This window comes from Lactuca serriola, chromosome 7, assembly GCF_051521515.1.
Source record: "Lactuca serriola cultivar US96UC23 chromosome 7, Lser_US96UC23_V15, whole genome shotgun sequence".
NCBI classification, from domain to species: Eukaryota; Viridiplantae; Streptophyta; class Magnoliopsida; order Asterales; family Asteraceae; genus Lactuca; species Lactuca serriola.
The window spans coordinates 169162223-169234311 of NC_136414.1; the positions used below are offsets into that span (position 1 = coordinate 169162223).

The 72089-nt window shown below is 35.9% G+C and overlaps 3 protein-coding genes, 1 long non-coding RNA gene, 2 other non-coding genes and 1 pseudogene across 7 annotated transcripts in view; 6 read left to right on the plus strand and 1 right to left on the minus strand.

Moving 5' to 3' along the window:
* Nucleotides 1–7735: 7735 nt before the first annotated feature.
* LOC145064540 (putative receptor-like protein kinase At5g59700 pseudogene) lies at nt 7736–8176 on the plus strand (annotated as a pseudogene).
* Nucleotides 8177–14242: 6066 nt separating this feature from the next.
* On the plus strand, nt 14243–24238 carry LOC145060968 (uncharacterized). Its single transcript, XR_013687074.1, has 2 exons — nt 14243–23395; nt 23685–24238. It is a non-coding gene; the product is annotated as an uncharacterized LOC145060968 (long non-coding RNA).
* On the plus strand, nt 14460–14527 carry LOC145065252 (small nucleolar RNA U49). The gene has a single exon (XR_013688396.1). It is a non-coding gene; the product is annotated as a small nucleolar RNA U49 (small nucleolar RNA).
* Nucleotides 14713–14866, plus strand: LOC145065251 (small nucleolar RNA snoR2/U65). The gene has a single exon (XR_013688395.1). It is a non-coding gene; the product is annotated as a small nucleolar RNA snoR2/U65 (small nucleolar RNA).
* Nucleotides 24239–35827: 11589 nt separating the features above from the next.
* Nucleotides 35828–37426, plus strand: LOC145061373 (triacylglycerol lipase-like protein). 2 transcript variants are annotated; one of them, XM_079008817.1, is made up of 5 exons: nt 35828–36169; nt 36291–36363; nt 36666–36730; nt 36821–36922; nt 37039–37225. In XM_079008817.1, the coding sequence occupies exons 1-5, from the start codon at nt 36056–36058 to the stop codon at nt 37081–37083; spliced, it is 399 nt and encodes a 132-aa protein (XP_078864943.1). In that variant the 5' UTR covers nt 35828–36055; the 3' UTR covers nt 37084–37225. The 2 variants fall into 2 exon arrangements, with proteins under 2 accessions (XP_078864943.1, XP_078864942.1); XM_079008816.1 differs by having other exon boundaries at nt 35830–36169; nt 36821–36930; nt 37039–37426.
* A 331-nt stretch (nt 37427–37757) lies between these two features.
* ATZW10 (centromere/kinetochore protein, putative (ZW10)) lies at nt 37758–42272 on the minus strand. The gene is made up of 13 exons (XM_079008818.1): nt 41632–42272; nt 41291–41428; nt 40900–41073; nt 40621–40782; nt 40257–40484; nt 40046–40171; nt 39825–39917; nt 39643–39738; nt 39427–39552; nt 39104–39340; nt 38702–38852; nt 38092–38174; nt 37758–37962 (listed from the first exon to the last, which is right to left on the minus strand). Exons 1-13 carry the CDS (start codon nt 42196–42198, stop codon nt 37879–37881), a joined length of 2265 nt encoding a protein of 754 aa, XP_078864944.1. The 5' UTR covers nt 42199–42272; the 3' UTR covers nt 37758–37878.
* Nucleotides 42273–67778: 25506 nt separating this feature from the next.
* The window catches only part of LOC145061449 (nitrate reductase [NADH]-like), a 4389-nt gene continuing 78 nt past the window's right edge, over nt 67779–72089 (plus strand). Inside the window, exons 1-4 of the mRNA XM_079008924.1 lie at nt 67779–68859; nt 69160–69300; nt 69986–70218; nt 70673–72089. The exon at nt 70673–72089 is cut by the window's right edge and continues 78 nt beyond it. Of these exons, the coding sequence (XP_078865050.1) occupies nt 67866–68859; nt 69160–69300; nt 69986–70218; nt 70673–72016 (2712 nt within the window). The 5' untranslated portion in view covers nt 67779–67865 and the 3' untranslated portion in view covers nt 72017–72089. The remainder of the gene's footprint in view (nt 68860–69159; nt 69301–69985; nt 70219–70672) is intronic.

A 72089-nucleotide genomic window follows, 5' to 3' on the forward strand; every position in this document is an offset into this window, starting at 1 on the left:
GGGCAATTACTTGGAAAAGTTCCAAGCAGGAGACAGTGGCTGATTCCACTTGTGAATCAGAGTATATAGCAGCAAGCGAGGCAGCAAAGGAGGCTATATGGCTAAAGAACTTCATCGGAGACCTTGGAGTTGTACCAGCTATAAAGGAGCCAATGGAGATTTTCTGTGACAGCAATAGTGCGGTTGCCTTAGCCAAGGAACCAAGAGATCATGGGAGATCCAGACACATTGACAGAAAATATCACTTCATCAGACATCAAATAAAAGAAGGAATCCTCGTGGCAAAGAGGGTATCATCGGATGAGAACCCAGCAGATCCCCTCATGAAGGGACTGAGTAGGGTTAAGCATCTCCAGCATGCTCGGAGCATAGGGCTGAAGGATGATATAAGTTTTAGTAGTTAGATAAATTATGAAATTTGTAAAGTGTAATTGACATTAGATGATGAATAAAAGATGTTTTATTTATGAGTAAAGTGTTGCTATCTCTTGTCGATTGTTTACTATATTTCTTTTGCATGTTTTGACTTCCAGAATAATTATGTTTGGTATATCATATTATTCAAACCTCCACAGTCGGTCATATGTCGGAAGTAGGTATGAATCAAGACTGTCATGATTGGTTGCAGAGGTCTAAGGTGTTGGACATGGCTACAACAATCATGAGTGCTCATAAGTTCTGAGCATTGGACTCAACCCACGCTCATTAGAATCACTTCATGGAATTTTATCTCAAGTGATCGTGAGATGGTAATATCATATAAGTCTTCAAACCTAGAGATATGATTTGTTACTTACGAGTTGGTTATGCATTGATTGTACGAAAACGCATTGGTAACTCGATGTTATAAAACGTGCCTTTGTGTATAATTCAATGAGTGGTAGAACAAACATATGAGTCGAAGTTTATATGTTCCTTCTAGGATTAGAAGCGATATCTGGGCCTCTCGATGATTTTATTTTAACCTATGTACCGGGCCCGGTCAGAACTAAATTGATGTGTTCAGTTAAGTTCTATGTCAAACAAATCGGAAATCGGGAAACAAATGTTGGACAATAAGTAAGACCATGTTCCATGTATTTGTCCAGCTGATATCTAGAACAGAGGATTATATGATCATTTATCTGAAATGGTGCGTTCTAGTTCAACAAAGTTTAAAAAGCTACGATTGTTGATCGGTTCCTGAAGTTATACTTGCAACTATAGTTATTAGACTTATCCAAGTGGGAGACTGTTGGATATAGTGTCTAAGTCCATAACTATATTTGGTATGTACTTGACCCAACCCGGCATGGTCCATTTGGGTTGCACTTCACCCGAACAATTTATAGATAATCTTTTGAGAATAATACAAGTTATGATTTATTAATATATTATAAGTTCTAATATATTAATATAAGATCATATTATTTAATTAGTATTGATCTATAATTAATCTAGGATTAATTTAGAGGTCAAAGATATTACTAATTAAATATGGACTTCTATATTTATATAGTGTGGGCTAATGCTTATTTGGAATGGGCTAGGCTTACATGGAAAGTCCATGGATACTCCATGGAGCTTTAACCCATGGATCTCATGGAAATGAAGAGACATGGGTATTAGGGTTTACATGGATGTAACCCTAATCCACCACACTATATATAGGAGGCTTTGGTTCTTGAAATCACACTAGTTGATGTGAGTAAAGCAAGAGGGCCGATTTCAAGATAGTAGTGACTATTCTCTCAAAGTTCCAAGTTTGTGGTGATTTGTGATTTCCATTTGAGGCATCCACACTATTGGTGTTAGGCTCTAAAACTCCAAGTAATCAACTACTACTACTACAAGGTAAGTATTTCTACTAGCTTTATTTGATTCATGTTCCCCATGCCATGCTAGTTAGGATATGAACCTTGGAAAAATAATTATTTGCATGTATCTTAGACAAACATAGATCCAAGGTTTATTAGGGTTGCATGTACACTTAGGAAGTGTTAGAATGCTCAAAACCCATCATTCCTATCATCTGGAATTTCCATCACCAACCGAGTTGAAGTAGAATTGATGATTGAAGATACGCATGGAAGAAGTCCTAGTAGATTCTAGGGAAATTTTTATGATTATTTGGACACACTCGTATGTGTTAAATTGTTTTGTGATTTTAGGACTTGGGGAATACGAGACAATACTAGGGACAAGTATGAGTAGGTGTGAAAGGTATTAGATGCATATACTACCGGAAGCGCAGGACTCACGCTTGGATCAGGGAAAGTCACAAAGTTACCAAGAAGCTAGTAATTGATTTCGTTTTATTCAAGTATGTTGTTACCATCGTTTCGGTAATGACTAAGAAGATGATTGTTATTCCGACCATAGTATCATATCTAATTGAGTCCGACTACGATGAGTATGTTACGTGGTTTAGAGAACCAAGTTTGATGTAATATCTGACTTAAGTTGGAAGATTGAAATAAAAGATAATCAAAGCGATCGTTAGAGGTATCATGATAGTTGCTTGTAGCTAGAAACACTACCTTTTAAGATGTGACTAGAGGATGAAGGAAGGTATAGTCTGTTCTGGAATTTGACTCTAAAAGACCTGAGTCCAAGCAATGCATCATACGATGAGAGGTCAGTACAACATGACCCGTCGGTCTATTATGATAATCGAAGGAAGAAACTTATCTCAAGTTTGTTAAAGAAAAAGTCTCCAATAAAGATCGAGATTGCGACATAAATATTATGATTGGAAATCTAACATGAGATAGAGAGCGGGTCCAAGATCGGGCACCGCCTGCAGTCAGGAAATCTTAGAGTTAGATACTCGTTTGAAGAAACATCAAAGTTATGGTTATTACTTAGGATGAAGAGATAACGTATGGAATCATTATACAAGCCCTGTTTCGTTGATGATTTCGGGACGTAATCATCCTAAGGGGGAGATAATTGTAACGCCCGCATATCCGGGCTACTCAATTTAGAGTCAATGAGCGTCAAAAATGAGTTTTTTATGAAAGATTATTTAGAATAAATAATCTTAACCAATTTGTAGAATACATCTCAAGGGTTACGTATATATAAAGAACGACGAAATCCGAGTTATAACGAAGAAGTTATGACCCGTCGAAGTTTTACGGCTAAACCGGCACGACACCGGTAATCGTAAAAAGTGAATTTACGATAAAATACTTTTTAACCTTATTGATCAAAACGAAAGTCGTAGTATATGCTAAACCGAGAGTGTGCATAAAAAGAACGTCCAAATCTGACTTCGTATGAGGAAGTTATGATTTTTCTAAGATTTAGCATAGTAGTGCACAACTCGAAATCTGAATTTTAGATCGGTCGATTTTTAGCAAAAATAATTTAAACGAGAAATGAAGATATCGTTAATAGGAGTTAAACGATAAAAATACAGTCGAAAACGGAGCTCGTATGCGAAAGATATGGACGAAGCTGAGTCCCTACTCTTCGAGCGCGACGAATTCAATACAGTTTTGTAAATCTGAGATAGAGTGAGAATTAGCCGATGGGATCTAAATGAAAGTTGTAGTACTCGTAAATACCAACGCGTGGATATAAATAATGTAGAAAACGGAGCTCGTACACAGAAGATACGGAAGAAGCTTAGAGACTACTTTACTATAAAACTCCTATAAATAAAGGGTGAACTCCTCATATTTTCTTCACACCATAAGCCTTTCTTTCTCTCTCTAACTTCTCTCTAGCCTCCCTAAACCCCTCCCAAGTCTAGGGAACCTCTCTAACCTCCCTAGCACGAGAAGAAAGCCCCGGAGCGCCCGACGGCTCCGAGAAGAAAAGCTTTCGGCTCGGAAACGCTGCTCCAGCGAAGTCCGGTTTTTAATAAAAACTCGTTGTAACTGAGCTACGTCTATACTATATTTAATATAATTTTTATTTAATTATAGTAACATTATTAGGACCTTAAAATAATTATTTGGGTTATTATTATGAGTTATATTGAGTGTTATTTAACGCTTATATAATAGTAATAATAGCTAAACTATTAATTAATTGCGGTTAACGTTAAAAACTAAACCGTAGTGGTATTAATACTAGGTTTTGTCGAGGAAAATTGTTTTGAGATAACGAAGTGTTGTTTGAGTTCGGAATCACCACCTAATCAAGTGAGTGCATAGTTACTTTCATCTTACACATTGATATGAAGTATTTTATATAAATTACGTGCTATGTGTGCATATTATCTGAATACTTGTTGTCTATGTTGGATGAACGATTTTATACATGTTTTAAATGATTTAAACTGTATATGTATTTTATATCTACAATAATGTTGGGGTAAAACATGGGTAGATGTAATAGATGGAATATGAGTTGGATGATGAGTTGAGAGGTGTTATAGACCACGGGGTGAGGGTGAGAGGTGGACGATGTGAGAAGCCTTTTCCCAAACGATGGCCCCGTCATTCAGCAGAGTATGGATGACAACCACAGACTATTCTAGACAGTCTAGTGGAACACTAGCAGACTCGCAACCTGTAGGTGTTGTGAACGATGTGTTCACCCGGTGTACTCTAAACCTAGGTGATCATGCATACATGATGCCTAAACCCTGGTGATCATGCAGACTTGATGCCTAAACCCTGGTGATCATGCAGACTTGATGCCTAAACCCTGGTGACTATGCATACTTAGTGCCCGTTGTGTAAACCGTGGCAACGATGGACTTTGTGCCGATTCCTTAGGATGATCCTTAGGAATGAGTGAACGAGAAATAACTGATTCTTAGGGTAGATCCTTAAGAATAAAGAAGATAATGAGGATGGGTAATTGGGTTGATTGCTTAATTGTTTAAACATAATAATTATATTATTGTGGGTTGAAAACCCTATGTACTCACCAGGTTTCCCAACCTGACCCACTCAGTTTATTTATATCACAGGTGTTGTTATGATGTCACATTACACTGAGAGATTAAGGAGATGTAAATCACTAGCGATAATGAATGTAAGTTCTGTTTATGCTTATGTTTCTGTATTGACGATGACATCCCAAATGTTTTTAAATGAATAAAAATACTTTTCCTCGGAAATGCTTTGATAACTTATTTATCATGTTTTACTGGGAACAAATTCCGCAACATTTTTACTAAAAGAGATACTCTGATTTTTATAAAGCATAAAAAAAATCGGTCTTTTCTAGCGTGAAAATGGGGATGTCACACCATCTTCATCCTACTCGCCGAGTTCGACCTTGAACTCGTCGAGTTTATTTCTCTCATAAGAATGTGTCCAGTCTATGACTCGTCGAGTTGTATGAACAACTCGTCGAATCCATCTTCAAAGATTGGAAGATTGCCTTGGACTCCCCGAGTTTGCTCAAACACTCGTCGAGTCCCATGATTCCCAAGTCTATAATCCCGTCCATCTTTATTGAGTCCTTCTCTAGACTCAGCCAGACCCCCAAAACAGCAAAGGTTGGAGAACCACTACCGACTCGTCGAGTCCCAAGAAAAACTCGCCGAGTCCACTAAATTCCATGTCCATAAACTCGATTTCTGTCAAGCTCATCTCATCCAAAGGGTAGATCTGACCTCCTAAGGCCGATATAGCATTTAAAGCCACACACTTTACGTCCATGCATGGGTCTTTTAGCCCTAAAGGACCACAAATGATGTCTAAAAGATGCATGGGGCTCTCATGGCCATAAAGTTTGCACCCTTATGCCATGAGACCCCTCCAATGACCAAGATCTGAAGTCAATACTCCTTATAACACTTCACAACCCGAAAAATGGCTTAGAAAGCCCTAAATATACTCGAAATCCAAGCCCTAAATATGAATAAACACATGGAAGATCAAGGCTTGAACTTTTTACCTTAAATGAGCTGGAAATGAAACACAATCTCTGGATCTCCAAGCTCCAACTTGAACTCCCAATCTCCTTTACTCTTCTCAAGTTTGTTTCTTATTTATTTCTAAACTTCCTGAAGTCAATCATCATCTTTTCATTACCCGATTGAGTGATTCGCTTGAATATGTATTAAGGAGGCATATCACAGATAAAGTTGGATGAAAAAGGATTATTGAATTCGATTTTGTCTTCTTCTGATTTGGATGACTTCTCTGGTTCTCTACTTCCCTTCTTCTGATTTCGATTTTACTGTCTGATTATGATTTATGTGTTTCATTGTATCTGATTAATTTCGATTTTTTTGCTTATGATTTAACATTATTGGCTATTTCTAATTTCGATTTTTTCAGTGAAAAGGAATTTTTCACCTTTGTTTGAGCTCGGGTTTTGCCTCTCATTAAGTTCAAAATCGGTTGCCTTTAATCTTTATCCTTTATTTGTTGTTTACATCAGGTAAATTTCAGACTTGCTTATGTTACAAATTACTAAAGTTCCATTGATCCTTTTTTTTTGTAATGTGAATTAGGAGGCTGCTTTGTATTGAAAGTTGACATTGTGGTTTGCTCAAAATCTGCTGCCTTGTGTTCTTATTCAGGTTGTATCTTTCTTTGTTTAGTGTTTATAACTAGATTTGTTGAGTTTTAAATTTGTTTCCAGAAAACAACCATGGGACGCTCAAAATAGAAAAAAAAATGAAAAAGAAGAGACTAATCATTTAAGAGGGTCTTTGAATAAATCTGTTGTTAGAAATCAAAATATTAGTGAAAATAATGTGATTGATAATTTTTATATTCTACCAAGTACATCTTCTGATATTGCTAATGATTTTGAAAAAAATGATTTTAAATCTATATTTGTTTTTATATTTAATGGTTCCAAATTAGTTTCTTTAGTTGATGATGAATTAAAAAATGTTGTTTAAATCTTGAGTCCAACTTGACAAATGGAGAAAAATGTGAGATTGATGAAAATGATTTATTGATTGAGTTAGAAATTTTACAGAAAATGTTGCCGAATGAAGCATACAAGAAGAATGAATATATTTTTTAATGTTTTTGTTGCATGTAGGATATTGTTGAAGGTGACGGTTACAGTTGTTTTTGCGGAAAGAAGCTTTTCAAAACTGAAGCTCATCAAATCGTATCTTAGAAGTATTATGATTCAAGAAAGATTGAACCATTAGCAATTTTAAGTTTTGAAAATGACATTTTACAAATTATTTATTATTGTAAACTTCAAAAAATGCTCGATAACATTGTTTTAGGTATTTTTGTAGGTTGTACTTATATTGTTTGTTTGATTATAAAATTTACTGCACTTTGGATTTTCTAGTTTTTTTCATATATAAGGGCATAAAAATTCTTATCTCGCCCCGGGTAGTAAAAAGCAATGGACCGGCCCTGACTAGTATATTAATTTTCTGGTTCTTACTAAAATCAAGTCTTACGCGAGAAGCGGAGGTTATTCAAGACATTGTTAAGGACCTCAAGAATAGATTACACATATCTTCAAGAAGTCCTCTGCCACAAGACTACGAATTTTATCCAGAGGTTAGTTCCTGAAATTGTATATATAATATAACTAAGGTATGTTTGTTAGTGCCCGATTCGATATTAATTTAGTCCGGTTGGTCATGTCTCACATGAAGTAGCCAAACCACTCCGAAATCCCCCTACAAGCCATAAAGAATTGTACCCAAGACTTCAATGAAAGAAATTTCATTGGAAAAGGTGGATACGGAAGAGTCTACAAGGGAATCCTCACCTAGGGGGATCATGTAAACAAGCTAGTCGTTGTAAAACGGCTTGAGATCGATAATAATCAAGGTAACAAAGAGTTCCAAACCAAGCTCACAATGCTTTCACAATATCAACATCACAACATTGTAACCCTTATTGGGTTTTGTAATGTTAACAATGAGATGATCCTTATTTACAAATACGCAAGCAATGGAAGCCTCGACACACATTTGCTTAACCCTTCCTCTCAACTTTCATGGCTACAACTCCTCAAAATATGCATCGACGTTGCTTCTGCATTGGACTATCTTCATAATCATGTTGCACAAAAACTCAAAATAATACATCGCGATATTAAAAGTGCAAATATTTTGTTGGATGAAAATTTGAATGCAAAACTTGCGGATTTTGGGTTGGCTAAGATAGGATTAGCTAATCAACAAAATAGCTTTGTGATAACTAATATTGCAGGCACATATGGTTACATGGACCCACAATACGGAAGAACGGGGTTTTTAACAAAAGAATCGGATGTCTATTCTTTTGGTGTGGTTTAATTTGAAGTTTTGTGTGAAAGGGTGGCGTGTGTAGATTATAATGATGAGCGGAAATTTCTCTTTCATTATGCTCCAACTTGCTACAAAAACGATGATATGGAAAAATTGTTAATCTAAGAATAAGGAAATACATCAATCCAATAACATTGCTCAAGTTTTCAGCTACTGCTTATCAATGCTTGCAAGAAACTCGGGAACACCGGCCTACAATTGCTGAGGTTGTGTTCCAACTAAAGGAGGCAATGGAAATTCAAGTAAGTATATATGAATTGAACTTCATTTTTATCAAAGTTTCAATGTCAGTTTTTTATCAAATCAAATCCATCAATATGGACATGTTTTAAGGGAAAAATTAGGATTATCTACATAAAAGTACACGACTTACAGACAAGCCATTTGTTTTTTTTTAATTCATCTTCAGTTAGAAGATGAGATCCTCCGATGAATTACACTTCACGGATTGACTTCTACATTGGTGACCTCCCTCTATTTTATCTTCATTTTCAGTTTTATGCTTTTGTTTTCTTTTTCTTCTTTTCTTGTACATCTTCTGTGTAGGAATTATGTAAATTGTAGTTTATAAACCTTCTTGATTCCATCTACTTGTGTCCTTTTTTCGCCTTCTATCTTTTAGTTTTGGTTTTTGTTTTGCTTTGTGTGCATTCCCTTTTACTTTTTTACACTATGCTGTGTAATCTTTTTACTCTTCATTGCACTTATTTTTTTTTCAAAAGCAAATTTATTTAAGTGTACTTGCAATAAAAAAGTTGTATACTATGTAACTCTTGTTCCTAATACAGGATCAAAGCATGTGAATGTTACTTGTTGACAAACTTTGTTAAAAAAAGGGTTTAGGTCACTAACGTGAAAACATGAACATGTCGAAGGAGCAATATTCTTTCATTTTCGTTTTAGTATTATAGTTTTAAAATTGATCAAAAAATGCTACATCCTCGGTCCACCAAACAATTACAATTATCTAGCCTCTGTCGATGATGCCTCTTTAAAAACTTGTCATATATTCATCAAACAAATGTCGTGTCGTGCAAAATATAATTATTTAATCAAAATATAATAAATATATACTATTAAAGTTAATTATTTTTGTCCTGAGATAATACTTCATACACTAGCCTTTTTTTTTTGTAACGGCCGCATAAAATAAAGGCTAGCTATTCTATAGCAAAAAGTTTTTTTTATCCACGCACTCCAACTAATTTTATTCTTATGATTTCTATTACTAAACTAATCATAAGAAAAAAAAACTATGAAATCAAATAACATGTTCTTCTTAAGACGATTATCTCCAAACAACAGCTTCCGAAAGGTCCACAAAACTCATATTAATGTGCAAAAAACCGTATCAATAATATCACAACGAGAGTGAGTGTTGACTTGTTGATCGATCAAAGTGAAAACAATTTGCATGGTCTCTAAACCACGAATCATAAGGCTATCCCCATTAACAATCCAACGCAACTTAATATTTCTATAAAAAATTAAGACAAAATTGCAGAAATGGTCCCTATGGTATGCAAATTTTTGGGATTTTAGTCAAAACTCCGGGTTTTTTGGATTCATGGTTCTTTTGGAGTGGTTTGTATGTGAAAATAGTCCTTCCAAAAATTGAAATGACTATAATACCATTGGGGTATTTATTTTTCATTAAAAGATAAAAACAAATATACACTACACAGATGAAAAAACTCATTTGAGACTCTCGTTGAAGGTGACATGGAGCCGAGATCTGAAGAGATCTTCTATTCAGTTTCAATCTAAGACAAACACACGCCTTCGGTGTTGGTTCGATTCAGGGAAGAAGAAATCGGAAGCAGAAATCTATGGAGGGTGGTGGCAATCGATCGCAAATGAGGGAGTAATTCTAGTTCTTGACTAATTCGAAGAAAGGAGAAGGATAACGAAATCAGAAAAGAAAGAAATACCTAAGCAACAAAGATTTTTCGTCTGGTGGTCGAGGTTTGTTGAGCAAGAAACGAACACCTACGATGACCTCACTGGTTCGTAGAGGGAGGACGAAACGAAAGCAGCAAGGGCTGCTGAAGCAGCTCATGCGCTTCTTCTGTCTCGGAAAGAATGCGAATGTGTGGGGGGGGGAGATGGTACGATGGAAGCAGGGCAACATCAACAACAATTCAGGTGGGTATAGAGTCAGCGAAAGAAGAAGAGAAGGTTCGAGGGGGCTATTGTCCTCTTGTCTGTTGCAAGATCTCCACCTCTGATGGGGGTTTCTTTGATAGAAGCTGAACAGGAAAAGAAAGGAGCAGGAGCTTAACTGGACAACAAAATTTGGGGGTGTTTTGCTTCTTTGCTCGACCAAAAAAGGAAGGAGTAACAAAGGGTTGTTGCTCCTCTATTTACCAAAAAACAACATGAACATGTCAAAGGGTTTAGGTCACAAACGTGACAACATGAACATGAACATGTTGAAGGAGCAATATTCTTTCATTTTCGTTTTAGCATTATAGTTTTAAAATTGATCAAAAATGGCTACATCCTCGGTCCACCAAACAATTACAATTATCTAGCCTCTGTCGATAATGTCTCTTTAAAAACTTGTCATATATTCATCAAACAAATGTCGTGTCCTGCAAAATATAATTATTTAATCAAAATATAATAAATATATACTATTAAAGTTAATTATTTTTGTCCTGAGATAATACTTCATAAATTAGCCTTATTTTTTTTGTTTTGTTTTTTTTTTTTTTTTTTGTTTTTTTTTGTTTTTTTTTTTTTTTTTTTTTTTGTAACGGTCGCATAAAATAAACGCTAGCTGTTCAATAGCAAAAAGTTTTTTTTATCCACGTACTCCAACTAATTTTATTCTTACGATTTCTATTACTAAACCAATCATAAGAAAAAAAACTATGAAATCAAATAACATGTTCTTCTTAAGACGATTATCTACAAACAACAACTTCCGAAAGGTCCACAAAACTCATATTAATGTGCAAAAAACCGTATCAATAATATCAAAACGAGAGTGAGTGTTGACCTGTTGATCGATCAAAGTGAAAACAATTTGTATGGACTCAAAACCACGAATCATAAGGTTACCCCCATTGACAATCCATCGCAACCTAATATTTCTATAAAAAAAATAATTTATTTCTCCTTACATATACAACCCAATCCAATCCAACTATTTACACTCATTAGCAATCCAACCCAACCTATTTTATATTAAAGTTTTATATTTATAAAACTATATCAATATTGGTCTTATTTTGTAGAGAAAAATAAATTATGTATTTTGATTTATTTTATTTTAATTTTTATTAAATATAAAGTTTACTTATAAACAATAAACAACTTTTGGTATAAAAATTAATTGGTTTCTCTAACCAATTTGTACACGTGACTATGAACTTTCAATTCAATCTAAGATGAGCTAAGGTTGTAGGCACAAACTCTTTCATCAAAGATCGTCCCATTATTAGTATTTTAAGGGTTGGCTAAAAGGACACCCCAAATCTCCATTTAGACATTCTATTTGATTTTTAAGGTTTTTTTATTGGTTGAATTTGCACTGTGAGCGGTTCACAAGAAACGCCAATGGGGGTAGTCTAAAGTTAGCCCATAAAGCCACCCGCCTCCAAATTTGAACAGCCAACTAGCTCACAGTGAAGAAAAAGGTGGTCAGCGGCCTCTGTAAAATAATCACAAACGGGACATAAAAGCGAATGCATGTCAATCCCATGATTATGTAAAATAATCACAAACCTCACACACCAAATAAAAATATTAATTTTTATAGGGACGTATCTATTCAGCCTAGTAGGCGTCAGAATTGTTGGCAGTCGCACGACATCAAGAGCTCATCTCGTTGAACTAACCGAAAACCAACCTGGCGGATCCAAACCCCTATATTAAGTATCCTAACCTGAATCTAGTTGAATAGATTCAAGAATCTCCTACAACGAGTCTAACTGCTCCAAGGTGCATCCTCTAGTTATGTTCTTTTGCCAAACTAAATTCCAACCGGTTTCATTCGAATAATCACAAACACGACTTTGTTGATTTTCTGCCAAAGCATATAACCTAGGGAACCGATTAAAAAAAGCCATATTACGATACCAAGTATCGTTGTATGAGCTTGTTAATTCACCATTTCTCATTTTACTCATAATTGTTGCTTTAGAAATATGATCACGAGAACGAAGATCAAACACCACCTTTTACGATGCTCAACCAAATCCCTCTACCAAAAAATAAGAATCAACCATATCAAACCTGTCGGCCTCTCCATAGCAGCTCTTAATTAAATGCACCATTTCCATTTGTATAACATATCTTGGTTAAAAGAACACAAAATTTCTACCGACAAGCCGCTTGGATTCTTATCACTCAAAATGAGATCCCAACACACCCAATTAAGTTTCCTTTCATACTCATCCACCCCCCACCCCCACCCCCCTAAAAAAAGGAGATCTACAAGCCTTTAGATTCCTATTAACAACAACCGATATAAAAAATAAGTACAAATAATAACCGCCTAAGCTCCTTAAAACTAATCTAACAAGAGTTAGGCGCCCCAATAAATAACATTTTCATTTTTCTGTTGGAAAGTCTTCTTCTGAACTTTTCTAGAAGCACATCTCAGGCTCTAATTTTATTCATTTTTCACTGACCGGTAAACCCAAGTAAACAAAAGGAACAAAATTAGCGGCACAACATGTATAACTCACAATCTCCTGAACTGTATTGACCCCACTCCATATACTTTAGACTTTTGAAGATTTATCTGTAACCCAAAAGCCATGTAAAACAGCCTAAGCAACCGAAACAACATCTGGATATTAGTTGTATCCCATTCTCCCATGAAAATAGTGTCATCAACATAAAACAGATGAGACATACGAATCGGATGATCACCAAAGGAGATTCCTCGGAATAATGAGTTCTGATTAGCATCCTCCATAATAAGGATGTTACTCGGGTCGGAACTGGACCGAATCGATCCGAACCTGAATAACCCGAAAACCGGATAAGGGTAATTGCATGAACCGAAAACCAAACCGATTAACTAATATGGGTTCGGTTCGGTTATTACCCGAATAACTCGAATAACATGTACAAGATGATTAAGAACCTAATATAACCGAAAAAAATTGAATAAATTGTATTAGGATTTTATAACCTGAATAATAGAATAACAATGTGTTTTTATACATGAACATAAAAAATTCAAAGACTATCATAACACAATAACACATTTAAAGAATAACATTTACATAGTAGATTAAAATAATAAGAATTAATTACTTACTTGAGTTTTTTGAGTTTGAGCCCAATTTTCCATGACTAGACAAAATATGGATTCATGAATCGACACAAGTGATTTTGAGTTTAGAAATAGATGAGAAAATTGGTCGATTTTGAAATGATGAGATCGAGCGCAATATTTTTTTTCTGTTATGAACGGCGAAGACAAAAGTGTGAATCATGATTTTGATTTCTGTTAATCAGAGAAAAGGGAGGATGAATGTTTATTCGGGTCGGGTATTTAGAACTGAATAAGCTCTTATTTGGGCAACCCGAACCGAATAACCCGAAAACCGAATAAGCATAATATAGATACCCGAATCGAATTGCTTATTCGGGCCTAATTCGGTTCGGTTCGAGTTTCGGTTCAATTCGAGGTTTCGGGCCAAATTCTCATCCCTACTCCATAGCCACATGCAAACCCTCCATAACTATAATAAACAAAAAAAAATGTAGCGGGTCTCCCTGTCTTAAGCCACCGATACAACTGAAATTCATGAGTCGGACTCCCATTCAACAAAACTGAAGAAGGATAAGTCATGAGCCATCTTGGGGTCCACTTTCAGCAAATGACTCCAAAGCCCATGAAATCCAACATACAATCTAAGTATTCTAAGTGAAACTACGACGGTATATAAAATTTCATTGAGAAAAAATCTTAAATGAAAGTATGCAATTATGCAACTATGCAATTATGAGAATACATTAAATTGCATAGAGCAAGAGAACAATTATGTTATCAAGGCCCAACACCCGGGTGGCAGTTTGGATTTGGACTGTGGGTGGGCTCACACTGAAAGCAAACTTTTATGGACTGCGTTACCCCTCTCATGGCTCATGCCTTCCTTCCTAAAACTAGGGTTTACAATTTCACTACTCTATATAACCTATTCGTTGCTTATCATTTCAATCACACCTTCTCGCCAAATTCATCTTCTGAATTCATAATTTTTTCTTTCTTTCTATGTTTTGCGAATTCGATTTTCAATTAAGAAAGTTCCGATGAGGAAGAAATCCCCTTAAAGATAGGAAGTGCCGTATGACACTTTAAACAGCAGCGGATCACGGCGGCGCGTCATCCCATCCACCAATTCGCCGGCCTCCGATCATTAACACGATCTTAGAGCTCAGTTCGTTGGTCGGGATTCGCGTTTTAGCCTCTTCCACTGTGTGTGTGATTTTGAACGGGTCTCTGAGGTTTTTTCATCTACTTTTCTATCAAATCACTTGATTTTTTCTTCATATCTTCTGGTTCGATGCCACGTCGACGGTAGCCAAAAGTGCAGTGACCGACGATGCTATGATTGAACCTATAACAGACTTTGTGTCTTTCGCAATTTTATAGGAACCTGTGAACTGATTGTTATCCGTTCATTCACAGAGCCGGTTTTTGCGATTACATTTTTTTTAATAACAATAATATTTTTAATTGATTGATTTTGGATGAAATTTGTGTGTTGCCAATGAGGTATTAAATCGTTATAAGTTGGAATTACCGACTGATTTTACATTGATGATACATCGACTATCTGAGGCATTTCAAATTGTTTTGAATTTTTTGGATCTTAATATTCATATAAAAAAGATAAATTGATCGATAGTTTGTTTTTTTGGCATTAATATTATATGAATATTCACAGCAGATCATGTTGTAATTTATAAGAACAAGGAATTGCTTTTTAACTAAAATGTCCGAATTAGGGTTTAACGTTTTTAATTAGTTCCACACTATTAAATTTTTTTTGGATGAAAATAATTTATTCAGGTGATAACTTATTTTTATTTTAGTTTTGCTATGTGGTAGTTGTTTGTGGTTTGTGGAGAGTGATTTTGAATTGTTTTGTGTCGAGGCTTGAACAATGTTGCTTGATCATTCTTGAAAGTGCCGATAGCTGACGTTTGCTTGAGACTTGAGAGGATTATGTGTGGTTAAGAAAACTTAGGTGTGATTTGTGAGGGATTAAGAATAATAAATCTATTTGTGATCCAAAAGAAAAAAATGACTAATGGGATGGGGATTGCATCATCTGTTCCCGATTAATTTTAGGTTTAAAGAAATTAATTTTTTAGGTTAAAAGAAGTCTATAATATAATTTTATATTTTAAATACAAAAATATTATCAATCTTAAAAATATTATATTAACTACTTAAAAATATAATTTTTTTGACATCCCTAATTAGTGCAATGAGAATAAGATCCCTGATAAGAAATAGGAAATAGTAAGGAAAGATGATATTAGATATAGCACGGAAAAGGAGAAGAGACTACTTGAGTAGGTAATGAGAGAAATTAGAGAGGATAAAGCGTAGTATGTAAGAAAAAGAAAGAAAGTTTGGAAGAGAAAGATACGTGAGATCAGAAGGATGGAGAATAAAAAAGAGTGAGAAAAGAGCACAATATGTATTGATGCATACAAGTAATTTTGTTGGAATGTTGACTAATGGAATCTTTAAAGTATCCCGGTTAGGATGAGCATATGGACCGGGAACCGACCGGAACCGGTACCGGAACCCGATGGAACCGGTCGGGCCGGGACCGGGACGTTATTTTTATGGATTTTTGGAACCGGGAACCGGAACCGATATAACCGGAACCGGTAGAACCGGCAAAAACAGGAATCGTATGATGTTATTTTTTGAGGACCGGTTCCAATATTTGAAAACACGACAAGAACCGGTAGGAACCGGGAACCGGTAGAACCGCTGGGCCGGTTCGGTTCTTGATTTTGGCCGAAGCCGGTTCTCGGTTCCAGTCCGGTTCGGGCCAATTCTGACCGGTTCGGTCCTTTTGCTCATCCCTAATCCCGGTTACCTGATAAAATGATCTTGTTAGTATTGGTATAAATAATCTCTTAGTCGTATTCAGCTATAGCAAGAGCCTCTGAATCTAGAGCTGCTTGACCTTCCAATCCAGTTCCAACAATGCACTTTTCGGATTGAGAAAGAGGGATTGCTTGGCGTTGCATCTTCAGAATGATTCAAATTTGGAAATAAATAACAAAAAATATATATGTTACAAGTTGCATCTTCAGAATGATTCAAATTTGGAAATAAATAACAAAAAATATATGTTACAAGAATTTTGTACATATAAAGAACGTAGAAATCTGATTTATAACGAAGAAAGTTATGACTCGTCGAAATTTTACGATCAAACAGACATGATGTCGCGTATCGTAAAAAGTGAATTTTTGAAAAACTATTTTTTAGCCTTTAAACGAAAGCGTACAATTATAATCAGTGTTGCAGAAATCGGCCTAATCGGCCGATTAATCGCTAATCGGACCTCCACCGATGAGATTTATTGCTAATCGGTCACTATAATCGGGCTTGGTTAATGCAGGTCAAAGTCGGAATTAATCGGACCTAATCGGAGTTAATCGGACGTAATCGGGTTTGGTCAATGCAGGTCAAAATTGGGCCTAATCGGACTTAATCGGACCTAATCGCCGATTAATCACTTTTTTTTGGAGAATTAAAGTTAGATTTATAAATTTTTTAATAATTTTCTTAGTCCACCGATTAGCGGCCGATTAGCGATTTCTGCAACCATGATTATAATTTTTCTAAGATTCAACATAGCAGTATACAACCTGGAAATTGAATTTCAGATTGATCGATTATTAGCCGAGCCGACACAATCTAAACGACAATTGAAGATCTCGTTAATAGGAGCTCAACGATATAAAGACAGTCGAAAACGGACGTCGGATGATAAAGTTATGAATTTTTAATAGATTTTTAACTGTCTAAGCATGTTAAAATATACCTTTAAAAATAACGTCAAAACTAGCCGACAGAGTTTATGTAACATCCCGAATTTTAGAAGTATGATTTAAAAGTTTATAGTGTATATTCGAAGAAGGAACTCGATGAGTAGGTACACTTACTCGCCGAGTCGGAGCAGGTTTGGGTCGCAAATTAAGTGACCAACTCGCCGAGTCGAAAGCTGGACTCGACGAGTTTGTGCTGGAATGAGAAAACCCTAATCTTAGGGTTTGGACCCTATTTAAAGGACTTTATGTCCTTCTCCCAGCCTCCTAATCCCCCAGAGAGTTTTAGAAAACCCTAATTTCGTGTGAGACTTCATTATTGAGGAGATTGGAGCTTGGAAGAGGAATTTGGTGGAAGGAGCTTGAGAAATTAGGGGCTAGCATCAAGGGGCTTTTGTATGGATCTGGGATCTACATCTGTTTGGACATATTTCAGAGGTAAGAAGCCATAATCTTATGCTAATTTCCATTTTGGTTCATCCTTGGTGGTTGATGTGGAGTTCCTTGGCTTGTTTGAGATCTATTTCGAGTTGGAGTTTAGATCTGAGGTTGCTACTCCAGATCTAGACTTATGATGGCCTAGAATGTCATAAAGTTTCAGTCATTGAGTTGTTGGTGAAGCCCCTTTGTCTAAAACCCAAGCCCTAGTGTGTTTTGGGCCTTTATCTCCTTGGTTTCACGTAAAGTTTGCAACTTTATGTGAGGGTTAGATTGTAGAAGGGTGGATCTATGGTTTGGAGCCCCTACATGGCTCGAAAAGCCTCTATATGGAATAAGAAATGGAGAAACTCGGGGAGTCACATGGGTGTACTCGCCGAGTTGTATGAACATGTGTAGGGACTCGGTGAGTTGGAAGAACAACTCGGCGAGTATGTTAAAGGTTGTCTTGGACTCGACGAGTCTGTTCTTGGACTCGGTGAGTCAGGTTGCAGAACCCCAAGCTCTTTTGGTTAAATCCTTGGATTAAGTGAGTCGGTCGGCGACTCAGTGAGTCGAACAGGATGCGACTCAGAGATCGTTGGACTCGGCGAGTCTTGGGGTGACTCGGCGAGTTAAGTTGTCTTGTGAGAGTTTTCTGGGAATGGGAACTCGGCGAGTCGATGGGTTGACTCGACGAGTAGAATCAACCGGGAAGGTTGACTTTGACTGAGGACTTTGACTTTGACCAAGAGTTGACCAATTTGACTTCCAAGGGTATTTTGGTAATTCTGGTATTTATGGCATTGGTTCTTTGATAGTGTTCTGTGGTGAAGTTTGTGTCGGTGGTCGAAGCAGCTTGGTCTTATCTCTCCAGTTGGCAATTGCAGGTGAGTTATCCTCACTATACCGACAGGGTCTACGGCACCAAGGCCGACCCTTTATCGGATGGAAATCCGGGTATTGTTTGTTATGTTAATGTTTTGCTAGATCTGCATCCTAGTATTTAGGATGGTGTTATGTTAGTGACCTCGTTAAGGTCGGTACCCGGTATTTAGGGTAATGTTATGTTATTGACCTGGTTAAGGTCGGTACCCGGTATATAGGGTGATGTTATGCTAGTGACCGGTTAGGTCGGAATCCTGGTTAGGATGTTGATATGCTATGTGATCTGTTAGACTGTTTTTCTGGTTAATGATTTGTGATGTGATTAATTGCTTTATGTGCACATGATTGTTTGACGGGGGTTGGGTTGAGGCGGGTCCTGTCTTGTGTTGTAGGCCAACATAGCTAGGGCGGACCGGATATTCCGAAGGCTGAGCGAGCGGTCCGGATAGGCTGAAGGCCCCAAGAGGGCGGACCAGACGTGCCGAGGCTCAGAGAGTGGATCAGGCCAACTGAAGGCCCGGTGTGGGCGGACCAGTCATATTGTAGACTCAGAGGGTGGACCGGGTGGATTGAAGGCCCGACACGGGCGGACCAATCACACAGTAGAGTCGATGTACATGGCTAGACTCGGAGGGTGGACCAGGTGGACTGAAGGCCCGGTGCGGGCCGACCAGTCACACAGTAGACCCAATGTGCATGACTGTTCTATTTGTGATATGTTATGAGTATGTTTATGTGTGGTTGGTATTTTGGGGGTAACTCACTAAACTTTTGGGCTTACAGTTCAGTGTCTTGTTTCAGGTACTTCAGGAGATCGTGGCAAGGCGAAGGTGTGATCGTACCACTCTTCATGTTTTATGATTTATGTGATATGGTTCTGGGGAATACTCTGATGTTTAAACTATTTTGAAAACAAGTGTATGGACTTAATGATTTTTGAATGAATTAAAATGTTTTAATTTGGCTCGAATTTTATGGTCGCTACAGTTTAAACGAAAGTTGTCGATCACATTGCTACGTACGTATGGATATAAAGAATGTAAAAAACCGTAGCTCGTATGTGAAAGTTACGAAATTTAGAAGATATTTTGTTTTTGGGTTAAGTTCTGGAGGTGACACGTGGCATAATCTCAACCCCACCTTCCTCCCCATGACTTTGCATATGATCTCGACACGTGGCATGCGTACGCCCAACGTAGCATGCGTACGCCCAACATATAGCAGTACACCCAACGTACATCATAATTACTCCCTGTGTACTCACAAGTTTCAGCCTATAAATAGAGGCGCAAATAATCTCATTTCTTTACACCTTTCTAACTTTTTCTTTCCCAAACACCCCCAAAACCCTTAAGATTTTCCCTAGCACTTCCTAGGTGTTAGTAGCGAGTCCCAGAGCGCCAGACGGTCCCGAGAAGAAGAGCTGGCTCAGAAGTTCTGGTCGCGCAGAGTCCGGTTCCTCGCTAAACTCCCTTGTAAGTGAGTTATGCTTACCCTACTTTCAGTATAACTTATTTTTAAGCTCATCATCGTTATTTGAACCTTTAAACAAGATTTATCAGTGATTCTAAATCGTTATACTGATTGATCTACTTACGGGGATGATGTCTAGGTTGTGATTTAATGAGGTGTTTAAAGTGAGATTTCCAAACAGTATACTTCGTATACCAAACGGACCATACCTCCGATATGATCCTACCTGGCTGTTCCTTACTTGATAGATCATGAAAGTAGACTTTGAGTTAATGATGAATCTAGAGTAATAATTAGTCGCAATAAATATTAGACTAAAAACTTATTGATTAGGCTTCGTCGAAGAAAAAAACGATTGTTAGAAGCGAAGCACTGTCCGAATTTTGAGTCATCACTTTAACAAGTGAGTACATAGTCCCTTTCATGAACATCATTTTAATACAAGTATTAATTAAAGTATTAAATATATGTTTATGTGTGAAATATTTGATATTGCCTGAAATACGTGTTAAGAACATATCCGATAATATATGATGATTTATGATACAGAATAAACCTAAATTAATTAAAAAGAATATCGAGTGGTATATTCTTATGAGTACGGGTGAGATATACACGGAGGGTAGAACTTTAAAAAGTGTCATTAATCCGAGAGCATGGATTAGACATATTCATTCGTCCCTAGTTCTCGAGAGTATGAAGTTGGCATAATCACGTGTCATTGATCTGAGAGCATGAATTTGACATACTTGATCCGAGAGTATGGATTAGGTAAAGCTGTTTATTTTAGATTCGAGAGTGGATCGTATCGTTATGAGGATCGACGGGGTGGGGTAAAAATTGCTTATATGAGGTGAAATTGTATATATTGTGAGTTCTAAAATATATATGATATAAGATTATGGGATTGAAATCCCTATGTACTCACCAGGTTTCCCAACCTGACCCACTCAGTTTATTTGAATCACATGTATCGATGCGAAAATACACTACACTAAGAGATTAAAGGAGATGTAAATCATTAGTGTAAATGAATGTAAGGTATGTTTATGCTTATGTTTCTGTATTGACGATAACATCCCAATGTTTTAAATAAAAAAACATTTCTTTGAAAATGCTTTGATAACATCGTTATCATGTTTTTTGGAAATAAATTCCGCAATACTACTTTTCAAAAATGATACTCTGATTTTTAATTAAACATAAATAAAATTTTTAAAATGACCGTGAATTTGGGGATGTCACAATCGAGAAGGATAAAGAGGAGGAGATTAGATTATGAAAAGGAAAATAGAAAAATGTAGTATGGAAAGATAAAAGAGAAAGAAGAAGAATACATAGACATGAAAATAGAAAAAAATAACTTACCAACCATTATTGTATGTGACATTATTGTCTACAATATCTGATGTTGTAGAGATGTTTCATGTTTTATAGGTTCATCTAACAGTCATGGTACGTGAAAAGATAGGAGCACATTGAGTTCGACTATATTGCTAATTTAGTTGTATTTTACCTTGTTGATTATTAAAATTATATGTATGATTTATTGTAAACTCGAATGTAACCTGCGATGTAAATTGTTTTGAGTTAATAGAAATTTCGTATTTTAGTAGATAAGTTCATAAGTATGACAATTCCTAGTTAATTAGATGTAGAAAGTCCATATCGTTACAATTTTACCTTATTATCCTTTTTGGGATGGTCGTGGTTGTTTTAGGTTGCATTGACTTATGATTATCTCCTTGTCTGCATCCATGACCTTGATTTTGTCTTTGGACTCAACGTAGACCTTAACTTTCACTTAAGGTATTTGTAAAATAGGTTTAAAATGTTTTTTTAAGTTAAAAATATTTAAACCAAATGAAAACAACAAACCATTTTTTAAAATGTAAATCTTATATTTTTCCTATGGAGAAAATGTAATATCTTGTTTTCATGTATTCCATTTTGACCCTTAGTTTGAGTATTGTTTGCAAAATTAGTCCCGAGTGGCATTTTTGTAGTTTTGTGAGGCTGCATGTGTACGATGGGCGTACGTGGCCAGGGTGCAAACCCTATTTTTTAGGGTTTGGACCCTATTTAAACATCATTATAGCCCGATACTCTTTCTTAACTCCAACCTCCATCTCCTATAGCCTCCATCTCGAAAGCCTAAGTGTGTGAGTGTGTTTTGGAGCTTTGGAGTGTCATTTTGGTTCTCTTGGTGGCGAAGGAAGACTCTTGGAGTTGTGGTGTTTCACTGAAGTCTTTGGATCCAACAATTACTCTCCTTTGTGCGTCTTCTGAGGTATAAAGCTCCATCCTTGATGAATATCCCTTTAGATCTTGTTCAGTCTTAGAAGTTTACACCTTTTTGTACCAAATCTTGATTTTTGTGAGTATGGAATACCCCAGGAACTTTAAGTTGTCCTTTAAGATGTTTTAGGGCATGATAAGTCATTAAAATGTAATCTTTATCCTTAGTTTTCCACCATGCATGGTCTAGGTTGTCTTAATGAGTTAAGAAGTTAGGGTTTTTAGTATTCAACACTTAATAGCCATGCAAGATCATAAAGTTGGAAACTTTATGATTAAGGACATCATTTGAGGAGTACATTTGGACTTTGGACGAAAAGGATAAAATGATTAAGCTCTTAATAGAAAGGAATGATGGCAGACGCGTATGTTGTGCGTACGTGGTCAACTCGACGATTCTAGTCAATACGTAGTACGCCCCGCGTACGGGTTGAGTACGCCCAACGTACTCATTGAGTTGAACCTGTTGACTTTTGACTTTGACCAAGATTTTGACCTTGGGGTATTTTGGGTATTTTGAACTATAGTCTGAGTTTTGGTCACTGTTATTTGTAAAGGTGACCGGTAGAGTTGGTTTTCGGAGCAACATGTTGTTTCATCTTTTGTCCGACTATGAGGTGAGTTTTTTCATGGTATCCATGGGTCGAAGGCACCAATGCCGACCTATTATTGTGTTATGTAGGATGATAGTCGTTGTGTGGCTTCTATGTGGTTGCATGTTCGGGTTGAAATAAACCCCAGACCGGGGCCCACAATCGTATGTTCGGGTTGAAATAAACCCCAGGGTGGGACCCACTATTGTATGATTAGGTTGGAATATACCCTAAGGCCGGGCCCCAAGGCTAGGCCCATATGTGTTGATCAGTCTGAAATACACCCTAGGGCCCATATATGTATATCGGGTTGGAACACACCCCATGGTTAAGCCTAATTGTATGATTGGTATGTGGTACTTTGGGGAACTCACTAAGCTTTGTGCTTACAATTTATGTTTATGGTTTCAGGTACTTCCGGTTCAAAAGGGAAGGGCCCGACATGATGACACAACATCCTCCCCTCGTGATTTCCACATTTTGAATAATTGTACTATGCTATTTTGATATCATATATGGTGATGGTTTTTGAAACAATTATTGAATGAAATTGTTGGTCTTTCAAATGAAAAAATTTATCACTGTTTTTGGGCTGTTACAAAAAACTATATATAAATAATGTTTTCAATTGTTGGCTAGTTTATATGACTATTTCATCTTGAGTAATGATATGTGTATTTTTATATATATTTTTATGCACTTTATCTTAATATTTTGGCCTTATTTATTCTATTTTAGAACTAAAGAGTACTCATAATACTTTGAATTATGTTTTGCAGTTATTTGTTGTCGATAAAGCACAAAAGAAAAGACTGAAGCGGAAACCGGGCTTAGAAGCTAAAAGAAAGAAAAGAATGTTGTGGTAGCGAGTACGCCCCGCGTACCTTAAGGTTACGCCCCGCGTACACGCTTGCACCGGATAGACTTGATCGCGTGATTATCTTGAGTACGCGCTGCGTAATCCTAAGTACGCCCAGCATACTTAGGTCGGCCACAAAGATTATAAATGTCGATTTTTAGCTAACCAGGAGGGGGGATTCGACTTCTAACCTAATTTAGTCGACAATTAACTTCTGTTAAGCCGTTTTGAGGGTCTAGAAGGCGGCCGGAAGGCCGTTAAGCTAACAGGAGCGGAGATCGGAAGGATTGGAGAGCGGATACATGTCGGTTATCATATGGTTTGCTGACGTGACCATGTTTAGCATTCCATTGTGGTACTTTTCTGTATTTAGTTCCTGATTTAGGTGTAAAAACCTTTTACTTTGTGTTTATGATTGAATGAAGCTTTGATTATTAGACTAATTGCTATAATAAATAGTTTATTTGTGTTTAATTTATCTTGTCAAGCTTGTTTAAAGATCCTCATGTGTTAATGATGATTATTTTCTGTTAATTGTTGAGTGAATTAAGTTGTATGAACATCTGCTTGATTTGCTTGTCTCTTATGATTTTTGATGACCATCGAGATTATAAGACTAGAAATAACGAATGTGAAACTAGAATTAATTTGAGAATAAGTAAGTTAATGTGTGAGCCTTGTTTGATGACCATCAACAAGAGGTTAATTAAATGTCTACATTGATTAACTATATTTACAAGTCTTGCTTGATACGAACTGAACACTAGGAAGCATGTTAGTTTAATCAACTGATCACTGTTTGAATTGACTTGTTTGCTAAAGGATTAGTTATAGTGAACGTGAATCTAATCATTTTAGGAATCGGTGAACATGAATAAATGAATTTGTGTATGCAATTGTCTATGTTTTTAAGGTGTAATTTGTCTAAACCAAAGTACCTGAAGAGATTTGCTTTCCTGTCAGTTTATTGAGATTAGTTAATTAATTGTTTGATATTTATTTCTTTATTCTTTTCGTGTGACATATAACCTATAACCAAATATATTAAATTAATCCACCGTTCCCTGTGATCGAAACCCGACTTACCTAAGCTATACTGTAATCTGACTAGGTACACTGCCTATAAGTGCATAGATAGTCTAAGTTTGTTAGGTTATAAATATTAAAATTAGTGGGTACTTTTGTGCACATCAAGTTTTTGGCGCCGTTGCCGGGGAACGGCTTGTCATTAATTTATTTTATTTGATTATTCGTTATTTGTTTTTAGTTAGTTTTTATTTTTAGTTTTTATTTTTAGTTTGATTTTCGATGATATCATTTCACTTGTCGGGAAGGTTCTTGTTTTTATTTTGCAGGAATTTGGGATTGTACACATTGCTTGACTTTACTTTTTGCATGGGTTTCGAGAATGAAAGCGATTAGGGAATTCTTGACCTGCTTAGCCTACTACTTTGTTGATTTGTCCAACTCAATCCATGAGGCGTAGTATAGCAAGGCGTATTGTGGTGGTTAAGTGGAAGACCGAGCTCTTGCTGTTCTTGACTAGTTAGGTCACTTCTTGTTCCGCTTTTAGTTAAAGGTGCAAGGAAAACAAAGGAAATATTCTAACGGGTCCCGAAAGTGGGTGTTTTCGCAAATCAATTCTTGCATGCAAAGGTTTTTGATCAACCATTGTTGTTTGATCTTGACAAAGATAAGTGATTATGACATCTCCGTTTTTTTTTATCACTCATCGTGAAGTCATCATTAGCTTAAGAAATTAAAAAGGAAAAAAATAAATAAGTTTTAAGTCCCTAGATTAAATGATTAAAAAGAAAAGGAAATTCAATTAAAAGAAGAAAGGGAAATTTTCATTTAAACGTACGCCTTGCGTAAGTAGGATTACGCCATGCGTAATAAGACCCGAATCGCGGATGAACATCTCAGGGTGTTGGGGTTATGCCCCGCGTACCCTTGTGTTACGCCCCGCGTACATCGGCGACCAGGTATATCTCTTGACCCTTTGACTTTGCTGTTATTTTCAAACCCAATTCCTTTCTCGCATAAGCTGTGACGGCGACTCTCTCCAAAACTTTCGATTGTGCTTCGTTCTTGTTGAATTCGACACTCAAGTAAGCTTTTTCGGTCACTCTATGTTATGGATTTGTGTTTAATTCGAAGGAATAAGCTGCATTTAGCTTTTGCTTGAAATCTAGGGTTTATATATTTCTCGAATTAGGGCCGATTTCGCAAATGTATGTGTTGATTAGGGCTTGAATGGACCGATTTCGGTTAATACACTAAACCCTCGAACCTAATTTCGTCTTAATCCCGTCCCACGCCATCGATTTGAGCTTGGGGTCGTACGCCAAGCGTACCCCTGTGACTTCGAGTTCTTGACTCTGGCTTCGATTTTTGACCACTATACATGTTTCCTGTTAAATGTTTTCTAGGGATTGATTCATATTTTTTAGGGAGGTCCCGATTTTTCTCCTACTGCCTTGGACCACACGGTTGGTTCCGTTTGCTAACATGTATGCCCCATGTGTTTGACTTATTAGACAACCTGCGTATGAGCTTAAATTGACAGTTTTTTTTTGAGATGGGTATTAATTTTAGAACAAAAAGGGACAGATTCGTGAACTCAGACGTACGCCCAGCGTACGCTGGACGTACGCCCCGCGTAAGTTCAATGTCAAAGGACCAGTTTTTTTGGTTTAAAAATTATTAATGCTGTGATATTTGGTTTGGTTTTGTGTTTTGTGTTAATGTGTGCAGATTATGGCTCGAAGGACACAAAGAACCAACCCACCCGAGGATGTGACCGATCATCGTTTTTTACAATTTCCGCAAACGCTGAACGATGCTACCCGGGCGCGTTATGTCACCAACTTGAGCTTGCTTCTCACAAAGGAGATTGATATTGCACCCTCATTTGATTGGGAATTGGCTACTAGGACTGGACTTGCTGCATTGATCCAGGAATTTTTGCAATACACACACTCGGACGCGAGTGGTGTGGAATTGTTTGTGTGTCAGGGATGGACGCGTTTGTTCAGGATCCAGGAGCCTGTATATCGGGAGTTTTTGCTGGAGTTTTACGCTACAGTTTCCTATGATCCTAGGAAGGCACTCGATGACAGGACGGCCTTTGCTTTCAGACTGGGAGGAGTGAGCCGGGAATGCAGCGTGATAGAGCTTGCGACTCGGGTGGGTATTTACACAGTCGATGAGACGAGGAGTGTTCACTTCCCGACATTCCTTGCTGATTGTCTCATGGACCGGCCAACGGACTATAATGAGAACACATTTTGGGCCGAGATTACGGGAGGAGTTTATACACCATCTACCGCTCGAGGGGGGATGATTCGGTCCACTACATACCGAATGTTGCACCGGTTGATTTCTATGTCTCTCACGCATCACAAGAATAGTGAGAGAGTGCCTTCGACGGACCTGTATTTCCTATGGGCACTAGTTACTCCAGGGAGGCACCTGAACCTTACCGTCGCGTTAGCTGCATACTTGGGACGGAGGGCTAAGGGACTTAGGGGAGATAGCCCGATATGCGGAGGGCATTTTATCACACGGTTAGCTCGATCATACCAGTTGATGACACGTGAGATCACGAGATCGATGGTGTTTCACGACATGAGGCCGATGAGTCTTCAGCTATTGGAGTCGATGCGTGTATTAGAGCGGGGTGGAGATGGTGTTTTGAGGGTTCGAGCAGATGATGTGGCAGATGAGGAGGGTGCTGCCGAGCCACAGCCGAGACGGGTCCAGCGGCGTCGACCTGCTCCTCAGGGAGCGCAGCAGGGACCTGAGCGGGAGATTGATATGCGCTACCTGGCTCAGGGCATTGACCGTCTTAGTGAGTATGTTGCACATGTGGACATGCAACAGCAGTGGTATGGGAATGCGTTGAACGCATTCTTTGCCCACCAGGGGTTTCAGTATTCGGTTCCCTTTCCACCACCATTCCAGTCACGATTTGATGGGGCCGGTACTTCTGGGACACAGCCACATGATGATGGAGATGACGAGTGATCCTTTTTATTTTGTTTATTTATTTTTTTTATTTTGTTTATTTGTTTGTTTTGTGTTTAGTTTAGTTTTTAGTATTTGGTATGTAATTAAACTTTGATTTAGTTTGTTTTAATTTTGTTTTCCATGTTGATGCTCTTTGGTTGTTTAGATTTCTGCAGAATTTTCGCCCTTAGGAAGCTGGCAGTAAGTTCAGCAGCTAGGTCCGACTGTTGCTAGAGAGAGCGGTATGAGAGTTGAAGATTATAGTCGAGACCCACAATTTGTCATAAGTGTGGGGTGTATATTTATTTCGTGAACGATCGTTTTGAAGATTGGTATTGTTACGATGTTTTGACTCTTATGATATGGATGAGCAGTTCCCATAGCATAGAGTTTTATTTTGACGCAAGGAAGAAGTATCGTCTCGGCTGCCACGACATGGTTGACACTTTCCTATGTTGTGGGGGATTTTTCATCGCAAGTAGAGGATGTCATTCTCGACGAGATGACGTGGTCGACGCTTTCCCACGTCATGGTTACTATGCATTGCATTTATTTGCAATATTTTGCACCACATTTTTGAAGATGGCGGTCTTGATTTTATTTTTTTTCGGCAAATTCATAAGCAGCAGTTCCAGTTTTTAGTCTTTCGGCGATATTTGAAGCAACTTGTAGCAGCCCCATTCGATCCCGCCACAACTACCCAGGGGAGTCTGTTCCTTTTTCTCATTTTTTATGTTCTTAATTTGTTTTAGCATACAATGAGGGCATTGTATGAAATAAGTGTGGGGTAGGGGGTCGGTAAAAGTAAATTAAAATTAAGAGAAAAATGAAATTGCTAGATTTTAGAAAATTTAAAAATTTGAAATAATAGTTTAATTTAGAAAAATCTAGTGATAATTTAAAATTTGCTAATATTGTATGGAATGATTCGATGAGAACTCAAATGTTTAGTTGAGCCAATATACGTTATAATGCATTTGTGGCCTCCCTTATTTTAGTGAAATCATGGAACAAAAACACAACCCCGCTTAGTTTGAGGGATGCAATATGTTTAGCAGCCTAAACCTGAAATTTATCCAGGAAAATTATTATCATTAACCAATAAAGGTTGAGGTTGAGCGCCTCTGCTTAAGCATGTAGGGATTTGAGTGAAAAAAAAAGATGAGTTACATGTTAAAAAAAAAGAAGAAAAAAGAGAGAGAATTACGAAAAAAGTTTGATGAATTTTGGAGCAAATAAAGTGAAGATCAAAAGATCAAAATTCTGAAGAAATTCAAAAGTTAAAGATACCATAAATCAATTCAAATAAGGTGTTGAATTCAAAGAAATCAAAGATCAAAATGTCAGAGAAATGAAGAATTCAAAGAAAGCTCCATAGTGGTATCGGAAAATTGTAATTCTAGATTATGTATGCTTAGGTTGCTCAACTAAATATACCTTGAGGTTAGGCGGTTTTCTGCAGATGGATTCGAAGGGTTGCATAAAATGAGCATTGTTCGGAAAAAGTGGGCGAGTGTTTATGAAGATTGTGAGTATTTAAAATATGGGGGGTACTTTAGGAAAATATTAGACACAAATGTACGCGTTGAGGTCTTGGCATAATGGCTGAGTTTTAAATGGATTGTTTAGTGCGATATTGGTAAAATAAAAGTAAATTTGCTTGGGGGCAAGCAAAGGCTAAGTGTTGGGTATTTTGATATGTGTATTTTTATATATATTTTTATGCACTTTATCTTAATATTTTGGCCTTATTTATTCTATTTTAGAACTAAAGAGTACTCATAATACTTTGAATTATGTTTTGCAGTTATTTGTTGTCGATAAAGCACAAAAGAAAAGACTGAAGCGGAAATCGGGCTTAGAAGCTAAAAGAAAGAAAAGAATGTTGAGGTAGCGAGTACGCCCCGCGTACCTTAAGGTTACGCCCCGCGTACACGCTTGCACCGGATAGACTTGATCGCGTGATTATCTTGAGTACGCGCTGCGTAATCCTAAGTACGCCCAGCGTACTTAGGTCAGCCACAAAGATTATAAATGTCGATTTTTAGCTAACCAGGAGGGGGGATTCGACTTCTAACCTAATTTAGTCGACAATTAACTTCTGTTAAGCCGTTTTGAGGGTCTAGAAGGCGGACGTAAGGCCGTTAAGCTAACAGGAGCGGAGATCGGAAGGATTGGAGAGCGGATACATGTCGGTTATCATATGGTTTGCTGACGTGACCATGTTTAGCATTCCATTGTGGTACTTTTCTGTATTTAGTTCCTGATTTAGGTGTAAAAACCTTTTACTTTGTGTTTATGATTGAATGAAGCTTTGATTATTAGACTAATTGCTATAATAAATAGTTTATTTGTGTTTAATTTATCTTGTCAAGCTTGTTTAAAGATCCTCATGTGTTAATGATGATTATTTTCTGTTAATTGTTGAGTGAATTAAGTTGTATGAACATCTGCTTGATTTGCTTGTCTCTTATGATTTTTGATGACCATCGAGATTATAAGACTAGAAATAACGAATGTGAAACTAGAATTAATTTGAGAATAAGTAAGTTAATGTGTGAGCCTTGTTTGATGACCATCAACAAGAGGTTAATTAAATGTCTACATTGATTAACTATATTTACAAGTCTTGCTTGATACGAACTGAACACTAGGAAGCATGTTAGTTTAATCAACTGATCACTGTTTGAATTGACTTGTTTGCTAAAGGATTAGTTATAGTGAACGTGAATCTAATCATTTTAGGAATCGGTGAACATGAATAAATGAATTTGTGTATGCAATTGTCTATGTTTTTAAGGTGTAATTTGTCTAAACCAAAGTACCTGAAGAGATTTGCTTTCCTGTCAGTTTATTGAGATTAGTTAATTAATTGTTTGATATTTATTTCTTTATTCTTTTCGTGTGACATATAACCTATAACCAAATATATTAAATTAATCCACCGTTCCCTGTGATCGAAACCCGACTTACCTAAGCTATACTGTAATCTGACTAGGTACACTGCCTATAAGTGCATAGATAGTCTAAGTTTGTTAGGTTATAAATATTAAAATTAGTGGGTACTTTTGTGCACATTAAGTAATATGAACAATTTTAATAAGACTATCATGTAGTTGAGACACCTAACACCACCCTTAACGCTAAGGCAAAAGAATGGTTCAATCTCAAATATTTCTTTCCAACAATGTTGACGAGACAATTTAATTCTGCCGCGGAGAAAGTGTGTTGGGGAAATTCGAATTAGGTATTGAGAAATCTAGATAACAAACAGGAATCGTGTAAAACACTTTCATTGTTTGATACTTCGACCCTATATGCATTGGATATCACGAAATCCAAACTGGGATAATTCCTGATGTAGCAATTCTAATTTTAGGTACAAGATCAGAATCAATTTTTTAGAAGATGAAGAGAGAGCGTTTCTAGTTTCCTGTGGGACCCCTGACTTGACACAGTAGATTAGGGTTCAATACTAACAATGTTTAGTAAATACAAGTGTGCACTCCCGCACCTCCTAACTTGTATTATAACTAAAACATCATTCTTGAAACACTTGTTAAGTCCATTACACTAAAATATATTTGGTGATAAAATCACCATCAAAATGGACACTGGAAGTATAATTGTTTCTAACTTTTGGGTCTTAGATATGTATATTGAACAAGTCAAGAGGTGTGTCATTTCAAATATGTATATTGAACTCCATATTACTTCTGTTTCTAACTTTTGGGTCTTAGATATAGTGTGTGGTATTCTAATTGACCCTATTTTATAGGGGATTAAGAAGAACTAGGAAGTTGAAGCGTGTAGAGTTGATTTGATGTCAATTTGCCTTTGATTAGTTGAACTTCTCTATACCTAAGCTTTTTATTTTCCATTAGTATATATATCAATGCAAATGTAAGTAAGAAGTTGAAGCACGTATAGTCGATTTGATGTTAGTTTGTCTTTGATTAGGGGAACCTCTCCATTCCTAAGCTTTTTATTTTCCGTTAGTCTCTATATATCAATCCAAATGTGAGTATCACACACGTTGTTTAATGAGTCTTAAGAGTTTATAGTAGAAGCATTATGAAGTTTAAACATATATCTATTGTGAAATTTTACACTCCTTGGCTTTAGTTCATTTTTTCCAGGTATTTAGAACAACTACGTTTTCAATATCATTTTTCTACGTTGTAAAAACATATTGCCTCATTAGAATTGTTTTAAGGAAGTATCATAGAGTCATTTTTTCTCTTTCCTTTGGGATTTAGGTGAAGTTTACTCTTCTCCTTACATTTAAGATGGTTCACATAGTTTTTTCAAATTGTTTATATTATAATTTTGGATGATCTAGTTATATAAACTGGTCAATGAGTTGAGGATATTAGTTACATAAATGGTTTTTCATGGGTGTTATTAAATTATATTTTTTTCCCTTTAATTAAAATATTTTTAAACTTTTCGGATCATTTGTTAACTCTTAACAATTATTGTTTGTGTTTCAATATTTATTTTTAAGCAATCATGTAACAATTTAAGATAAACACAACACACATGTAAACAACAAGAGTAACTGGTGGTTGTCGAGGCCAATAAAAATAAATACCCTACATATTACAAACTAAAATATAATATAGTGGTAAAGGGATCGTATCCATGGAGATTAGTTCAATTAATAACTCTATGAAAATCTTTTTACACAAATACTTGTGAAACTAAAAATAATAGGGTTTTTTTTTTTTTTTTGAGATATTTAAAAGAAAACTAGAGACTGGAGTTACACTGAGATTTAAAAACACAATTCAACAAAAAGCAAGGTTTAATATAAAATTAATGAGAGAAAGATGGTTGACTTAAGGTTTCATCACTTGAATAGTTGGTAAATATATCATTAGAATTCGAAGTCTAATACTTGTCTTAAATCTCCAATTTGGTTATTGTAATCAAAGAAACTTGATATTACCTAGATTTTTCTTAGTATTAAAGTAGCTAAAGAAGCTAATAACATATTTCCTTAGCTAAAGTCACAATTTTCATTAAGCATGTAATTAGTGAAAATTAACTAGCATAATGACCAAAAAGTAACCAAATCCAAGAGGAATCAAAAGCTTCCACTACCATGTTGGAGAAAATATTTTTGTGATTGTGTGAAGTGATCCATTACTTAATCAAGAAATTAGCCAATTAATCACTACAAATACATTTAAATTCATGAATAAAAACATACAAGTAGCAAGAAGATGTTAAAATATAAAACATTTTCATAAAGACTCAAGAAGAAGTTCTTGGAGTTCATTAAAATTCAACCAAACATTCAATCAAATTCACCAAAGTCAACCAACATTTGTTTTGCATAACATGGCTAAACTCAAGAAACTAAAATAAATGTTAGGAGTACCAAACATTTAGCAAGATTCAAGAGTAAAAATGAAGATGTTCTTCAAGTCCTTCAAGTTTTTCAAGGCCTTTAAAGTACAGAGAAAATGCTCCTAAACTCAAATCCAAAAGTTGTCCCAAAAGTATCCCACAAACCATCCCAAAATAACAGTCAAAAGTAAAATCTCGAAAATGCCTCTGCAGGTCACACAAGCTACATGACTTTTAGCCTATTTATTGAACGGGACATGTAAGCTGGTTAGAAATGGGACTTTTTTGTTTCTTGGCTTTGAATTGCATTAGTCCACCAACCCAAGTTTCTCCAATAGATGATAGGTCCAAGAGTCTTCAAATCTTCATAATTTAACAAGTCCAAACATTCTCTTTTTTTCTTCCAATCTTCATTTGAGACCGAACCCAATTGGTTGTCAACAAAACACTTTCGTAGTATCCCACATCATCACATCTCTCCTTAAATCAATAGTCCAATTGTGTCCATCAAGTGATCCGGAAATGCACTACAAGCTTCATGTTTTAAGATCCCATACTCCCAAAACTACTCCACTTTGAATAGTCTTTAATAAATCTCAAATAAGCTGAAAAGACTAAAAAGTACCCGATAAAGATATAAAATAACAAAAATAGAAAAAATGCATGAAGATTAACTAAAATGAGATGAAATGTGCTAAAATAAACTATAAAAAAAAAAGTAAACAAAATGAAACTATCAGTAGCATTTTCTTTAACCCTATGCGTTTTTCATGTTAGTTTATTATTGTGTTCTCCTCTTTCATATTTGGAACTCACTTCCCGAGTATTAATTTGCTCAAACCTCTACATTCGGTCATACTCTTGGAAGTAAGTGGTGATTTAAGACTGTCATTGAGTATTAGTAGATTGTTCATGCTGATTGGACATAACATAGAGACTACAACTAACACTCATGAATACTTAATAGATATTTAAGTATAGAACAAACCACACTTAGATATTACTTCATGGATAAAGTCATAAGTGATTCTAAGATGATAATGTCTCTTATTCTTCAAACAGAGATACATGAGATTTTTACTTTCCAACACTATCTGTAACTTGTAGTAATAAAGGTATGTCGATGTATGGCATGATGAGTAGACGAAAGTTATGTAGTTAAAGGTTATTTGTTCTTTTTTCCTTAACTGGAGAAGCGATATTTATGGTCCCCTCGATGATTTGTTGCTGACATCTAAAGTGTGACGAGCCTTGACTGAAATTGTTGTGTTCAATTTAGTAGTATAATGTGGTCGTTACAAATCTTTATTGGGAAACATAATCATGAACATTCAGATTGACCCTTATCCATGTCTAAGGTTTAGACAATATCTCGTGAACAAATGAATATATGATCACTTATTTAAGGGCTGAATCTTAGTTTGATCAAAGTTTTATAGTTTCATTGGATGACATAGTCTATGTTGATTATTTCAGAAGTATTAGACCTCGTATAGTTGATGACTTGTCTAAGTGGGAGACTATTGGAAATAGTGTCCAATATGATAATTATTAATGATATTTCTAATAATAACAGAGTCCTTTTGGGTTGCTCTTAAGACCCATTTAAGTAATTAAAAGACAAAGTTTTGGGAGAAATTAGTTTATTAATTTGTTATGTTATGATAAATTAACTAGAAACTATTTTGGAACATTCCAGAAAGATAGGGATAAGGGACAAAATTTGATAAGCTCTATCAAGGTTTTGGAGTTGCTTTGGCAGTAAGCAAATGAGAGCCTATAAATAAGGAGCTAGAGATCAAACCCTAGTTACCCATTCTTACTCCTAGATTTCGTCCTCCTTTTCCTCCCTCCCAGGTAACGCAATATAACCCTTCTAAGGTTTTGTTTTGGCGATTTTACCTCCCATCTCCTAGGATTTGTTGTTTTGCTCTCATAGTGTTCTTGGGTGTGATGTCGTTAGAATGATTCTATTATGGGTCCTCTCATCCAAGAAAATGTGGTAAAAACTCGATCTCAAGCAAGGAGATCTCTAGCTTCAAAAGAGGTATGTAATTTTTATTACTTTAGTAGTTGCAATAATAGAATGAACTTAGATCCTTATATATTGCATGAAAACATAAAAATTGTTATAATATTCTCATGCTTATAAACTTGTGTTAGTATGCCTAAACTTATCACAATTTCAGAATGGGCCATCCAAACCAAATAAAAACAATTTTTTCTGACAAAAAAATAAACTTCAAACACATTCAGGTTTCAAATTAAAATTCCGAAGTTCAGAAAAAATAAAAAAAAAACTTCAGAATTTCGAAAACAAGTCCGAAATCTGATGAATAATTCCGGAATGATAAGAAAAAAATTCCGTTTTTTATTAAATCTAATAAAAAATTAAACAAACACAATAAATGAGAACCATATACAATATTATGAATCAAACATTGATTGAAAAAAAATACTAATATTATTTTCGAAATGAATATTTTGGACATAAGTAGATAGATTTCTTTGATTTTTTTTCTTAAGACAAAAAGAATTTCAGAATTTGAAAAACAGTCCAAATGAGATATTAAAAAAAATAAAAAAAAAAAAAATTATTTTATTTAAATAGGGCTATTTAAAATGGTTAATGTAATGAATTTGCTATTATTAAGGGAAAAAAAAAAACGCTGCTAGATACAGTCCCAACGTTGACACAGGCTCACTTTAAACACTACAATTTCTCGGGTTATATTTACTTGTCCGAGGTTCTTGATTTTTCCATCAAGGACCATTTTAGAAACGCAATTTCAGAAAGGAAAAAAGATCAAAAAACTAAACGCAACCCGTTTTCTGGAATCAAACGCCATCACCTAAAATCTCACACTTTCATCTTGAAACCCACTAATAAGCTTCGATTCTTTGCAGAGGGTAACGTAAATCACTATGCAGGGTTTAAAGAAGGGTTCCTCTCTTACAAGGCCTTTCTCAATTCATCATATCAAACGAATGTTTTCGAATTCATTGTCCGCTCTTGAAGATACTTTCTTATCAACCAAGGTATTTTAAATGATTCTGGTTTTCATCCAATTTCGTCGTTTGTGATTACGCAGCAATTAGGGCTTCTTACCTATATCTCCCCTCTTTTTTCCCCTTTCATTGATGATCTTCATTTTGATAGGATACATATGAGAGGCATAAAGTTGTGTTTACATTACTAACTTCCATAGCATCTATTGGCACTGCTTGGACTGGTATGTTTAGCTTACTTTACTTCAATGTCGAATTGATCGACCTATATTCATAACTTTTTCTGGAAGAAATCTCCTGACTACATCTGTGTCATACTAAATGTTATAAATAGCATACTTTTGTTCCTGAAATTGAAGAAGAATCCATAAGGATACGAGAATTAGGTTTAAGTATATAGATTTGTGTAAGTTTTGCGACATCAAACACCATAAAATTAACTCGAATTACAGAATAAGATGCTTCTATAATCACTAGATTATGTTTGTATCAAATTTAACTTAAAAATGTGAATTTTTTTTTTCAGGCTATACGCTACGCCACCTTCATGAAACAAAAGTTGAACAAAGGCTTGACTCAATCGAAAATGCTGTTAGTATTAACAATAAAATTGAAACAATGTATAAAATATATAAAATATAATAATAAGATAGTGTTTATACTTTATACGTTTTTTTGTAGATGAAAAGAAATTATGACCTTGATGGAAAGGAATTCAAAAAGATGGTTGGAAACGGTAATTCCAATGCTGCAGCTTGTGTGGCCACATCAGGTGTCACTTTGGTAATCGGGTTTGTAAAATAGTCTTTCTTCAAAACTTTTGTTGTTTTTATAAAATTTACCACATCACACCTTGTAATTGAATGAAATTACGAAAATAGTCCCTGTGGTTTTTTCAGGTATGGGTTGGGTTGGAGAGGTGGGAGGTGGTATGCAAACCGTAAATTCAAAAGGGAACAGATGAAGCTTTTGGGTCTAGTTAAACCAAAGAAATGGCAATTGAAGAAAATTTTGGGTCGATTGAGGAAGTCAAATACTGCGGTCAAAGCATCGGAATCGGAAAGCGCGATTCCAGTTGCACATAATGCTGCTTGAAAAGGGAATGATCAATGATGTAGATTCAAGTGGAATGGAATCAGTTTTGAGATAGATATACATTTTTGGAGAGAGGTGATATAGTGTGGAGTTTTATTACTACTATTAACCTTGAAATAAAGGTTTTAATTTGTTTACACAATTTCTTTATGAAATTAATTGATATAGAAAAAAAAATCCTAAATTTATCAACTTCGGGTTTCCTTCTCTTTAATGTTTGTTTTTTTGTCAGTTTTTATTACATATATAAAGAAGGATAAACGATAATAATATACACAAAATACAAGATGGTAGATGACTTTTTTTTTTTTTTTTTTTTTTTTTTTTTTTTTTTTTTTTTTAAATTTGTGGGCCTTAACAAATTGCAATTGAAGGTTTTAGTAGAATTAAAATGCTAGCTTTTGTTGTTTAGTGAACATTTGAAAATTGAAAACAAATAAATAAATAAATAAAAAGTGTTATCAGAGTTGAAAAAAGAGCAAGAGAAAATCATGGTAATATTTATAGAATGCTAATTTCTCACTGGTAAAAATAAAAATTCCGACTATAAAAAAACACAGATGACAGATGACATAATCAGAGAAATTTTCCTTTGATTATAGTACAACATGAGGGGTATATACAATGGAGCAAAAAAAAACAAACTAAAATGTGATATTTTCAATTCTCCACAAGCATTCTTTCCGTAGGGGCGAATCCGTAAATATGGCTCTGATAAAATCCCTCATCTGCAACATATATACAAATAATAATAACTAAATAAAAATTGAAAGGTTTAGTTTATAAGTGTTATTAAGTAAAAGATTTAATAATAATAATAATAATAATAATAATAATAATAGTAATAATAATAATACCTCAGATGAAGTATAACCACACTTTGCCAGCTCACCACTTTCCCATGATGCAGTAATGGACTTCAAAGGCATGTCCAACATATCTGTTCATATTTTTTAAAATGATAATATAAAATCATTAACTCCAATTTGGTTGGAATTGGATGGAATGGAATGGAATAAGTAGTTACATTCCATGATCATGTTATTGGAATGGATTTTTTTATTGTTATATTGATTTCCAATATATATAAGTTTTAACTCTGCTTTTTAAGGATATTAGTTATAATTAATAAATTTTTATTCCTTGCTAAAACCCAAATAAGATTTATAACAAAAAAGTATATTATATTTTCTAGTTTTTTTTTTAGAGAATAAAATTGCTATTTGATTAAAACCATGATTTTTTTTTTCAGACATTACAAATTAAATAAATACAAAGTTGGGTTATATTGTGAAATTTCATTCCGTTCCACTTAATTCCATGATGGGAATGAAAAACAAAAGCGGATTGACTCCATTGGAATGAACCATTCCATTCCGTCTCAGATTTCATCACAAACACTAGCTAAAGTAAAAGATGCCTAGTGACACCAATTTAAATAATTAAAAAAAAAAAAAAAAAACATACCTGCTAATATCCGTAGTCTAGGGAGTGATGGAATTAGATCATTAATAGAGCCTGATGACTTCTCTTGTGGCTTTGTTGTTTGATTGATGGCAATCAAAGATTCCATTAAAGAAGAAAGGTTTTCCAGCAGCATATGAATCAACCTTTGAAGCTGAAAAAAACAATAACGTATTTATGTGGAAGGAATGGAATCTGTGAATGGAGTTGAACTCCAGGGGAATCGGAATCGGAAGAAATTGTAATCAAAAATCAACTCCAAACAAATCTAACAAGAACCAAAACTCCGTCCATTTGGCATACAAACACGACACAGAATGGAATCACTGATTCCGATTCCGTCGGAATCACGGATTCTGATCACACTCTAATAGATATTACAAAGAAAGGTTTTACAAAATGAACCTGTAATGTTTCTTCAGCTGCAATGTCATCTAACATGAGTATATCTTTTGTCATTCTAGAACAAACAGCCTCCACAACACTACACATACTTCCTTTGTATGTCAAAGGAAGCAAAAGTGGCTCCCATATTATGTGAACTTTCTCCAGTATAAAAGCCACCTGATCAATACTAAATTTTGCAGATTCACATCTTTTTGGTTGATGCGTATTTTGAAATCCATCAGCCCCATCTATCGCCTAAAAAATTCAAATTTTATTATTTAAGAGCAAAAAAAAAAAAACAAGATTTGAATTTGAATTTTGAAAGATAAAAATAAATTTACCTCCATTAAATTATGTTTAACAAGCTGTATCTGTCTTTGTAATATCTCTTCTGCCATAATCTTGTATCTTACACCCAAATCAATAAACACAGCTCCCTTCATGGAAATTGGGAAATCCGACTTGTACTGAAATAATAAAATGGAAATATATTTATTTATCACTTCAAAAAATAATAAGTTAAACAAAATTAAGTTATCTTTATTTAATAATCATACCTCAAAAGCAAGGCCAAGAATCTCTTGTGAAAGATAAAGACAATCATTATGAATAAGAACAGCAACCTGGTTGATTCCATCCAGCTGTCTTTCTAACTTCATAACACAAAATGAAATATTATAAGCCCACAATAATATTTCCATAAATACACATTTTCATTTTCTTCAAAATAATTACAAACCTTGACTGGAATAACAGCTTCATAAAGAAGTAGAGCATCCCTAGCAGCATGGTAGAATTCTAAAGCCACTGTTGTAGATGATAAACAAACATCCTGCACATAATACAACAATGTACTTTTGAGAGAAAACTGAAAAGTAACTTTTATATATATATATATATATATATATATATATATATATATATATATATGTTATTCAACTAAGTAATATTTTATTTAACCTTTAGTGTTTCATGGACAACTTCCATTAAACGAGAAGCTGCTTCAGAAATGACACATTTTTCAGAGGAAAAAAGTAAGTCTGTGTTTCCACCATTTTTAAGCTCTGTATTTTTCCTTGAATAGTCCTGTGAAAGAACTGTCATTCAATCAATGTTTATACAGTTGATGAAGAACAGAAAAGGGTGTAGGGAAAAAGTTTAGGGAACTTACTTTAGGAAGATTAAAATCTGAATGTAGAAGAAGGTCTCTTGCTGATGCTAAAATCTCAATCTTTTTCCTCATTGCAAAGTGAACTTCAACATTGTCAGCAAAACTAGTCAGCCTTTCATCTTTCCCAGGGGTGATGAACATAACTTGTTTAAGAGATGCCTCAAAGTCAGATGTGAGTTGTCTTGTTGTTTGAAAGTCAGCAAGTTTGGAAGCATCAGTGGGAACAATCTAGCATCACATAATGCAAATCAACTTAGCTAACATATGATGGTTTTGTTGTTTAAGAAGAAATATAAAAAGTAGTCAATTAGATAATTCTTATGAGGCGTGAAAAGTCATAACATTAATGTAAAAGGGAACAAACCTTGGAAAGGAAATTAGAGATAATCAATTCTGACATTCGGGGCCATGTTAATCTTCCAAAGTATCGCATCCAGGAAGAATCTTGAAAGCAGATAAAGTTGAAAATGAATTGAATCACAACATTAATTCCAGAATAGATTGTTTCAGCATCCATGTTCTCAATCTGCATGCATAAAGGATTAAGACACTATAAGAAGTTAATCTAATAATACTTTTTGTTATTAGTGTTATACATAAGATAAATAAAGAAATGAAATATCCAATGCCACTTTATAAATACCTGAGAATCAGAAGGTGGGGTTATTCTCAAAACTACCTCAGCTATATATCCTGAATCTAGTCTTTTTTCTTCTACAGAAAAACTATGAGAACCAGAGCGCACTGCAGGTGCTATCACATGTCTGGTCATCATGTCTGCTACTTTGGCAAGCCCATAATCTAGAATACCAACTACCTGCACAAGAAAAGAGAAGAAGAAAGCCTTTCAATTTCAACTTGATCTGCATATGATGATTAGAAAGAGAGGAACTCAAAAATTTCTTTCTCTGTTGTTATCAGAGGTTAATTAACCCAGAGATTTAGTAGAATCAATATGCTTATAAGAACTTATCTTATGATTGTTCACCAACAAAATCAAATAAAGAGGAGAAGCTGAAAGGATTTAAACTTACATGCATTGCTTTCACAACAGTACAAAGCTCAACCCCTTGATTGTCATTCATAGCCATTCTATTTTTGACATAGACTGCATTGGACTGCTGATCGAATCTCACTGCATTCTCCATGAACTTCACTAGCACATTTTGTATCTACAAACGCAAATTCAGTTCCAGTTAACACACCACGAACTCAAGAAAGGCAAATAATCAATTATGTCATAATTCTTAAAGATAATCATCATCTAACATCATATGTTGCGAAATAAGCAAACGTATTGTACCAAATAAACTTCAGGATTTATCAATTCAGTTTTCTTTCTAGCTCTACACATGAAAAATAATACAATTTCTACCTCTTCGAAGCAATCTGTCCATTTCTTCCTTAACAAACCAAATACCAATGGCTCTCTTTCTTCCCTGAGATCCTCCGCATTATCTCTAACTCGTAAAGCCACTTTCAAGTCTGTAAGAGCCTCTGCAGCCTCAACGACCTTTCCCGCCATCAAATCACTCTCCACAACACTCAACTCCTGGCTCAATTTCAACACTACCTTAACTAAATCTAGCGCTTCCTTCTTCTCTTTCGATTCAACACGTTTCCTCCTAATCTCATCGACTGTTTCTTTGATTTTTAGATCGATCGGCTGAAGATTCGATGATAACAGACCAACAAGGTTAGATACTTGATCGGATAGTTGCTCGGAATTAATGACAGCGTCGGAGCAGCGAGAGAATAGGGCAGAGAAGTCATCATTGTTAGCGAGTATGTAATTGTGGACTTTGGACTTAATGTCGAGTGAACGGACTTGGAGACGGTCGATGAGGAGGCGGAGATCGGGGGCGGAGAGCGGTGAAGAGTCGTCTAGATCATGTGACGATAACAAATCCCGGACGTCGATTGAATTGAAGAGTACATCCATCTGGAGGAGCACAGTGGTTCCCCGACGGGCGCCGGTGGTGTTGGTAGAAGGTTGTCTTTGCGTGGAGATCAGGAAAGCATACAAGTGTAGAATTAGAGCCCAACCAATTGGGCTTTTGTTAGTGGTAATGGGCCGTAAGTATTTATATTTGTTGATTTAAAACTTAAATTAGTGTAATTTTATATATCTTATCTTATATTATATTATTATATTATATTATAGGAAATTGCGTAAGATGGTTAACTATCGGATAGCAACACTCGCTCCAACACACAACTTTTTCTCCATCATCACTACTACATGTAATACGTTGCGGGGAAAATATATCCAACAAACATTAAATGGCCGTTTTAACATACATATTTCATACGAGCAAACATGAAGTGCACAAATGTACGCTTTGAATTTGTTGAGAATATCCTTAAAGAAAGCTTTCAAAGACTTTTTTTGTATTATTACAAGTTGGAGAGGAAGAATCCAGGGACCGTTACACATATAAAGATATGACATGACAACAAATTTTAATATTTTTTTCGTCGCTATCGGTTGCGTGATAATAATTCTTATATAATCTATTAAATATACGTGTATTGGATTGTATGACTAATCTATTGAATTATTGCGTAGGTTTGAGCATTTCAAATATGTTTATGTCCTATTATTATCATTAACAGAACATATCTTAAAGGAAAATACTTGGACAATGTTCCTAGCAGTAGTCATGGACAGTAATAACTAAATCCTTCCAATAGCATTTGGTGTTGGAAAAACTGAAAGTGGGGATTCATGGATATGATTTATATCAAGACTCAAAGAATGTATTTAGGACATGGAGCCTTTAGTTATCATATCTGATAGAGCCAATTCCATTGAAATGATAAATCGTGTTTCCGAACACAAATAACAGACTATACTGTTGCCATTTATTGATGAATATGAGAACAAAGATCGGTATAGTCATCTTGGAATCTCATTCTTGTACATGTGGGAAATGGAAATTGTCTGGTATACCTTGTTCTTATGCTATGGCAATATTTAGGTAGTATTTGGTACGCAGAACAAAATTGGACTGAACTAAACAACACCTGTTCAAATGATGTTTGGCATGGATTGAACAAAAAGTCAATGGGACAAAAACTTTGGTCAATGAGACTAAAATTGGTAAATTTAGTCCCACCCAAAAAGTGGAACTGAGTGGGACAAAACAAAATATCCTTACTAAAACTAAAATGCACTCTTCTTCTGTTCTCTTCTACCGTTCTTGTGCAAATCCTTAAGATCGATAATTTCACCCATTGCCTCTTTCAATCAATCCTTGTTGGGTGTACATATAAATTTTCTTTCAACTCACCCTGTATAATTTAGACTTCTTCTTGGTCGTGATTTACATGATTTTGGATCCTTCATTCTCTCTTCAAAATCCAACATCTTCTCGGCACATGCTCTATCCACAAGTTCACCTGGTACATAAGAGAGCTGTTAATCCATCAATTTCTTTCTAGGAAATCTCGAAGCATTTCTTTTCCCTCGAATTTTCGTGCTTAATTGTTCTAGAAAGTGGATACTTGATTGGAATCTATTCCAAAGGGAGATGATGTCCTAAATTTAGATTTAAGTTTTAAAAAGGGAAAGTAAGTTTTTAGAAGTAAATATGTTAAGATGAAAAAGAAAGACGATTTGTTTTTTTTTTTTTTTTTTTTTTAAATTTTCCAGTCACCTACTTAATTCACACATTGTTTTGTGATTTATGAAATAAAATCACAGTAGCTTCTGCAATTTGTTGTTAAATCATTCACACGTGTTGCAATTGTATGGTATTTTTTTTCTTTCAATTTGGGATGTGGTGTTTTATTGACAACTCACTCTTGTTTAATATAAACATTTTATATATTATAGTTCACAGTTTGATATATATTTTTCTTTGAATAAAGGTTTTATTGGATTTATTTTATCTTTGATTGAAACAATTCAATGAAACATTCATGTTGAATTAGCAAAGGAACAAACCCCACATAAAAGTCACGATTGAAACTTTTATCAGCTTAAATTTGGTTTTATTTAAATCAAGGGCAATATGATAATTTTAATATCTTTGTTCTGTTCTGTTATAGTTTTACCAAATGTTATGTGGACTATTTATTATGTTCGGTTCCAGTTCTCTCCCGTCCAGTCTACTTTTGTCCCACTACCAAACACTGCCTTAAGGAACTGAGATATAAACACTGGTGTTTAATTATTATACTAGTTTTTTTAGAGTAAATTACACGAATGGTCCCTATGGTTTGGGGTAATTTGCATGTTTGGTCCCTAACTTATTTTTTTAACTCGGAAGGTCCCTATGGTTTGTTTTTGTTACGCGTTTGGTCCCTACTGTTTATTTTTGTTACGCGTTTAGTCCCTGTATTATCTAAAAAGACTATTATTTAAAGAGAAAAAAAATGATGGGGTAGGTGAGGTAATGTGAGGGGGTGGGATTAGGGGTGTGTTTATTTAAATAAATTAAAAAAATCAAGGGCATAATAGTCTTTTTAGGTAAGATAGGGGCCAACCGCGTAATAAAAACAAACAGTAGGGACCTTCCGAGTTAAAAAAATAAGTTAGGGACCAAACATGCAAATTACCCTAAACCATAGGGACCATTCGTGTAATTTACTCTTTTTTTTAATTATAATGTAAAGACCCAAATTTTTTAAAAGAAAATTTTCATTTTTAATTAGTCAAACACATTTGCATAAACCATGAAACCCCAAACATTGTTTTCAAATCCACATTCATTACAACTTTATTTAAAAACATTAGTGTCCCGTAACGTATCAATGAGAGAGAGAGAGTGTGCACGTCGTGCCATCACGCGTTGCCTTTGCTCTTGGGATCTGAAGTACCTGAAACAAATCCACAACCTGTAAGCTAAATGCTTAATGAGTCCCCAGAGCATACCCACACATAAACCACATACAAGATAGCATACTAGCTATCACATAAATCATGCATACAACATATAAAGAAGCCCTGGAAACCCTCTCGGGTCTTACAACTAGTGTCATGGGAACCCTCACGTGGTCTTAGTCTACTGCTACGGGAACCCCCGGGGTCTTCCATACAAATTTCATACTAACATAACACATCATCAATCGACAATCCACATATCATAGAATGGGTCGGCCTTGGTGCCTTAGACCCATTGGTATGGTGAGGAGACTCACCTCTCGAAAGTTGAACTAGTAAGATGAAGTCAAATATATACCACACACTGCTCCTTCTCAATTACCTATAATCATCAAGTGATTAACTTAACACCATCCCATAAATATTCTCAGATCAACCCTGGTCAAAGTCAAGGTCAAGGTCAAAGTACACAGTCTAGGTCAACAGTCCATGTTGACCTCGACTCGTCGAGTATAACCAACCACTCATTGAGTTCCTTGCTTGACTCGTCAATCGAGTTCCTTAATGTCCGCGACTTCAAACTCTTAACCACAAACCCCTGGCCGTAAACTCTTTGGCCATAAACTCCTTGGCCGCAAACTCATTGGCCGTAAACTCCTTGGCCAACTCGTCGAGTCGATTAAAGGACTCAACGAGTTCCTTTAGTGCTTCTCGTTTTCGACATTTTCTAGTGGAACCTAGAGTCCCAAACTTCAAATCTAGCCTTCCCTAGTGTAGATGTCACGTAAAGTTGTAAAATTTATGTGCATGCAAGGCCTCACATGGACATGACACCAAAACTAGTCTTCATATAAGGTTTTAATGCACGGAAAGGGATTGAATTACCTAAAGGAAACAACTTTATGTCATTGGGACCTAAAGAGGTCTAGATCTGTAACCATGTCCTTGTGAAAGGTTGAGATATGAGTTTTGACCCCATTTTGCACCAAAAATGGTCATTTATTACAAAAAGAAGAGAACCAAGCAACTAGATATCAAGATGGCGACTTTTTACCTTAGGATGATGGCCAATACAGAGTAACTTCCAAATCTACTGCTCCTCACGTTGTTCCTTCCTCTTCCAACTCTAGGATCCTTCAAAAATGCCCTAAAATCACTCACAAACGCTCTTACTCTCACTCAAGGGTGTTTACAGTCGAAAACTACTTTCTGTAGGGAGATAAGGTGCTAGAGGAGGCCACAAGGGTAGTTAATGATCCTTGTATAGGGGGAAAACCCCGAAATTAGGGTTTTCCCTTTACATCCAACTCGCCGAGTCGGGCCTTCCGACTCGTCGAGTTTAAATGCCCCTACTCGATGAGTTGGACTCCCAACTCACCGAGTCTATGCACCAAAAACCCTAAATTTAACTAAAACAAATAATACCTGGAACATGTGTTCAAAGTCGCCCCCACTTAAACTAGACTTCGTCCTCGAAGTCTGCTGACCTAAACAAATCTAGGTAGTGCTCTCGCATTTCCTCTTCCAGCTCCGAAGTCCATTCGGAGCCCCTTCAATGATGCCATTGCACCTTTATCAGTCTTACTTCCTTATTCCGAAGAACCTTGGTCTTCATATCAAGGATCGCAATGGGCTTCTCGATATAGTTCAGGCTCTCATCCACTTGAATATCGCCCAATGAAATAACTACGGACTCGCCAATGACACACTTCTGAAGATGTGACACGTGGAAGGTGTTGTGAATCTGACTAAGCTCCTCTGACAGATCCAAGCGATATGCCACCTTGCCCACCCGGGCCGTGATCCTGAACAGGCCTATGAACCGAGGCCCCAGCTTGCCCCTCTTGTACCACCCATAAAATTAGTGCTAATCTAAAAATTTTAAATCATTTAAAATCATTCAATTATTACTATTAGTTTTCAAAATAGTTTAAACATCAGAGTTCCCAGAAATCATAATCATCGATAGAGGAAGTGTACGGTCACACCTTCGCCTCCCTGCGGTCATCCGCTGAACTTGAAACAATAAACTAAAACTGTAAGACCGAAAACTTAGTGAGTTACTGTCACAACTGGCATTTTGCTAGGAAATTCTATTCCCATATAAACATCATCCATTGTAAAAGGCTATACTTACTAAACTCTATTCTCATTCAAATACATCTCATATGTTCAACTAAGGGATGGAAACCCTAGAAATCCCGACTCAAATTCATTATGGACTAGGATTCTTTTATTGGGCCTAAGGGACCAATAAGTCATCAACTCATCAATCTATAACATTTTGGGCCATTTGGGCCTAGAATGATTCATTCTACCTCTAAATGGGCCTTATTGGGCCATAACAACTCCAATTAACCTTAATGGACTTTAGAACCCATTCTTTTATACTATTGGGCCGTGAGATACCCTAAAGGCCCAATGGGTCGAAAGATGTTATGATTAGGCTCCAAAAATCCTAACTAAAGTTTAATGGGCTCAAGCTATTCCAATTCCTATCTTATTGGCCCAAAATTTCGGCCCAACACCATTTAACAAAAAAAAGGAAAACAAAATGAAATAGGGGTTGACTTTTGGATGTGCCACCTCAATATTGCATGGTGGTCATCCATGCCAAATACCCACCATGCAAACTTATCAAATATCTCTATTCTATTCTCTCTATTCACAGCCAAACACTCATCCCACCATCCTCATTTTTCTTTTAAACACTCTCATACACTCTCAAGAACATCCTTTCCTTCCACCCAAAATTTCGAAGATCTAGGGTGTTTTCAAGAGAATTCTTCACCAAAATCATCATCCTTGGTAAGTTTTTGCTTAGATCCATGGTCTAGTCTCTTGATTACTTCAAAAATCTCCTCTTAACTCATGAAATTTCGTGATCTTGCATATTGGAACCCATCTAAGCTCAAAAACCTCTCAAGAAGCTTGCTAGGGTCAATAATCACATCATCTTCTTCCATTTCCTCTTCAAACCAAGAACAACAAAGCAAGGTGAGTTCATACCCCCTTGTTTTTGGTTTTTACTTGTTTTTGGGGGAGAATACAAGTTTATTTGTGTAGATTCCTATCTTCTTGGCCCAAAATTTCGGCCCAACACCATTTAACAAAAAAAAGGAAAATGAAATGAAATAGGGGTTGACTTTTGGATGTGCCACCTCAATATTGCATGGTGGTCATCCATGCCAAATACCCACCATGCAAACTTATCAAATATCTCTATTCTCTTCTCTCTATTCACGGCCAAACACTCATCCCACCATCCTCATTTTTCTTTTAAACACTCTCATACACTCTCAAGAACATCCTTTCCTTCCACCCAAAATTTCGAAGATCTAGGGTGTTTTCAAGAGAATTCTTCACCAAAATCATCATCCTTGGTAAGTTTTTGCTTAGATCCATGGTCTAGTCTCTTGATTACTTCAAAAATCTCCTCTTAACTCATGAAATTTCGTGATCTTGCATCTTGGAACCCATCTAAGCTCAAAAACCTCTCAAGAAGCTTGCTAGGGCCAAGAATCACATCATCTTCTTCCATTTCTTCTTCAAACCAAGAACAACAAAGCAAGGTGAGTTCATACCCCCTTGTTTTTGGTTTTTACTTGTTTTTGGGGGAGAATACAAGTTTATTTGTGTAGATCTATGTGTATATGCATGATTATGTGTGTTTTCTTGAAACATTTGGTGATTATGTGTTGATTACTTCACTAATCTAAAAATATGTTAAGAAACTTGAAGTTTATCACTAGGATCTTCATATGAATCTTGAGAAAAGTATGTTTTATCACAAGTATTACATGTAAACATGTAGATCTGGGATTTGTATAATTGATATAGCAAAAATAAGTGTTGTGTTCAAAGATCTATAAACTAAACCCACAAAACAACCCTTGACAGAAAACTTTTGGTCCAATCTCGGACTGTTTTGACCATCCAAATGGGAGTATTTTTCAAAACTGTTTTACATGGATAAAGTTCAGATTTATACATTTAAAATTACTACTCTCATGTTTTCATACGATTTTTCTAAAATTTTTGGCGAATTTTACAAAACTGCCTATCATATTTGAAATAATTTCGGACCAACCTGTGAAGATGAGTAATTTCACACTAGTTTGAAGACATCAAAAATTATGAGAAAAATTGTGAACAAAGTAGACAAAATTTCCAAACTTCCAAAATTTACGGATCCAGATTTCGACTTACGATGAATTTTCTACAAATTTTCTAAAAACTAGTTCGGAAAAGCCAAAAACCAGAAAAATATGTATTTTCACAAAACCAAGCCAAAAATGATATTTTTGACAAAAATGGGTTTAAAATGCTATTTTTATCACAAAGTAGTCATCAACACAAGTTTTTAACAAAATTGGAGATTAAAGTGTTATTCTTACAAAAATTGGGTCTTAATTGTAAATTTTTGGCTTATTGGGCCAATAATGTCAATTTTACAAACAGTGGGCTTTAGATATCAATTATGTAAATAATCAAGCTAAAATAAACAAAACAATAACAAACGGGTTAAAAATGACATTCATATCCTTATTGGGCCTGGAAATAATATACATGTTTAGTGGGCCTTAGTGTCCTTTTACATGTATATTGGGCTCGAGATAGGTATTCATATCCTTATTGGGCCTGGAAATAATATACTTGTTTAGTGGGCCTTAGTGTCATTTTACATGTATATTGGGCTTAGGATAGACATTCACATTCCTTTTGAGCCTGGAAATAATAGACACGTATAGTGGGCCTTAGTGGTCCACTTACATGTTTATTGGGCCTAGGAATGGGTTTTATATGCGTCATTCTTTTTATGCTATTTTAGTGGATACTATTTGCATGCTATTTGGGTCTATAAATACCTTACATGTGAAATGGGCCTTAGTTGTCCTTTCACATATATTTTGGGCCCATGTTATATAATCTCATTCCCTTTAGGTCTTGAAATGATTTACATGTTTAGCGATGCCTTAGTGGTTCACTTACATGGATCATTGGACCTAGAATGAGTTTATATATTTTTCTTCGCGTAAATTCGATTAAGGATCTAGCGAGTTTTTATCGGTTGGCACCTATTAAGTGTATGATCGTAGACTGTAGTTATAACCAGAGTCTCTTGAAGGGAGAGCGGGGATTTGTGTATAGATCTATACGGGGATGACACCCCACACCTGAGCTGTTCGCTACAGTTAGACTAACTCAGTCTAGGGTGACAAAAACCTTATTCTATATTCCGTCGGCGTCCAACGATGCCAAGACAGGTGAAATTGTCATAAATTAGTATGGTTATGACGGCTCGCTTAGAGGAATTAACGTTATGAAGTTTACGGAAGACCTTTCTATATAGGCAACATCGGGTTGTCTAGGAACATTCTTGTTACATGCTCTTACATTCTCTCTCTACAATCTATTTACCTTTTTAGTCAGATAACAATAACATACATGCATTAATACAAGATCTAACACAAACACACTAAACAGTTTTCAGAAAATATCGGATTTTCTGGTGGTTTTCAAAGTTATACAAATCATTTTCACAAACATGCTTATGAACTCACCAACATTTTTATGTTGACCGTTTTCAAAATAACTTGTATTCTCAGGAAATCGTTGAAGCGGGATGAACAAAACAAACTAATGGATATTGTGTTATATTTTGATTCATCATACTCTTACTATCTTGGCATGTAATATTCAAATAGAATACTCGATGTAAACAATGAATGTTGTAATATTACATGTGTGATGATGATGATGTTATGTTTCAATTATATTCACTGTAATGATATTTCAAGATGAAGTCACGCACAAGCCCCCGGACGTTTCCACCGTCTGGTTCGGGGGTGTGACAGATTGGTATCAGAGCATTGTTTATAGTGAACTAGCATATCTAATCATACATGATATGCAACTATAAATAAAATGGGACTAAACAACTCTGAACATAATAATTTCAAATACATACCTTTGTGTGCATTTTAGAATGATAACACAACAAGAATAGTAAAAGTCTTTGGAGGATTTGAACATCACTATTAAACTCGGACAGTTATGTAGTCGTATTGGGGGTGAATGTAACCGGATCAACTACATTCATTCAAAATACGACCAACATGTGTTCGGGAGTAATTGTGATGGGCAATGAATCAAAAACTTACCATTTAATTATCCAAAGAGCTTATAGAGCCAAACCTAAACAAAATTAAATTACTATAGGAGTAATTGGTATGCTAATTGTTTCTAGTATTTATACCCCCTTCGTGCAATACACTATAGACGAGTATCGTTAGCCAGGAAACCCCTATCTCCCTAGTCAGGGAATAGTAGGGTGGCTCGACTCAGAGGAGGAACCACAGGAGGAACACGAAGTAGAACTTGCAGGTGAACCCGCCGAGTCAATAGTGGACCTCGAAGAGGAAGAGCCAAAGGGCAATGATGATGATGAATCAGATACAAAATCTGATGACATCAATCCTCCATGTAAAGCCAGAGTACCGACATATCGTGTGGGCCCCGGTGGCCCCATGCCCCTTAGGCACACGATATTTAGAGATAGAGTCACCAGCAGGGGATACGACCACACTACGGTAGGAACTGAGGTCTCTTCGATCTTAGTCGTAGAGGACCAGCTGACCGGGCCCTCCCAGTCATGGTCCGGAGCACCTGAGGTATGGATAGCCAAGCTCAGGGACACCCCAAATCATCCGGAACAAATGCGGTTTGCTATTGAGAGAGACAAGAGACAAACAAAGGAAGTGAACGGAGACTCCCGAGCAAGACAGTTAGTGTGAGAAGTAAGACTACAAGATACCGAACAACAAGTAGCTCATCTCCGAGGAGCATCCACTTCATCAGCACCACCACCAGACACTTCCCGCCACAATTAGGATCAGCCTTTTCTACTTCCCCCTACTATCCGACATGACTCTCTTTCATGTACTAAGATAGTACTTACCACTGGAACAATTATGTGCTATCTTTATTTCATATTACCACATAGACTCAATTATATGCACAAGCGAACCCTCAAAACCGCTAGATACTTAAGGGTCTCGAAACCAAAACAACCTATATACTCTAAGGATAGACGTGACGATCGTGCCAAATCTGTGATTACCTACTACCACAAATACATCATAGGGATGTAGATGGAAGCAGTAAGAAGTATACAACAAGATGCAAAATTTATAGAGTACAACTAGGAATGACGATCATTACTTACGATCTGGATTATCAACGTGCATCAGGAAAATGCCATCCCGCAAGAATAACAAGCGCACCTGCGAGACACCGTTCCTGCAGATGAACTCTGCTACATTCCAAGCTGCTGTAACGGCGACAGTAACCGCTGCGATGGCGCAAATCAATGCAAACAACCCCAATGGAGGCGGGAATAGCATTGACAACTCCATCCAAAGGAACGAACATGGAAACCAACAAGTGACAACCAATCAAGGAACTCCAAACCCCAAGCTTAAGAGCAGGAAGCTGAGGTCTGGAAGTAAGAAAAAGGGACAACCCACTCAAGGGTTCTCAAGGAAGCAACATGTTGTTGCTGTTCATGCGACCATGACCCCTATTACACCAACAACCAGGAGACCATATGCTGGAAGCCTTCCAAAATGCAACCAGTGCAAATTCCATCATAACGGAGCCTGCCGGGAGATGTATTGTACGAAATGCAACCGAAAGAATCACACCGCCAAATTCTGTAGAACTTATCCATGCCAAAATCGCCAGCCAAACAAAAACGACAACAATCGCAACAACCCTAACAACAACACCAATGATGAGACCAGTCACACCCGCTATGGGTATGGAGGAACCGGTCACTTCAGGCGCAATTGCCCAAGGATAACAATCAAGGAGCAGAAGGATCGGAAATGGTCCTGACCTTGGGTCAAGGCGAAGCAGTCCAAGACCCAACGATTGTTATTGGTACGTTCCCACTTAACAACTCTTTCATTTATCTCTCATTCAATAGTAAAACTGAGTGATGCTTCGTTAGTAACATATTCAAACACTTACTAAAACCATAACCTCAAAGCTAAGCTAAGCCTTTATGGTGGACATGGCCAATGGGGAAAACCGAATTAACCTAGGATATTTATGTGGAGTACACCTTAACACTAAACAACAATTCATTTCAAATAAAAATTTAATGCCAGTAAATATTAGGAGTTTTGATGTGATAATCGGGCTGGTTGGGTTAAGCCCCCACCGTGCTGATACTATGTGTCGCGAGAGGGCCGTTTGCCTTCACCTTCCTAATCACGAAACTCTGATAACCCATGGTGATAAACCTAGCGTCAATCCTCGTCCTATCTCGTGCATCAAGGCACAGAAGTGCCTGCACCAGAAGAACTACGTTTTCCTTGCTCAAGTTGTGGACAAGACCAAGGAAGAAGTAAGCATACAAGGTATTCAGGTAGCATGCGATTTTACGATTGTATTTCCTGAAGAACTTCCGGGAATACCTCCAGAAAGACAGGTAGAATTTCAAATTGACCTAATACCGGGAACCACATCAATTGCCAATTCACCCTATAGGTTGACTCTCGCCGAAAATTCACAAGTTATCCAGTCAATTGAGAAGAATTGTTGCGCAAAGGATCCATCGGACCAAGCTTCTCACCCTGGAGAGCTCCGGTCTTGCTCTTCAAGAAGACGGATCCTTCCGAAGGTACATCAATTTTAGGAAATTGAATAAACTCCCTATCAAAAATCAATACCCACTTCCTCGGACTGACGATCTATTTGGCCAGCTCCAAGGAGCTATTTATTTCTTTAAAATAGATCTAAGAATCGGTTATCATCAACTTCGAGTCTGAGAAGGTGACATTTCAAAAACTTCCTTCCGAACTCGTCACGACCATTTCAAATTCATTGTGATACCCTTCGGTCTAACAAATGCTCCCACACTATTCATGGACCCTACGAACCAAGTTTTCTCAACCATTCCTAGTTAGCCTTTTCATTATTTTCATCAATAACATACTCGTCTGCCCACGAAGCGAGAACGAAACACTGTCAACACCTACTACCAGCCTTGAAAGCATCAAAGCCGGAGAATAGCGCGAAAAAAGCACTGCATGGATGGATAAAACCCTCGAAGTCAAAAGACAAAGCTTATTATTATAAGAGTTGAGTTGGGCGCTATCCGGGTGATCGTCGATAGGTTAACCCAATCTGCCCATTTCCTGCTAATACAGATCGTGAGACTCCATGAAGTATCAGTATCTACTATCTCGGATCGAGATAACAAGATTACTTCAAGACTTTGACAGTCACTTCAAAGGGCTATGGGAACATAGCTAGATATGAGCGTTTCTTACAACCTTCAAACCAATAGCCAAGGCGAACGAACCATTCAACCACTCGAAGTTATGCTACAAGTCTGGGTGTCTGAATTCAACAAGTCAAGGGATACCTAGTTGCCCTTGATTGAATTCTCATACAATAACAACTATCGCACAAGCATCAAGATTGCTCCTTTCGAAACTCTTTATAGTCATAAATGCAGATCACTCGCCAGTACTCTCATGAGACCAGAAACCATTTGTGAAACAACAGAGAAGGTAATCCAAATCAAAGCATGACTTAAAGCATCGCGAGACCGACAGAAGAGCTATTCTTACGAGCGGCGGAAGCCATTAGGATATCAAGTCGGGGACCGCGTGTTGTTATAGGAATCTCCTTGGAAAGGAATGATTCGATTTAGGAAACGAGAAAACTAAACCCACGACACGTCGGACTGTTCGGGATTCTTGCTCGGATTGGTCCAAAGACTTATAGGCTGCAACTACCTGTAGAGCTCAGGAACGTACGCCCTGTGTTCAGCGTCTCGAATCTGAAAAAGTGCCTATCAGGCAAAACTCTTATCATTCCTTTATAAGGGATCGAAATAAACAAGAATCTCCTGTTTGTCGAAGAACCAGTCAATGTATTGGATAAGGAAGTGAAGTGTACAAAACAAAGCCGCATTCTGATTGTGAAGGTTCAATGGAACGCGAAACGTAGATCGGAATTCACAAGTGAACGCGAAGGCTAGATTAATCAGAAGTACCCTCACCTATTCTCTCATTAATGAACCTATCTTTCAAAAGAATTTCGGGACGAAATTCCCTCTAACGGGGGGATGATGTCACAACTGACATTTTGCTAGGAAATTCTATTCCCATGTAAACATCATCCATTGTAAAAGGCTATACTTACTAAACTCTATTCTCATTCAAATACATCTCATATGTTCAACTAAGGGTTGGAAACCCTAGAAATCCCGGCTCAAATTCATTATGGACTAGGATTCTTTTATTGGGCCTAAGGGACCAATAAGTCATCAACTCATCAATCTATAACATTTTGGGTCATTTGGGCCTAGAATGATTCATTCTACCTCTAAATGGGCCTTATTGGGCCATAACAACTCCAATTAATCTTAATGGACTTTAGAACCCATTCTTTTATACTATTGGGCCGTGAGATACCCTAAAGGCCCAATGGGCCGAAAAATGTTATGATTAGGCTCCAAAAATCCTAACTAAAGTTTAATGGGCTCAAGCTATTCCAATTCCTATCTTCTTGGCCCAAAATTTCGGCCCAACACCATTTGACAAAAAAAAAAGGAAAACAAAATGAAATAGGGGTTGACTTTTGGATGTGCCACCTCAATATTGCATGGTGGTCATCCATGCCAAATACCCACCATGCAAACTTATCAAATATCTCTATTCTCTTCTCTCTATTCACAGCCAAACACTCATCCCACCATCCTCATTTTTCTTTTAAACACTCTCATACACTCTCAAGAACATCCTTTCCTTCCACCTAAAATTTCGAAGATCTAGGGTGTTTACAAGAGAATTCTTCACCAAAATCATCATCCTTGGTAAGTTTTTGCTTAGATCCATGGTCTAGTCTCTTGATTACTTCAAAAATCTCCTCTTAACTCATGAAATTTCGTGATCTTGCATCTTGGAACCCATCTAAGCTCAAAAACCTCTCAAGAAGCTTGCTAGGGCCAAGAATCACATCATCTTCTTCCATTTCTTCTTCAAACCAAGAACAACAAAGCAAGGTGAGTTCATACCCCCTTGTTTTTGGTTTTTACTTGTTTTTGGGGGAGAATACAAGTTTATTTGTGTAGATCTATGTGTATATGCATGATTATGTGTGTTTTCTTGAAACATTTGGTGATTATGTGTTGATTACTTCACTAATCTAAAAATATGTTAAGAAACTTGAAGTTTATCACTAGGATCTTCATATGAATCTTGAGAAAAGTATGTTTTATCACAAGTATTACATGTAAACATGTAGATCTGGGATTTGTATAATTGATATAGCAAAAATAAGTGTTGTGTTCAAAGATCTATAAACTAAACCCACAAAACAGCCCTTGACAGAAAACTTTTGGTCCAATCTCGGACTGTTTTGACCATCCAAATGGGAGTATTTTTCAAAACTGTTTTACATGGATAAAGTTCAGATTTATACATTTAAAATTACTACTCTCATGTTTTCATACGATTTTTCTAAAATTTTTGGCGAATTTTACAAAACTGCCTATCATATTTGAAATAATTTCGGACCAACCTGTGAAGATGAGTAATTTCACACTAGTTTGAAGACATCAAAAATTATGAGAAAAATTGTGAACAAAGTAGACAAAATTTCCAAACTTCCAAAATTTACGGATCCAGATTTCGACTTACGATGAATTTTCTACAAATTTTCTAAAAACTAGTTCGGAAAAGCCAAAAACCAGAAAAATATGTATTTTCACAAAACCAAGCCAAAAATGATATTTTTGACAAAAATGGGTTTAAAATGCTATTTTTATCACAAAGTAGTCATCAACACAAGTTTTTAACAAAATTGGAGATTAAAGTGTTATTCTTACAAAAATTGGGTCTTAATTGTAAATTTTTGGCTTATTGGGCCAATAATGTGAATTTTACAAAAAGTGGGCTTTAGATATCCATTATGTAAATAATCAAGCTAAAATAAACAAAACAATAACAAACGGGTTAAAAACGACATTCATATCCTTATTGGGCCTGGAAATAATATACATGTTTAGTGGTCCTTAGTGTCCTTTTACATGTATATTGGGCTCGAGATAGGTATTCATATCCTTATTGGGCCTGGAAATAATATACTTGTTTAGTGGGCCTTAGTGTCATTTTACATGTATATTGGGCTTAGGATAGACATTCACATTCCTTTTGAGCCTGGAAATAATAGACACGTATAGTGGGCCTTAGTGGTCCACTTACATGTTTATTGGGCCTAGGAATGGGTTTTATATGCGTCATTCTTTTTATGCTATTTTAGTGGATACTATTTGCATGCTATTTGGGTCTATAAATACCTTACATGTGAAATGGGCCTTAGTTGTCCTTTCACATATATTTTGGGCCCATGTTATATAATCTCATTCCCTTTAGGTCTTGAAATGATTTACATGTTTAGCGATGCCTTAGTGGTTCACTTACATGGATCATTGGACCTAGAATGAGTTTATATATTTTTCTTCGCGTAAATTCGATTAAGGATCTAGCGAGTTTTTATCGGTTGGCACTTATTAAGTGTATGATCGTAGCCTGTAGTTATAACCAGAGTCTCTTGAAGGGAGAGCGGGGATTTGTGTATAGATCTATACGGGGATGACACCCCACACCTGAGCTGTTCGCTACAGTTAGACTAACTCAGTCTAGGGTGACAAAAACCTTATTCTATTTTCCGTCGGCGGCCAACATTGCCAAGACAGGTGAAATTGTCATAAATTAGTATGGTTATGACGGCTCGCTTAGAGGAATTAACGTTATGAAGTTTACGGAAGACCTTTCTATATAGGCAACATCGGGTTGTCTAGGAACATTCTCGTTACATGCTCTTACATTCTCTCTCTACAATCTATTTACCTTTTTAGTCAGATAACAATAACATACATGCATTAATACAAGATCTAACACAAACACACTAAACAGTTTTCAGAAAATATCGGATTTTCTGGTGGTTTTCAAATTTATACAAATCATTTTCACAAACATGCTTATGAACTCACCAACATTTTTATGTTGACCGTTTTCAAAATAACTTGTATTCTCAGGAAATCGTTGAAACGGGATGAACAAAACAAACTAATGGATATTGTGTTATATTTTGATTCATCATACTCTTACTATCTTGGCATGTAATATTCAAATACAATACTCGATGTAAACAATGAATGTTGTAATATTACATGTGTGATGATGATGATGTTATGTTTCAATTATATTCACTGTAATGATATTTCAAGATGAAGTCACGCACAAGCCCCCGGACGTTTCCGCCGTCTGGTTCGGTGGTGTGGCAGTTACCCCAAAATACCAATACCACACAGATAACCATATCATGTAAACATATAAGAAACAGAACAACCATGCATCTCGAGTCTACAGTGTGATTAGGTTGCCCGCACTGGGCCTTCAGTTCACTTGAAATCAACGAAGTTATACATAAAACAATAAAATTTAAAATGGATGAAATGTACGAAAGTATAAACTCAACAGTTTCCCAACATCAATATTTCATTTAAACATGAAACAGTTGGTTTACATCAAACTATTTACAAAAGAAACCTCACTACAATCACACTCAACTCTCTAATGATCATTCAAGAACAAAATGATACAAGATCTAAAGAAAATGATCTTAAAACCCTAATAGAAAGCTTTAAATTGGAGGAACTCTGCGAGTAAGAAAACAACAAGAATAATATCTGCCCTAAATGAACTGCAACTTCAACATTAAATACATTGGGGCATAAAACCAGATTCGGGTTAAGCAACCCGCGTATTCATCCTTACATGCATTATCAAAATATACCACAACACCCCTCTACAACCAATAAATAACATAATGTGACCAAAATAACAAAATACCTCAAATGATAAGTTTGCAACTAATAACACTTTTTAAGACCCCCTCTCAAACTTATCATTTGAAGACATACTCATTTTCCAGAAAAAAAGTTTAAAAGTCCAAGTCTTTTTGAGAAGAATTCATGTTGAAAAGAAGTTAATGATTTAGTTAAAATATCTGCATTTTGATTAGAAGAATCAATCTTAACCAACTTCAAAATACCACTTTCAATTTTTTCTCTCACAAAATAAACATCTATTTCAAGATGTTTTGTCTTCTCATGAAATACAGGATTTAAAGCTAATTTAATAGCAGATTCATTATCATAAAACAATTTAACAGGAGTTAAGTTTTTAAAACCAAGATCATTTAAAGCTTTTAAAACCCACAACACTTCACATGTTACAGAACCCAAAGCACGATATTCAGATTCAATTGAGGATCTGGATACTGTGATTTGTTTCTTACTCTTCCAAGAAATAAGTGAACTACCTAAATATACCAAATATCCAGACACAGACCTTCTAGTTGAGAAACACTTAGCCCAATCAGCATCCACATAACCAATAACATCAAAAACATTAGATTTAGAAAATACCACACCTTTTCCAGGACATTCTTTTAAGTATCTTGATAATCTGAAAGCAACATTTAGATGTGATTTCCTGGGCTTATGCATAAATTGACTTAACAGTTGAACAACATAACTAATATTAGGTCTAGTAACAGTTAAATAAATCAGTTTCCCTATAAGTTTTTGAAATTCAGTTATATTACTTACAAGATCTGAATTATCATCACAATCTCTATTAAACACAAAATTAACTTCCAAAGGAGTTTTAATAGGCTTATAGCCCAACATACCAAACTCATGTAATAATTCTAAACAATACTTCCTTTGATTTAGGCAAACACCACTACCAGTAGATAAAACTTCAATTCCCAAAAAATACTTCAATAAACCTAAATCTTTTATTCTAAATTGTGATTTAAAAAACAATTTAACATTTTCAATTTCTACACTGCTATTATTAGTTAGAATTTTATCATCTACGTACACAAGTAAAATGACAATGGTGTTATTTTTAATTCGAACAAATAAAGAATAATCATTTATGCTTTGAACAAAACCAAAACTTGACAGAGATGAACACAATTTTTCATTCCACTTTCGTGGAGCCTGCTTTAACCCATACAAAGACTTAACAAGCTTACACGCTCTACTATCATTTTTAGTATGATAACCTTCAGGCAAAGTCATATAAACATCTTCAATTAAATCACCATATAAAAAAGCATTATTAACATCTAATTGATAGAGAGGCCAAGAATTATTAACAGCCACACAAATAACAATTCTAACAGTAACAGTCTTTGCAACAGGAGAAAAAGTTTCTTTGTAATCAATCCCTTCTATTTGATTATAACCTTTAGCAATTAGTCTAGCTTTATATCTCTCAACCTCACCATTTGATTTGTACTTAATTTTATAAATCCAATGACAACCAATGGGTTTTCTGTCTTTGGGAAGCTCAACAATATCCCAAGTATGGTTTCTATATAAGGCTTCCATCTCCCCATTCATGGCTTTGATCCAGTTTGGATCAGTAGAAGCTTCTGAATAAGTACTAGGTTCAAATGTTTTATTAAGATTAGACACAAAACATTTACTATCACTTGTTAACAAAGAATAATTCACAGATTTTTCTAATCATGTGAGAACTTTCCACAACGAAGTCATTAAATCTTGTTGGTAAATGAACATTTCTACCAGATTGAGTAACACCTAATAAGTGATCATCAGAAGGAATATTTTGTTCTAAAATACTATCGTCAGCCAAAGTTGATGAACTAGGAACATCCACAACATTCTGTTGCACACGTGCCTTGTCACTCTGGTTGCTGACCTCATCATTAGGGGTCTCAGCCAGGTTATGAACTGCTCTAGTACCTTCAGACTGAAGGGTTATTCCTAAGTCACCCAAACTATTGTTTTCTTGAAGAGAACTAGATAACTGAGGCTCATCATAGGAAAATGGGTCACTTGGATGATACAAACTATTAGTTCTGTCACTAACCAAAGGTTTAAGCTTGAACGGAAATACAGTTTCATAAAATTTGACATCCCTGGAAACAAAGACAAAATTTGAATCAAGACTTAAAACTTTATAACCCTTTTGTTCCAAAGAATAACCAAGTAAGACACATTTTTTAGCACGTTCAGAAAATTTTTCAGGATTATTTAGTTTTGTTGCAAAACAAAGACAACCAAAAACACGAAGTTTATCAAAACTAGGAACAGATTTATAAACAAGTTCATAAGGAGAGGCTCCATTTAATACAGAAGTGGGAGTTCTATTAATCAAAAAAACTGCTGTTAAAATAGAATCACCCCAAAAAGTCAATGGCAGTCCTGACTGAAACATTAGAGACCTAGCTACATTTAGAATATGTCTATGTTTTCTTTCAACCACCCCATTTTGTTGAGGTGTATGAACACAAGAAGTTTGATGAATAACACCTCTATTTTCAAAAAAAACTTTTCATGTTATGATTCAAAAACTCAGTCCCATTATCGGACCTAACCTTTTTAATATTAACTTCAAACTGATTTAACAAAATATTAAAGAATGTAGTAACACAAGAAAATACTTCACTTTTAGACTTAAGAAAGTAAATCCAAGTTGCCCTAGTGAAATCATCCATTATAGTAAGAAAGAACTTATAACATTCTAAAGTGATCACTCTATAGGGACCCCACACATCTAGATGAATAAGTTCACCTAAACAAGAAGTAACATGCTGACTAATTGGAAAGGAACTCCTTGTTTGTTTAGCTTTATGGCAAACATCACATGGAGGTAAGTACTCATTTCCAATTTAAGATGAGTTTTTAATGAATTCAGAGCTTGATCAGGAGGATGACCAAGTCTACTATGCCATGTAAATTTAGAAACATAACATACACCAAAATTAGAGCTAAAGGAATTACCAGAAGGTACACTATCAACATAATAGAGTCCTCCGGATTCACTACCATTCCCCCACCATCTCCTTTGAGTGTAAATCTTGAATTTTACAACTATGTTCATTAAACACAACCTCACACTTATTATCTTTACAAACCTTGTGAACTGACATTAGATTTACATTAAACTTAGGAACAACAAACACATCAAAAAGAGTTAAGGAGTTTGAAATATTTAAGTTTCCAATTTTTTCTATTTTAGCACAAGTTCCATTAGGATGAATAACAAGAAGATTAAGCTTAGATACATCCACTGTATCATGCAAGAGAGATTCAGATGCTATCATATGTTGACTAGCACCAGAATCAAGAATCCATTTATTACCATTATAAGATGAATTACAAACATTAAACAAGCAAGTACCTGTCATATTAGAACTGACATATGCTTCCTCATTTGACTTTCTTTCACCTATCAGACTAAGAAACTTGGCATATTGATCCTTAGTAAGTTGATGAAATTCAGACTCTCCAGGATCAGATGATCCAGGAGTAACAACAGATGAATTTGCATTAAAACTTTTAGCTTGACTATTTTGATTAACATCACTCCTGGGTTTATAATCCTTTGGGTACCCAATTAGCTTATAGCATTTTTCAATTGTATATCCTTTTAATCCACAATTCTTACACTGAATAGCTGAACCTTCACTTTTATTACTAGAATTACCAGAAAATTTATTATTGAACTTACTATTAAAAGCACTAGGTTGATTCTTGGGACCAGATTGAGAGTCATTAGAAAGGGATCCATTCCTTTGAAGAGACTCTTCACGAGATATGATTGAAAAAGCAGTTTTAACATTAGGAAGTGGATCCATAAGCAATATATGACTCTTAACTTGGTTATAAGAGTCATCCAAACCACTAAGAATTTGCATGAGTTTCATTAATTTAGAGTGATCATTTAGTTTAAAAACAGCCTCACATGTACATTCTGTAAGACTGATTAAGCCATCAAACTCCTTCCACAAGGCATCTAGTTTATTAAAGTAATCAGAAACAGATATACCACTTTGTTTTAAAGAATTAATTCTTTGATGAACATTAAAAACTACATATCCATCAGCTTTATTATAAGTTTCAAATAAATTTTCCCAAATTTCTTGAGCATTATCAGAATAAGCATGACTAGCATATATTGAATCACTAATATAAGACAACAACCAAGAACACACAACAACATTTTCCCTTTCCCATTTTGATTCTTTATGTTTTTCAACTTTATCCTTTTTAAAAGTGCCATCAACAAACCCTAGTTTGTTTCTAGCCTTAAGGGCTCTAGACATAGAACTCCTCCAAATACGAAAATTTTCATTTCCAGTTAGTTTCACAATAACATTAGTTGTAGTTGCATTATCAGAAGGTTGGACATAGAGAGGATCATCAAAATTAATTGAATCATCCTTTCTACTTCCTCCTGGAGGATCAGTTGAACCAACCATACAAAAGGAAGGAACAACAAGTCACAAACAAAGCTCAAGAGAGAACAACAATAAGTAAACAACAGAGTAAACAGCTAGTCAGTCAAGAACAACCAAACAACAGACTCATGTATTGACATAAAGTCCAGATGGTCACCACGTTTGTCGGGGCCCAAGACAATCAATACAGAGTCAACAAAACAATAAGAACAAAACAAATAAGAATAATTGGTGTACACAAGACAACCAGGATCTCCCAATCACAGATATGAAAAAGAGTGAAAAAAAAGGAACAAGAAACCCCTCACAATGCTATTAAGACGAAGCAATCAAGGGACCGACTCTATCTGTCCGTTCTCTACTTAGGATTTATCGGTGATGAACTCCGACCCCTAGAGAGTTATTTCAGACAAACAGATTAATCTACTGAAGTTCAGCGGATTCCAGTTCAACAATTGTTCAAAGACCGATTTTGTTTATGCTTTGTTTAAAAATCAGAGTAACATTTTAAATAAAAGTGTTGCGGAATTTGTCCCAAAACAAAATATGATAAAGATTTATCAAAAGCATTTCCAAAGGAATGTATTTCATTAAAAGACTCGGGATGTCATGTTCGCTACAGATCAAAAGCATAAATAGTACAATATAAGCTTTACTACATTATTTCATATCTACAGGCCTATATCCGTAATCCCTCATCCAAGACATCTCATCTATGCTCATGCGTCACTACCTGTAATACAAGAAACTGAGTGGGTCAGGCTTGGGAGCCTGGTGAGCACATAGGGTTTTCAACCCACAATAAATAAGTTTATTAATTCCATCAATCAACGATAACCCGATTACCCGTTCCCGTTCTCCTCACATTACGTCCCTAAACACCTATTATAAGGGACCTATCCTAAGGATCATCATCGGGATGGACACTACTGCTAAGGGGATTCCTCAGCAATAAATGTCCTAAAGGCAACCATGTGGGGGATGGAGTACACCGGTGAACACATCGTTCACAAACACCTACAGGTTGCGAGCGCTGCTAGTGTTCCACTGGACTGTCTAGAAGAGTCCGTGGTCGTCATCCATACTCCGCTAGATGACAGAATCAACAACATCAACATCGAGGCCTCTTATCATTTTATCACACATAACCTATTAAATCTACCCATGTTTTACCCCAATATTTCCGTAGATATAAAATACATATACAGTTTAAATCATGTATAACAATGTTCATCCAGCATAGATAGCAAGTATTCAGATAATATGCTCACATAGCACGCAATTTATATAAAATACTTCATATCTATGTGTAAGCTGAAAGTAACTATGCACTCACTTGAAAGGTGGTGACTCAGCACTCGGACAACGCTTCGATACTCTTAAAACAATTTTCCTTCGATAAAACCTAGTATCAATACCACTAAAGTTTAGTCTAACGATAACCACGACAAATTAATAGTCTGACTATTATTATTATTATATAAGTGTTAAATAACACTCAATATAACTCATAATAATAGCCCAAATAATTATTTCAAGGACCTAATAACATTCCTATAATTATTTGAAAGCTATATTAAAAATTGCATAAGCGTATCTCACTTACAACGGATTTTAAAGAAAACCGGAACTTTATTTGGAGCAGCGTTTCGAAACCGAAAGACCCTTTTTCTCGGGACTCCGGGAGCCTAGGGTCTTCCCTCGGGTGCTAAGGGTTTTATCTAGGGCTTAGGATGGTTTAGAACTCTTAGAGAGAGAAATATTGTAGAGATAGAATGAGAAAATGTGTGAAAAATCCGGAGACCCTCGCCCCCTTTTATAGCCTGCGAGCCTCGGACGTACGCTGGGCGTAGTCATCGGATAAAGGTTGCCAGCCGAAGCCAACTGTCTTGCACTCGGAGCGGAGAAGAGCGAGGGTACGTGGGGCGTAGGCGAAGCGACGTGTCGCAAATCCGAAGCGAAGCGTGATCAGCAAGCGACGGCCCTGATTGAGCCATGTCATCACCCTCGCAACAGATTTCACAAATTCATTTTCCGACTTCTAAAAATCATAACTTTCGCATACAAGCTCCATTTTCGACGTTCTTTATATCCACGCGAAGGTGGGAATGTACTTTACAACTTTCGCTTAGACTCTGTCGGCTAATTTTGAATCGATTTTAAATTTTATATTATTAACAGGCCGGGACAGGATTGGTCCGTTAAATCCTCATAACTTCTTCATCCGACGTCCATTTTCGCCCATCTTTTTCTCGTTATGCTACTCTTAATGAGATCTTCGATTCTCGTTTAGGTCGTGTCGGCTAAAAATCACTCGATCTAATATTCGAATTTCGGGCTATACACTGCTAAGCCGAAACTTCGAAAAATCATAACTTCTTCATACGAAGTCAGATTTGGGCGTTCTTTTCATCGACGCTCTTATTTTAACATATTCTACGACTTTAGTTTAGATTGCTAAGGCTATATCTTGCTCTATCGTAAATTCGCTATTTACGATTCCCGGTATCGTGTCGGTTCTGTTGCGAAACTTTGACGGGTCATAACTTCTTCGTTATAACTCGGATTTCAGCGTTCTTTATATCCCCGGAATCCTAGTTTCGACCACTACAAATTTATATAAAGATATCAGACTTATCTCTTACTTTAATTTTGACGCTTATTTTTATTCTTTATTAATTATACATTTATAATTAAATAATAAACACATAAATACACACAATTCACATAATACTCAAATATTTTATCTTTATTACTTCAAAAAGAGTTACAATAGTTGACCTAGACTATTACATCGTCAAAAATACTTAGCTCTGAAACCCGGGCGTTACAAGTGACCCTGCAAGAAACCACAGAAACACTCACAGTACCAGGATCATAAAAAACAAATATAAGATCCGCTAAAAGAAAACCCTAAATCGAAACAAACAACTGAAACAAATCAGTTTTAGTAAGAGATCCAAAAGAGTTATAAAACCTTTTAGATCTATGACAATAGGTAAAGAAGAAAATAGAATAAAGGATTAGAAACAACCTTTTATGACATCTTCAGAAGATAAAAAACCTCCGATGAACACCGACGAAGACGGCGATGTTTGATGAACACCAACGATGAAGACGACGAACCCTAACGCTTTGATACCATGTACGAAAGTATAAACTCAACAGTTTCCCATCATCAACATTTCATTTAAACATGAAACAGTTGGTTTACATCAAACTATTTATAAAAGAAACCTCACTACAATCACACTCAACTCTCTAATGATCATTCAAAAACAAACTGATACAAGATCTAAAGAAAATGATCTTAAAACCCTAATAGAAAGCCCTAAATTGGAGAGAACTCTGCGAGTGAGAAAACAACAAGAATAATATCTGCCCTAAATTAACTGCAACTTCAACATTAAATACATCAGGGCATAAAACCGGATTCGAGTTAAGCAACCTGCGTATTCATCCTTACCTGCATTATCAAAATATACCACAACACCCCTCTACAACCAATAAATAACAGAATATGACCAAAATAACAAAATACCTCAAATGATAAGTTTGCAACTAATAACACCTTTTAACATGAAATCAAGAATGAGCTTTTAGAACATATAATTACGTAACAATTACCAATTATTTCAAAAAACAATAAATACTTCAATATAAAATCTATCATTGTATTTCTTAATCACAGCAATGCATATGTATTGGGCTTTCTTAATTTCAATAAGATAGAGTTTTGAATATTATAATTTAATAAATAAATACTTTAAAGGTAACACTATATACAATTTAAACTAATTACTCAATACAACTCAAGAGTTTTTTAAAATTATGGTTATTAAATGATATTTATTACTCAATACAACTCAAGAGTTTTTTAAAATTATGGTTATTAAATGATATTTATGATGTATATATGGTTCACAAACATATGGTGAAAACCTATCTTTTAAAGATTTAACCACTCAAATATTTTATAACTTATATATGTTTTATAACTTATATATTATATTTAATAATCACTTAATTAATGTAAGTTTAGTATAAATAATTTAACCTCCTCAAAGGTTATATTAAATTTTTGCGCAAAGCACGTATACGTCTAGTATGAAAAATAATATTAACGGACATCCAAATTAAGGGTGGGTGACTCCTGATTCACCAAAAGGCCATCTAATGTTGTCCGAGCCGCCTCTTTCTATTCCTGTTGGTTTGGTTTTCTGACCTTTCTTCACCCAATCCAAACCAAAATGACAAAACACGAGATGTGATGAGGAGATTTATATTATATATATACTAGTCCATGGTTTCCTTCGTTTTATATATATACACACACACGTATATATAAGTGCATACACAAGCAACTGGGAAACGGATCAACGACTAAAGCCAAGCTTCTCCCAACCAAATATATGGCGACCTCAGTCGAAAACCGCAACTTCCGCCACGAGCTTGGTGTATCCGCCGCTGGTGCAGTGCGTTCCGAGTCACCCATCCATGGATTCAACTATCCAGCTGTTGCTAGAGAGTTTATGACGCCTAAGAAGCTTCCCCCTGAAACTTACGATTCTAGTGACGATGAGGAAGACGAAGGAGACTATCGTGATGCCATTAAGAAGTCCAACTCCGAGTTGGAAAGCTCCGTTTTTGACTCCAGAGATCAAGGCACTGCGGATCAATGGATCGAGCGCAACCAATCAATGGTTCGACTCACCGGAAAACACCCATTCAACGCCGAGCCACCTTTGACTAAGCTCATGCAACATGGGTTCATCACCCCTGCTCCTCTTCATTACGTCCGCAACCATGGTCCAGTTCCGAACGCCACCTGGGAGGATTGGACGGTGGAGATATGCGGTTTGGTTAAACGACCTGCGCGTTTCAGCATGACTCAGCTTGTCAACGAGTTTCCCAGCAGGGAGTTTCCGGTGTCATTAGTCTGCGCTGGAAACCGCCGGAAAGAGCAGAATCTGACGAAACAAACCATAGGGTTCAACTGGGGCGCCGCCGGTATAGCGACCTCGGTTTGGAAAGGGGTGCCATTGGTCAGCATCTTGAAAAGATGTGGGATTTATAGCCGGAAGAAAGGCGCGCTCAGTGTGTGCTTTGAGGGGGCGGAGGATCTACCCGGCGGAGGCGGTTCCAAATACGGAACCAGCATAAAGATCGAGGTTGCAATGGATCCGGCGAGGGATATCATTTTGGCTTACATGCAAAACGGAGAAAAGTTGTTGCCTGATCATGGATTCCCGGTGAGAATGATTATTCCGGGATGCATCGGTGGAAGGATGGTGAAGTGGTTGAAGCGTATCATAGTAACGACGCCGGAGTCGGAGAATTATTACCACTACAAAGACAACCGTGTGTTGCCGTCGTACGTGGATGCGGAGTTAGCCAACTCCGAAGGTAATTCATACAGTATTTTATACACGTATTTTTTTTTAAAACATATATTACTATTAAACTACATCTAATTCATAGCTGTATCTCATGCGTGACTTCAACTTTCAATCTAAGAACAAAAGGCTAACAATACTAAATACTAACCGACAATTACTAATACTAGTTGCCAATTTTCAGACTAGAATAAGCCTTTTGATTATAGAATCATTGTCTGATATATATACAATATATATAATTCATGCATATCAATGAATCATAATATTTTTGTGATTTTGACTTTTAGTATGATTTGATTTGAATTAGGTTGGTGGTATAAGCCAGAATACATCATCAACGAGCTCAACATAAACTCGGTGATTACAACACCTTGTCACGAAGAGATTTTACCGATAAATTCATGGACTACTCAAAGACCTTACACCTTGAGAGGCTATGCATATTCTGGTAATAAATTAATGTTTTTTTATCTCTTAATTATTAACATATAGTAGTTTATTTTATGTCGCATTAAAAGATATTTAGTGAGATTCCGTGTTTGAATTATTCAATAATTAGTTAATTACCACTGGTTACGTTCGCAAAATAATCACAGCTACTCTTATTGTATATTACTTTTTACAAAAAATAATCAAACATCAACTGTTTTTTAAAGCCTCCGGTCATCATATCGTAATCTTGATTTTTAAATTGTTAACTTTAGTTTTTTTATTTAATGTTTTTTTTTAATTGAAAGATATTTTAAGAATAATAAAACTTCGCTTAAGGACACTGGATTTATAGATACGGATTATACGGTAAAAAAAACAAGCTTCACATGACATGACAACTTACAAGTTTGCAAATACCACTTGTCGTGATAAAAACTTCAAAGGAATATTTTGACTTAAATGATCAATTAACTAGTTGATTAATTATTCTAAAGTGCTAAAGCAATTAATTACTATATATACCTTTCATATTCTATTTTGTAATTTACATAAACAAAACCAAGCACATTAATTAAATATCATAAGAAAAGATGACCAGTTATATTAATTTGAAAAGTCAAACAATATATTAGTCTTCAAGTGTGTTGGATATAGGATTTGACTTTTAATTAATTAAGAGAATTGAATTGGGTGATTCATAGGAAGTGGGAAGAAAGTGATACGTGTCGAAGTAACAATGGATGGAGGAGAGACATGGAACGTTTGTACATTGGATCATAAAGAGAAGCCAACAAGATATGCCAAATATTGGTGTTGGTGTTTTTGGTCGTTAGAAGTTGAAGTTTTGGACCTTCTTAGTGCCAAAGAGATAGCAGTTCGAGCCTGGGATGAGACCCTCAACACCCAACCAGACAAGCTCATTTGGAATCTAATGGTAACCTACTTACTTTTTCATGATACATTTATATTTCTTTTTTGGGTTTAATGTATTTTGCTATAGTTATTAAGATATTAGGTTTTTTTACTACTCTAAAATCAATTTTCCATTCCATAAAGTTTTACTTAAAAGTAAAATACATTATTATGTCAATTTACTTACCAAACTATCACTATATATTTATTATAGTATTAACAATTATTAATAGATCAATCAATATAAAATAAAAAATGATCAAAATATATCATATTTTTGTTATATTTTGTTCAAATATAAAAAAATGGAGAACAATATGGAAAACCAATTGACTTATGTGATAAAAGAATTATATTAATAAACTAATGAAAATTGTTGGTGTATATATAATTTTGTCTGCAGTCAAACAAATATCAAAATTATACGAACAACATTTATTTCAAATTGCAAAGCTAATTACATTGAATTTATACAGGGTATGATGAACAACTGTTGGTTTAGAGTGAAGACCAACATGTGTAAACCACATAAAGGCGAAATTGGCATCGTCTTCGAGCACCCAACCCAACCTGGAAACCAGTCTGGTGGATGGATGGCGCGTGAGAAACACCTCGAGATTTCAACAGAATTAGCACACCCAACTCTCAAAAAGAGTGTATCATCTCCATTCATGAACACCGCATCTTTAACCTTCACCATGTCTGAAGTCAAGAAACACAACTCCGCTGACTCTGCATGGATCGTCATCCATGGCCACATCTACGACTGCACTTCCTTCCTTAAAGATCATCCAGGTGGCAGTGACAGCATACTCATTAATGCTGGAACTGATTGCACCGAAGAGTTTGATGCAATTCATTCAGACAAAGCCAAGAAACTGTTGGAGGAGTACAGAATCGGTGAGCTCATAACCACGGGTTACAGTTCGGATTCTGCTGCATCATCACCAAATAACTCCGTCCATGGTGCCACCAATTACATCACGTCACATTTAGCCACCATCAAAGAAATTACACCCACAAAAAACGTAGCCTTAATCCCTCGTGAAAAGATCCCTTGCAAACTCGTTTCAAAAACATCGATTTCTCATGACGTGAGGCTATTCAGGTTTGCCCTCCCATCATTGGATCATGTTCTTGGGTTACCAGTAGGGAAACATATATTTGTATATGCCACCATTGATGAAAAGTTGTGCATGAGGGCCTACACACCAACAAGCACCATTGATGAAGTTGGCTACTTCGAGTTGCTGGTTAAAATCTATTTCAAAGGTGTGGAACCCAAGTTTCCGAATGGAGGGCTCATGTCGCAATATCTAGATTCAATGACACTAGGTTCTTTATTGGAGATCAAAGGTCCATTGGGTCACATTGAATACATCGGTAGGGGGACATTTTCATTTCATGGTAAACAAAAGTTTGCCAAGAAATTAGCCATGTTTGCAGGTGGAACGGGGATCACACCGATATATCAAGTGATGCAGGCGATCTTGAAGGATCCAGAGGATGATACAGAGATGTATGTAGTGTATGCAAATCGAACCGAAGATGATATATTGTTGAGGGAAGAACTGGATGCATGGGTATATAAGTATAAAGAAAGGGTGAAGGTGTGGTATGTTGTTTCTAAGTCGATAAGAGAAGGGTGGAAATACAGTGAAGGGTTCATCACCGAAGATGTCATGAGGGAACATATTCCGAAGGCTTCTGAAGATACATTGGCTTTGGCTTGTGGACCACCACCCATGATTCAGTTCGCAATCAACCCTAATTTAGAAAAGTTGGGTTATGATATAAAGAACTCTTTGCTTGTGTTTTAGAAGATCATCTTGTATTGTTATATTAGATGTTGGTTAAATTTTTATTTCATATAAGATAAAGGCCATATATATG

Excerpts from the sequence above, each read along its gene's own strand:
- LOC145061373 (XM_079008816.1), top strand. The coding sequence starts at position 36,056 with ATGCAGGGTTTAAAGAAGGGTTCCTCTCTTACAAGGCCTTTCTCAATT. Across the intron at positions 36,731-36,820 it reads TTGACTCAATCGAAAATGCT|ATGAAAAGAAATTATGACCT; the intron begins GTTAGTATTAAC and ends GTTTTTTTGTAG. Across the intron at positions 36,931-37,038 it reads GGTGTCACTTTGGTAATCGG|GTATGGGTTGGGTTGGAGAG; the intron begins GTTTGTAAAATA and ends TGGTTTTTTCAG.
- ATZW10 (XM_079008818.1), bottom strand. The coding sequence starts at position 42,198 with ATGGATGTACTCTTCAATTCAATCGACGTCCGGGATTTGTTATCGTCA. Across the intron at positions 39,553-39,642 it reads TTCTTGGCCTTGCTTTTGAG|TACAAGTCGGATTTCCCAAT; the intron begins GTATGATTATTA and ends TTATTATTTCAG. Across the intron at positions 39,341-39,426 it reads TTAAACATAATTTAATGGAG|GCGATAGATGGGGCTGATGG; the intron begins GTAAATTTATTT and ends TGAATTTTTTAG.